At 41.7% G+C, this 72,089-nt stretch overlaps 1 long non-coding RNA gene across 1 annotated transcript; it reads left to right on the forward strand.

Annotated features, from left to right (window-relative positions):
- The first annotated feature begins 3,041 nt into the window (after positions 1-3,041).
- On the forward strand, positions 3,042-52,934 carry LOC122464127. Its single transcript, XR_006288033.1, has 3 exons — positions 3,042-3,198; positions 33,362-33,453; positions 52,906-52,934. It is a non-coding gene; the product is annotated as an uncharacterized LOC122464127 (long non-coding RNA).
- The last annotated feature ends 19,155 nt before the right edge of the window (positions 52,935-72,089 follow it).

Genomic DNA, 72,089 nt, shown 5'->3' on the forward strand with positions numbered 1-72,089 from the left:
TATTTGGTACCGGGCAATAGGCTGGAACCCAAAGCAGACAGTGGGACTGAGTTCCTCTACGGGCCCCAAGGAAGGGGACATACAAGCCCATGGAAAGGGTTGTCAAGCCCAGCAAGGGGGCAGCAGGCTGAGCTGAAGATTGGCTGAGGAAGAGCCCAGAGAGAGCAGAAGGATTCCTGTTTCTGTTAACAGTGGTGCAAGTAGAAATCATTTCTTGCCGGTACTGCACTCATGGGAGGGACACAAGGCGGGCGGGGGGGGGGCACGTGGCCTAAATTTTTTAAATGATGCTTTGGGCCCCTGGTGCCATGTGTACTTCCAGGTGACATTGAGGATCCAGCAGCACCCCAAACAGAAATTTCTTAAAATGAAAAGGATAATCACCCCACTTTCCCTTAACACACTATCAGTGTTCTCCTTGTGTCCAAACTAGGCTTCTGACAACTTATCTTCATAGAATCATAGAACATCAGGGTTGGAAGGGACCTCAGGAGGTCATCTAGTCCAACCCCCTGCTCAAAGCAGGACCAATCCCCAATTTTTTTTGCCCCAGATCCCTAAATGGCCCCCTCAAGGATTGAACTCACAACCCCGGGTTTAGCAGGCCAATGCTCAAACCACTGAGCTATCCCTCCCATCGCTGTTCTCAGTGGTAGCAGATGACAGAACAAGGAGCAATGGTCTCAAGTTGCAGTGGGGGAGGTCTAAGTTGGATATTAGGAAAAACTATTTCACTAGGAAGGTGGTGAAGCACTGGAATGGGTTACCCAGGGAGGTGGTGGAAACTCCATCCTTAGAGGTTTTTAAGGTCAGGCTTGACAAAGCCCTGGCTGGGATGATTTAGTTGGGGATTGGTCCTGCTTTGAGCAGGGGGTTGGACTAGATGGCCTCCTGAGGTCCTGTCCAACCCTGGTATTCTATGATGCTATGTCTTCACTACCAACGTTAAAGTGCTGCTGTGGCAGAGCTTTAACATGGCTGTGTAGTAGTGGCACCAGTGCTGGGAGAGAGCTCTTCACCTTAATCTGAAGAATATTTCTCATTCCATTTTGGATCTTCCATTCTCCTTTTTCTTAGATTGGTTTGAGAGAGAGAGAATTCTCTTATTTTTCTTAATTTTTAAGGGTTTGAGTGGTTAAATTCCACTCTTTCCTCTGTCTCTTCACAAATCGAACCCCAAACTTCACTTGCACTGCTCAATGAAGACCCATACCACCATAATGGCAACACTGTATTATTCAGGCATAATCTCTGCCATACTTATATTTCTGCACTTTACCAAAAAGGGTAAAGTACCTCTTTTGAGCAAAAGTGTCACTGATCATATTGAATATATAATCCACCATAATACCTATATCTTTCAGTGTGGTACTTAGCTACTAATTTCCTGTACAATGGTCCAAAAATCTGCCCTCAGTTTGAAGTAAACAGCAGATAGTTAGCCATGTATTTTTGCATTTGAGTATTCCCTCCTTATATGAAACACTTTTTAGATGAAATCCTGGCCACCTTGAAGTCAGTGGGAGTAAAAATTTCACTGTTTGCATTTTTACATTTTAAGTTCTGTTTTAATTCAACTACTATACATTTGCTGAATCAATCAAGGCCATGCTATTGTAATCTTTAATTTTGGTTAGGGAAAAAATATCTGAAGCATGTTTTAGTGGTTCCATTTGAAATCTTACATTAGGAGAAGACATCAGTCAACCCCCCTCACTTCAGTTTCCTCTGCAGCCTTGCAGAATGAGAAGGCAATGAGGCCTGAAAACAGAGGACAGCCAGAAAGCTTCAGTAACTATTCACAGGCTTCTCTCAAAGCTACTTATATGGCCTCCATTACTGTAGTAAGGATGCCTCATATTATTTAGAGTATATATCCTCTTCACCCATGTGGTGAATGGAAAGACTGCTATCCCCATCTGTAAAGTGAGGGGTTACAGTGCAGAAAGACTAACTCCGCTAAAGTCATACAGGCAGTCTATGACCAGAGTAGGGAAACTGAACCTACATCTCTTGAGTCATAGCTTAGTACCCTAATTTCTGGACCATCTGTCCTCTCAGAGTTGCACTATCCCTTCACCTTCTACCAGAGTATTATGGTTCACGTAGCAGATATGTTGCCACTGACCGTTCCCTCCATGCCTCCATCCTATGCTCCATCCCCAGTGGAGGTTGAAAGGTGGAGAATTAATTAATGCTTTTCTAGCAGCTTTAATTCCATATGAATATTCAGAATCACAAGGGGAGTATGCTGGACTCCATCCCAGGTCTTACTGCTTCAGATCCTGGATCCTGAGCTGCACAGAATTACCACAGAGGGCCTTCGAGCTGGGCCTGAAACTCAGTTCATCAACATGGCAGCAGTTTTGGAACAACCAGCTAAGACCTGCTGTTGTCACTTATCTCAAATAGTTCCTCAGGAGTACAGGATGTTGACAGGGAAGAACTGCATCAGGTAGTGTTCAAGTTTTTAACCTAGTCTCTCCTCATTCACATTTCGGGTCATTCCTCAGCTTCCACTTGGTCATATTGCCACCAGTCATTGCCAATATAGTGTACCCCAGTGTTTGAGGTCAGTGCCTGAGGGCAGCTATTCTGAAGTAATTAGGTTCTCCAAGATTATTGGCATCTCTTGACATTTTGCCAGATGAAGTCACCTATGACAAGATCTATTTTTTTTGGCTGGGGAAAGTTGATTGTTCACCTGGTGGTTTGTTAACAGAAACTACTGCTGTTTAAGTTCAACGGTGAAAAATTCCATTGTAGCATGGTGTTTCGCAGCAGTTTTTTCACCAGTCTTGTCACATAAGTATTTTGTTACCATATGTTACTTTTGATGTTTGCAGAAATATGCATGCCAGCGATGTTTGGTGCTCTTGTCTCTTTAGGTGTCTTGCAAGCACACAATGTCTATTTTCATGCCATATAGAATGTCCGCTTTCTCTGCAGAGAATTCCGTCATGCTGAAAACTGATGATTTAAGTGTCATCTTTGGCTGAGGCCCTGAAAGAGGCTCTTTATGTTAACATTGTTGTCTGTCTTCTATTGTGATCTCAGTGTGTATTGTCAGATTTGGTCTCTTTCTCCTGAGTAGTTGCAGTGGGAGATTAACAGGGGTCATGAGGTGAACGAGTCAGAAGCAACATCCACCCAACTTCAGTTAGGATTCACTCAGGGACGGAGCCATACATGCATCCAGTAAGTGATTCTACAATTTCTCCCGTAGTTGGATGTTAGAGCAACTAGAATCAAACATTTTAAATTATATCAAGAAGATCGGCAATACTGGGTTTACTGCAAAGACTAATGGCAGAGGCATAACTCTGAAGTTTTGCTGAACTTTATTAGCATCTAGAAAATCTCTTATATGTTGTGAGGAGGAGTCATGAACTAACACCTAGATTGGGGAGGGGGGATGTTGTTTCCCTCCACCCCCACACCTTATTTTTCCCCTATCTCACTTTAAGATTTATTGCACTAGTCTTTTCCCGGAGTTGTTAGTTTGATGCACTTGACTTTTTTGAAGAAGTTAAGTTTGTTCTGATTGCTTTGGTTTAGACTTGAAGTCCCTTTGCTTCAGTTACATAACATTAGCCAACAATTTCTTTGTTAGATTGGTGACCGTGTGCTGAGATAAAAAGCTATGCATTTACTAGTCATCTGTTCAAAAGGCTATAAAGCCCTAATCAGAAGTAGTCAAGCAGCACTTGTCTCACAGGTATTCATATAACAATTGCTATAATCACTGGTACTAATAAATACTAGTCATGCATTAACTGCCAGGTAAGGACAACAAAACAAGTTTTTTTTTTTTTTTTTTTTTACTACTAAGTGTAGCATAATCCTGGACAAAATGTCAAGCTATATTGAGCACTGTATTCAATATGTTCACAGAGCAGTCCATAAGAATACTTTTTCCATAAGAATACTCCTTTCTTTAAGCAGCAGATTTACCCCAGAATGCTATCTTAAGATAAAAAAACAAACACTAAGAATTTAGGAAGTAAGGGAGGACTGCATAGCTACAAGAAGCTTAATGTGATCAAATTTTCAGTTAAAGTTCCCCTAACCAATCTGAGCTTTGCTCCTGGATTCCCACCAAACCTCAACCAATAGGCAGGAAAGATGTGTAAGGCCCTATCACACCTCATGTATATTTCCAATATGAGTAAAAGTACAGACCAGAGACTAACCATAGTTAAAGGTGGCACTTGACTCTATCTCACTTCAGCTTTTCACTATGATCAACTAACCAACATACTTCATCCTAGTCACTCTATACTCCTGACACATTGTTCCTCATCTTCCCTCCACTATGTACCAGAAAGCCTATACTATCTCATTTACCCCACCTATGCACCAATTTCCTCTACAAGCATACCCACTGAAATGAATGTTACTATGTGTGGAGTAAGATGCTACTCTGTGTGAGCAAGGTTATTAGACTCTGGTCCTATATGAAATGGGAAATCCTTCTTTATGTTCTATACAAGTCCTCACAGTGTGAACCAATGACATCACCCACCAGATACAGAGGAATTTATTGTCCAACAGAAAATCATATTTAACAGTAAAGAGGTTTATCAAGTTTAAAACCATTAAAATTACCATTAAAACTCTGACTAGTTTTATTTGATATATAATAAATCAGCCGTTAAGTTAGAATTTTGGATAATGTCATGCTGTGATTACATTAACAATTAAGAAATGCAGAGATGCCCTCAGATGTAGGGCAATGCTTGCCTAAATCTCTCAAAAATAGCATACAAGCTTCTAATTGCAAGTTTTGTCTCTCAAGAGAAGAAAGGATTCCTTAGAAATAATTGGTAAATAATGGATTTATGTATGGAATGGAAGATGTATGCCTTTCATTAACTATTGTATACTCCTGATTATTGTGTCAGAAAGGAAGTAGCAATAACCCAACATAGAAATACTGGGCTTGAAAAAACCTCATTGGCAATCACATAATACAAAAGATAATTGGTTAAAATTCTAGTAGTTCATACTTGCATGTCAATGTAGCCTGAGAGACCTTTAGAGAATTGGGAAAGGGTTACCTGACACAGAATTAGGTGTTTGAAACATAGGAATATTAAGGATCTGGGGAAGCTGAGAAATAGACCTGACACCATTCAGGCCCATTGGAGAAATCCAAATTAGGACTGTCCAGAGATTTAAAAAAAGATAATTTTGATTCATCATGTGATTAAACAATAACAGAATACCATTTATTTAAATATTTTTGATGTTTTCTACATTTTCAAATATATTGATTTCAATTACCACACAGAATGCAAAGTGCACAGTGCTCACTTTATATTTATTTTTTATTACAAATATTTGCACTGTAAAAAACAAAAGAAATAGTATTTTTCAATTCACCTCATACAATTACTGTGTTGTAATCTCTTTATCATGAAAGTTGAACTTACAAATGTAGAATTATGTACAAACCCCCCCGTATTCAAAAATAAAACAACATAAAACTTTAGAGCCTACAAGTCTAATCAATCCTACTTCTGGTTCAGCCAATTACTCAGACAAACAAGTTTGTTTACATTTGCGGGAGATGCTGCTGCCCGCTTCTTATTTACGTCACATGAAAGTGAGAACAGGTGTTTGCATGGCACTGTTGTAGCCGGCGTTGCAAGTTATTTGTATGCCAGATGCGCAAAAGATTCATATGTCCCTTCATGCTTCAACCACCATTCCAGAGGACATGTGTCCGTGCTGATGACTGGTTCTGCTTGATAACAATCCAAAGCAGTGCAAACCGACGCATGTTCATTTTCATCATCTGAGTCTGATGCCACCAGCAGAAAGTTGATTTTCTTTCTTGGTGGTTTGGGTTCTGTAGTTTCTGCATCACAGTGTTGCTCTTTTTCAGACTTCTGAAAGCATGCTCCCTACCTCGTCCCTCTAAGATTTTGGAAGGCACTTCAGATTCTTAATCTTTAGAAATTTCACACTGATATCATCTTTAAATTTTGTCAAATTTGCAGTGAAAGTGTTCTTAAAACAAACAACATGTGCAGAATCATCATCTGAGCCTGCTATAACATGAAATATATGGCAGAATGTGTGTAAAACAGCCGGATAAATTCAGTTCTCCCCCAATGAGTTCAGACACAAATTTAATTAACACATTATTATTATTCTCCTCATCATTATGGAAGCATGTCCTCTGGAATGATGGCCGAAGCATGAAGAGGCATATGAATCTTTAGCACATCTGGCACATAAATATCTTGCCACACCAGCTACAACAGTGCTATGCAAATGCCTGTTCTCAATTTCAGGTGACATTGTAATTACAAAAGTGGTCAATATTATCTCCCGTAAATGTAAACAAACTTTTTTCTCTTAGCGATTGGCTGAACAAGAAGTAGGACTGAGTGTACTTGCAGCCTTTAAAGTTTTACATTGTTTTGGTTTTGAGTGCAGTTATGTTACAAAAAACCCTACATTTGTAAATTGCACTTTCATGATAAAGAGATTGCACTACAGTACTTGTATAAGGTGAATTAAAAATACTATTTTCATTTTTACAGTGCAAGTATTTGTAATAAAAAATACTAATATAAAGTGAGCATTGTACACTTTGTATTCTGTGTTTTAATTGAAATCGATATATTTGAAAATGTAGAAAAACATCCAAAAATATTTAATAAATTTCAATTGGCATTGTATTGTTTAATGGTGTGGTTAATCGCAGTTAATTCATGCGATTAACTCAAAAAAATTAACTGAGATTAATCGACAGCCCTAGTCCAAATATTATTATCTGACTTTACTATAGAAATTCTGAGCTACCAAGGTGAGACTGTGCGGAGTTTTAGGCCCAGGTACGTTTTACACCTCTTGGGCCTGGTACAAAGGTGACCTGGGCTGGGATGTCTCATCCAAAAATAAAGGATGTGTCAAAGAGCACCTCTTCAATGAGCCAATCTTCCAGGACAGAACTCAGCTATTCTGGCTAGTTCACAAGGATAGAAACCAAAGCTTTGTTTAACCCATTTTTCTACTGATGCCACTGTCAAACCTAGGCAGGCTCATTTTAATGAGAGGAAATGAGAATGAAAGGAAAATGAACAGTCTTACCTGAGAATTTCTAACATGAAGTTCTACTTTGTAGCAGACACAAAGCAGTCCAATTCCCAGAGTCTCCAGGTCCCCAAATCAAGCCTGACTAGGGAAGCCTCCTTGTTGCTATCTCTTTCAACTCTTTCAAGCACCATTCTCAGTTAGAAAAAGTCAGTCTCTTTCAGGATCAGACACTGGAGCTATAGTATTACCAATTCTTGTGCTTTAATCGCAAGTCTCATGATATTTGATGTTTTTCTTAGAGCCCCAGTTCCTGAAATCAAATGATTGTAAGAATCTCAGGTGCTTTTAAAAACAAAAATAAAAAGATGTTTCTAGTCCTCATGATTGCAGAGAAGTTTGAAAATGAGAACTCTACAGCTCAAAAACCAGAAGGAAAATAAAAAAACAAAACATTAAAAAAAATTTTCATTTTTTGGCGGGGGGGAGGGGAGGGTGACCTTATGATTTTTAAATTCTTGGGAGTGGTAATACTGAAGGTCCTTAACTCTATTGTCTCCATACATCAGTAAACAAAACACTTCCCTCTAATATCTCCCTCACAGATTCCCCCTCCACTTTACACCTCAGCCTGTGTGAATCCGGGTGGCAAGCTAAGCAGCTTCTCCAACCTGGGTCAGGCCTTCTGTCTGGTTTCATGAGAAGATAATCAGTTCCTTCTCTGGCTGTCTTTGCATAGTGCATGCATATCCCACCTCAGGTTTGATTGTTCTCACTTATGCTACTGTAATCCAATGACGTTAGCGGGACTTGAGTTCCTAAATTACTCAGGTGCCTTAGAACAGCAGTTCTCAACCAGGGTCAAGGGGCCCCCTGGGGGGCTGCCAAGCAGGGCCAGCGTTAGACTTGCTAGGGCCCAGAGCTAGGGCCCAAAAGCAGGAAGGAGCTTTTCTGAGCATAAGAGGTAGGCGGCGAGATTAGAGATTTGGCCTCTGCGAATGTGAGAGGGAGAAGTTTGTAACTTTATGTGGAAAATAATGGGAAGCTGGTACAGTTACTTAAGAAGGGGACAAATGTGGTCAAAGAATCAGGAAAAAAAATTATCTTGATGTTGTCTTAGAAAAGTAGTTTGTATTTGATGCATAGTATCTTATGTATTTAATATGTTAGGAAACTACACATCAGTCATAATGTAGGGCCAAATCTTCAGCCCCTAATAAGCTAGGTTTTGAGCAGTGGTAGAGCTGGGAGTGGCGGGGGCAGCAATGGGTCATTGGTGGGGTCACTTTCGCTTTTACCTATTGGCTTGAAAAGGCATCACACATATACCTACAGGCCTATTAGCTCTGCCACTCTGTAGTGGTGCAAAGGGAACTAAAAGCAGCCCCAAAACAGCAACTGAGGATTCCCCCCCTATTTTAGGCATAGGGGTATGCTGAGATCAGGGCTGGAGTATGATCTGCTTTAGCAAACTTGACCTATGGAGTGACTCCATGGAAGACACTATTCATTGGCACAAGTAAGAGCAGTCCTGGTAGCCCACAAACTTCAAGTGGGAGGGGTGTAGCATATAAAGCCACCCATGACTCTGCACACAACATGCATTGAGAAAGGTACATGTGCCAGAGCCAATGTGACTAGTAATACCTACAAAAAAAAGAAAAATAAAAAAAAAATCTCCTTACACAATCCTGCCACAATTGCTCTGGATTATCTGTACTCTAATATTGATGTTTTAGCAGAGAACATATGGAGATGACATTATGTTAAAGGTTGCTTACTAATGACCTAAATGGATTAGATAAAGGGTACCTGGCAATATAAATTCTACTGGATTACAATTGTCTGTTTTAGGCAAAGTCCTGTTTATCACTTTCAGGGAGGATATATTCTATATATCTTAAAGGAGTTGCAAAGATGAAAATAGTGACTAGGATTTGTGCATTTATCTCACACACAGTATTGGAAAATGTATACCTAATGGCAAGTTTAAAAGTCTAATTTTAAAAAATGGGAAACACAAAATGGAAAGGACCATAATGGCAATACCGTGGCTGCATTTTTTTTTTAAAGTTGGGCTGTTTTCAAACACCTCAAATGTCTACAAAGCAAACAAACAAAATGTATGAAAAACAAGGACAGTATTCAGACACACTGCAAGAGCAGACTAATACAAATCGAAGGAAGTCGTGCTGACATTAAACAATGTGCCAGTCTGATTCCATTTAAAGGGCTCTCACTTCTAGTCAGTGCACTGGGGGAGGGATATTCTTCTTCCTTGCATTAATCTCATCAAATTAGATCTGCTGTGCCAAGTACTCTTCCTCCAAAGTGCTTTGTTCAATGTCATATAATCTATCACTCCACATACTAACATGTCTTCCTACATGACATCCTGCCACTTCTTCTTGGGTTGGACTCTCTTCTTCCTTTCTATTTTGGACTCTTACCCACATGGATGTCAGGACTATGCTTTACATGCCCATGCCAGCTGAGCCTGCACTCCCTCGTTTTTTCATTTATGAGTGTTACTTTGAGCATGTCTCTAACATACACAGTAATCATCTGGTATTTCTTGCTTATGCCATCATCCATCTCAACTTTCGCATTTTTGTTGATCAGTTCATTTGCTTGTGTTTCTTCTTTGTTGCCCAACATTCAGCATCATACTTCAAAACTGGATGGACCAGTTTTATAGACTTTCCATTTTAATCTTACTAGTATCTTTGTCACATACTACACCATTGATCTCTCCTTTTGAGCCAGGCATTCATTAGCTTCGTTCTAATTTTGTCTTCCATTTCCCCATTTCTCTGGATTCTGGAACCTAGATATTTGAAGCTTGGTATTGTCTGCCCATCTAGTTTCAAGTATTATTCTTCAGCCAAAAAAAAAAAAAGATTTTGGCATTTATAAAAACAGTGCAGAGAAGGTCAGCCTTATTGATCTTGGCATTAAAGCAAAGAGGTTATAATGATGGACTAAAGAACTTTAACCCGTATAAGTTAAGAAAAATGGCATTTAAGCTATAATTGAAGTGTACTATCTTGTACACAAAATATCAACTACTATGGATAATGAAGCCTTAGTTAATTCTTTTTGTTAGACATGGAAAGTAGGAACAGAGAGCATTCAGAAAAAGGAACCTTCATACACAACCTTCCCCCCTCACCCACCAATACTCTCTGAGCCCATAAAAAGAAGCACTTCATTTTCTTCAACAAACAGATTTCTGAAAGGAGGTTTATGGGTAGGTATATGAAAAGAAAGCAAGAGGGTCATTCAAAAAGGATTTTCTGGCTCTGGAAAAAATGAAGCTACATGTTTAAAATGGGCTAATCTCAAAGGACAAAATAGCTCACTCATTCTCAAGATTGCTTAAGTTTTTATATTAATCACAAATCTCCTGTTTATTGTCAAAGGCTAATTTTACAATATTCCATAAGCCAGATCTATCTAGTAAATGCCTTTTGGAAGTTTCATTTCAGTCTCCTCTCAATTTTTGATATTTTTGTTTGATTTGCAACAAGCTATGTTATGTGACCTCTTAAAAGATTACAAAGATTAAATATGGGTGAACCAGTTCAGAAAGCTACCAAAAAAAAACAAAAAACAAAAAACAAACAAACAAACAAAAAACCCCAAAAGAAAACACAAAACACACAGAGGAAAAAAACCCTGAACTTTTGTCCAGGACTCAAACTGAATCTGAACTGAATCTTTTTAAGAGGTTAGAAAATGTTTGAATGACTTTATTTTCCTTGAAGAAGAATACAACTCTAAAACTAAAAATCTATCAAGAAAGGCAATTCCTGCTATATATCTGGCCTGACCCTAAGAAGCAAGGTTCCATAAACTTCTGAGAGAAGGTTTCTCTCTTTGGTTTCAGCCTGGTTTTTGCAGACACGTGGTTCAGACAAGGTTTGAACCTCCATCTGAACATTTGGATGCTTATCTGAACCGAATCACTCAACCATGTAGGTGTTCACTCATCCCTAATGAAAACCAGAGGAAACTGTCTGTCTCCCTTGCTTCACAAGACATTTTTCAAGGAACAGTAGTTTTATAAGTTTCAGCTGCTAAAAATGCAGTTCATTATGTTTCAGCTGAACAAATTGCTATACTAATCCCTCTTCTAAGAGAGAGTTATAGTACTTCGCCTTGGTTCCCAATCATATTAAAAACAATTTGAACATTCTTGTCAGAACAAAAACTTTGAGCAACCCATAAGAAGGCTGACTCTGAAGAAGCACCTAATCAGGAAAGATGTAGTTAAGTATGGTATCAGGTAATTTTGTCGTGGCAAATGCGTTATGACAGCTCGCTACTCAAGAGTTACAAAGGTATGACATTGCTGGAGAAAGTTATTTATCAGAAGTCTGCTCATACACTGGAAATAAACAAGAATCTTCTAAATGAAGTGGATATTGAAAGATTTGGTTTTATTTTAATCCATGTGACTGGACTTGAGTTTTCAAAGCATTTGACAACAAATTGAACAGTTAAAAAAAAAGTTGCAGCTGTTTAGTCCTGCCATAAAAGAAAACAATTATAGAATGATTTGGAGACCCTGCTCCCAAAATAACAAACGCTGTAAAATGGGTAAATATTCATCTGCGTCGGTCTTTGTGCTGTTGCACACCTCACAAATTTGTGCAAAGTACTTGTTTAGTAAATTCTAAAAGGCACTCACTTCACTTTGGGTGGAAAGCATTAGCCACACAGTTCTTTCTAGCCGTTGAACAGTGCAAAATACTATGTGCTTGATGCATGTTTAATGCTTAGCAAGTTGTTAGTGATTGACTTTTTTCCAACTGTGATTTGCAGAAGCCATTGATTTCACTTTCTATCCTAGAAGGTAGACAGAGCATTCACAGTAGTCACCTTAAAATACCATTTTGCCCTACATTAGGTTGAAAAGATCTGGGATCGAAATGAACAAGTGCTTTTCCTCACTTCATTTAAAGCCTAAATTCTGCACACTCTCCTTACCCCACCATCAAATGTTAGTATGAGGGTCTTGATATTTCAGCCTACTGTAAATGGAATCCAAAGCCTTCCATCTCTAGCTCTCTGATTCAAAGCCAGCCAATTCATTAGTGAACAAAAGTTGTTACCATCTCATGGTTAATTTCTCTGCATAAAATTAATTTCATAGTCTCAGCCCAGTTCCCAGTGAACACAAGTCCATTATACAAAGACAATGAAAATTGTCACTAATCGGCACCCTTGCTAGCAGTTTAAGATGCGAAAGAGACTGAAATATCATTTTTTCCAGGTCAGGATATTGATGGAGGATATATATAGGATGTCCTACCTCTAAACCTGTATATTTTCTTATTTCTGTTGACAGTAAACTTAGAAATTCTTATTGCCATCTGTGTGGTTGATACAGTGGTAACATAACAGCTAAGAGGTTCACATATCGGTATGTACAGTATATTCAGAAATCTTAAATCACAATCTATGTAAGCTGAGCAAACAGCTGTTGGGTAGCTATTAATCACTTTGTAGCCATTCCAGTCACTGCCAGCTTTGTACATCAAGACTAGCTATGATAGAGGAATACCTTCTTACTGCCCAAAATGAAAGGATTTTGTGGTTTATATTCAACCTGGTAACTGTGCAAATTGAAAATAGCATAGTACTCCACAATGGATTCCCCAAATTTCATGGGTTACAATTAATAAGTATTTGGTCTAGTCTCTAACTCCATGATGGCAATTCGTGGACAGAAGTAAAGGCACGGAGAGGGCCTTTGTAGGGAGGTAGAGAGAAAGTTAGGTGTCAATAGCTTTCCACATGGTTTTCATTCACTTTTGCTTTTTTCTACTTTTTTTTTGTAAAGCCATTATCCTCATTTTGCAAATTTATTCTGACTATAGTCAATTTAACGTGAAAGACAGTTTGTGGACTGAAGCTCTACCACAATAAGCTGCCATACTAAGAAACTAAGAAGGATACGACCTGCACAGTAAATCCTGATTCTGCTTCCATTGAAGTCAGTAGTAAAACTCCCAATGATATAAGATCTCCACGCTCAACTCAGAATCTAGGTTATTGCCAGAAGTGGTGTTAGCAATTCAATAAGGGACATGCTTTCTTCCAAATGTGACTGTGCCAGATGGCTACAGGAGAGTAATTTTTTTTGAAGCAAAAGATGTTTTTATTTGCATAACACACTTACAAAGTAAAAACAGCAGCATATGCAATGTGTAACACAGCAACCAATCACAATTGTTTTCTTATTAGCTTCAGGGGAGGGAAGTGTTCAAGCTTGCCTGGGCCCAGAGCGGGGGGCTTCCTCGACTCTTGTGGTCTACCACCCTGCCGAGTTACCTGGCGCCACGCCCAGTGTCACCAACAATTCCCTCCTCTGAAAGCACCCAACAAGAGGGGCAGGCTGTGGGGTGGACAATCTGGGGGGGGGGGGAGGCATGTGCACCCACATATGCAAGGACCCCTCTAAGGTGGTGGTGTCCGCAGCAGCAATGGCTGGGGCTGGGGTCCCTTACTCTCTCCCCCAATCAAAGGGTCAGACAAAGGGACCCGGATGGGGACACCAAGCAGAGAACCTCGGACAGCGCCCACCGCTCCTCAAAAGCATCAAGGGAGTCGGTGGACGCCGCCCAGAGGAACTCCGCCCGGATACGTGAACGGACCGAGGATCGGAAAACAGCCCCACAGTCACAGGAAACTCCATCGGCCAACCTCCTCTCTCTGGTTTTTATAGATGGCTGTTTTAGCCAGGGCCAGGAGGAGGTTAACTAGGAGATCCCGCGACTTTGTGAGACCACGGATGGGGAGTGCATAAATAAAAAGGTGAGGGGAAATATGCAGCGAAAAACATAATAGGAGATTTGTGAGGAGCTGGAACAGGGGCTGCAGCCTGGCGCACTCCAAATATACGTGCACCAGGGTTTCCCTCACACCACAAAAGGGACAAGTATCTGGGACGGGGGTGAACCACTACAAGTACGTGCCCGTGCTCACAGCTCCGTGAAGGAGCTGCCAACTGATGTCCCCTACGGGCCTTGGAACCAAGGTGGAATATAGGCTGGCCCACCGGGGCTGCTCACCCTCCAAAGGTGGCAGAAGGTCTCGCCACTTTGTATCGGGACGGGACACTAGGGTGAGGGCGTGAAGGGTGTGGGGCATGAGCATGTATAGATGTTTCCTTGGAGCGGTTTGGAAGCGTACCGGCTGCAGTTCATGCAGCCGGCTCGCAGTGAAGGGGTGAGGGGGTCGATTGGGTCTGCGGGGCAGGGGTCCAATTAAAAGGTCTGGCGGGCCTGGTGTATAGGGTTGGCGGGGCGTGCCTCGAGCAGGACCCGGTCGAGGTAAGCTCGAGCAGCGGGCGGCAAAGTGGTCTTCACCTCCTGAAGTACGTGCCCGGGGGTACAAAGTCTGGAGAGCCCCATGCGCCGGGTGAGCATCAGGGGATCCAGCCAGTCTCTCCGGTCGTAGTCCAGGAGGTCTCCGACTCTCGTGACTTCTGCCAGGATCAAGCTCTGGCGCACCGAGCGGGACTCCGCCACCTGCACACGGAGCTGGGGGTTGTGTAGCAGGGCTCCGCGAGGAGATCTACCCCCTCAGTGGCTGCCACGAACCTGGTCATTAAAAACAGTTTCCAAGTCCGGAGGAGGTCCTGTAGAAGATCGGCAGCCCGGAGAGGTCTCGCAGAAGACCTCCCGGACAGAGATAAAAGAGCTGCTGGTCATATCGGAGCCCTTGGATGCGGCACAGGATGGCATGCACCAGTGTGCTCCACGCCAAACTTCCTGCACCACAGAGGAGCCTCTGTAGGGCCTGGAGGTGGAAGACACGGACCTGAGTGTGTAGACACTTCAGGCCCTGTCCTCCTTCCTTCAGGGGTAGATGAAGAACCCTTACAGGGTCCCAGTGTGTTCCTGACCAAAAGAACCCCAGAATCGATGTCCAGAGGTTGGTCAGGAAACCTGCGGCTGGGACCAGGGTGTTGAGCCGGTACCAGAGCATGGACAGGACTAGTTGATTAAGCACCAGTGCTCTCCCTCGGAGGGAGAGACATCAGAGTAATCCCGTCCATTTCCGGAGCCGCTCTATCACCCCGTCTTCTAAATTTTACCAGTTCTCCAGCAGAGAGGGATGTGTGGCAGAAAGGTAAACGCCAACGTAGAGCAGCGGACCCGCGCTCCACCGGATGGTCTGAAGCGCAGGTGGGAGGGAGCTCGCCTGCCGCCAGTCTCCTACCGTCAAGCCAGAGCTCTTGACCCAGTTGACCCGGGCGGAGGAGGCTGCTGAATAGATGGCCTGGCAAGCCTCCACCTGCGCCAAGTCACTGGGGTCCTGGATCACAAGGACCACGTCATCAGCGTATGCCGACAGGACCAGCCGCAGCTCCGGCTCCCGCAGCACCAACCCTGTCAACCTCCTGCGGAGGAGAGAGAGGAAGGGCTCGATCGCCAGAGCGTACAGCTGGCCCGAGAGGGGGCACCCCTGCCGTACTCCTCGCCCGAAGCTGACCGGTTCGGTCAGGGTCCAGTTGAGCTTAACCAGACACTCTGCGGAAGCATACAGCACCCGGAGAAAACCCACAAACTGGGATCCGAAGCCAAACGCCTGCAGAGTGCTCAGGAGGTACCCGTGGTCCACCCTATCGAACGCCTTCTCCTGATCTAGGGACAGGAGGGCGAAAGACAGACCGTCTCTACGCCCGAGTTCCAAAAGATCCCGAACCATAAATAGGTTATCAAAGTTACTGCGGTCCGGGATGGTGTAGGTCTGGTCTGGGTGGATCACGTCCGCCAGCACAGACCCTAACTGCAGCGAGATTGCTTTCACTACGATTTTGTAGTCTGTGCTGAGGAGCGAGATGGGACGCCAATTTCGTAAATCGCGGAGGTCCCCCTTCTTCGGCAATAAGGCAAGCACAGCTCGCCTGCACAAAAGAGGGAGGACCATGCTCTGCAGAGACTCGGCCCAGACGGTGACTAGGTCTGGGCCGAGGATGTCCCAAAACACGTGGTAGAACTCCACGGTCAGCCCGTCCATACCTGGAGACTTATTAGTGGGCATACGACGGAGGGCTTCTGAGAACTCGGCCAGAGTGAGAGGCAACTCTAGCCGGTCTCGGTCGCTTGCGCTGACCGTAGGGAGCTCCTCCCAAAGCACTCTGCAAGCGCTAGGGTCTGTCGGATCTGGGGAGAAAAGACTTGCGTAGAAGGCTCGGGCCCTCCCGCACATCTCTGCCGGTTCCGTGAGGGGGGTGCTGTCTTCTGCCAGGAGGCAGATGACGTGTTTCTTGGCCCCCCTCGTTTTCCCCAGGGCACAGAAGAAGCAGGAGCCGTGATCCATCTCCCGAAGGAGGCGGATGCGGGATCGAACAAAGGCGTCCTGGGCCCAATGGTCCTCGAGGGCCTGGAGCTCCTCCCGCTTCTCCCGGCACACTCCGCAGAGGAGCGGGTCTTCGGGGCTGGCGGCCAAATGCCTCTCCAGCTCTAAGACCTCCCGTTCCAACTGCTCTATCGCCGCATTTCTCCGTTGGCTGGTGCCCCGGGTGTAGTCGTGGCAGAAAAGCTGGGCGCGCACCTTCCCCAGGTCCCACCATCACCTCGCCGAGGGAAAGGCACGCCGCTGCCCTCGCCAGACCAGCCAGAATTCCCAGAAGGATGTCACGAAGCCTTCATCCTCCAATAGGCTGTTGTTAAAATGCCAATAGGCCGGCCCCGGCCTCTCCGCACAGAGGGAGGCTATCACGGTGGCTAGGTGATGGTCAGAAAATGGGGCCAGCCTAATGCTGGAGGAGTGGGCTCGTGAGAGATGGAAGCGTGATTAATAAATGCGGTCCAACCGGGAGTGGCTCAACCGATTGGCTTCCACCCGGACAAAGGTGAACGTGGAAGTGTCATCCAGGTGGTGGTCACGCCAGATGTCCACTAGGGAGTGATGTTCAACTATCTCCTGGAGGGTGTCTGTGGCGGCCGGCCTCTGCTCGGTCCCCGAGCAGTCTCGCTCCTCGAGGGTGGTATTAAAATCCCCTCCCAGGACCAGGCACTCATGAGAATCTAAGGTGCCGAGGAAGGCGGACGCCTCCTGATAGAATTGCAGCCGCTCTGGGCCCGATGTCAGGGCATAGACGTTAATGAGGTTAACCACGAGCCCCTCTATACGGACCCGGAGATGCAGCAGGCGACCCAACACGTCCTCAGCGACCCCTAGCACCTCAGGCCGTACGTCGGGGGAGAACAGGGTCACCACTCCAGCCTGCCGAATTGTGGAATGGCTAAAGTAGACCCTGTCCCCCCACTCCAGCCACCAACTGTCTTTGGCGGTCAGATCCGTATGGGTCTCCTGCAGGAAAATCACAGAGTACCCTCCCTCCTGAAGGAAGGAGAGCACCTGGGACCTGCGGAGACCCATCCTACAACCCCGGGTGTTCAACGTTGCGATGGTGAGAGGTGTTATGGGGGGGGCCGGAGGGGGATCCTCACTGGCAGGGATGCTTGCATCCTCCAGCGGGCTGCGCAACAGTCCTTGACCCATCCCATAGGTGAGTAATTGGTCATGGAAGACGCAGACCCACCAGTAGGCCGTGGCATCCTGCTTCCCCATCCCTTTACCTTCCCCCATGAGGGCCCTTGTGGCCCGGAGGATTTGAAAAAAATCCCCCCATTGTTGGAAAGCAAGATGTACCTTGTTGCAGGAGCCATGGACATCCTCTAAAAACTTCCGCAGCTCTCCTCGCAGCTCATGGGGGGGTGGGGTTACGGTTTCCCGGTTGTTCACCGGCGGGGCCCTTGGTGCAGCCCCGTTGTCTACTAAAACAGACAAGCAGGGTTCGGACCCCTGATGGGGTGCCTGATGGGCTGGAGCTTCTAGGCCTGCCTCAAGCTCTGGGGCGATAGGGGGCGGTGGAGGGAAGATAGCAGCTCCTAATGGGTCAGGGCAGGGGCAGGGGCAGGGGCAGGGGCAGAGGCGAGGTTCACAAAAGCCGCTCCCTGGGGGTCATCAGTTGGGAAAGGGAAGGAGACAGCCCCGGTGGCGGCAATGACATTGCAGGAGGTAAATTGGATAGGGGCAGGGGCAGAGGCGAGGTTCTGGGTTTCGGGAGGTGAGCAGCTGGATGGTGGCGCCTCCCGATCAGACTCGAGGGTTAAGGGGGTGGGGAGGGAGCTCTCAGTGATACCGGGCGCGGGCTCTATGGTGGATTTAGCGGCCACAGCATCAGGAGGTGGATTATCTTCTGTTGGGCCCCCGCCTGGGAAGGAAATCAATTGCTCCGCACCAACGGGGGGTGCCCCTGGCGACTCGAGTCCCAGCCACGTGGCGCCGGCTGTCACCTGAGCAGGCTCGGTGGTCGTCAGTGGGGTGCCATCAGTGGCGGGTCGATGGAGGAGTCCAGGGGCTCCTCGGAGGTGGGAGCAGAAGCAGCAGTTAGGGGGAGGGAGCATGGGGAAAAGAGGGGTGGAGTGAGGCTGCCCAAATCGAGGTTTGCTGGCAAAAGGTCATCCTCCCCCTGGGCGACCAGGGTCAGATCTAGGGCCTTGATCGCCTCGAACATGGAAGAGAGGACACTTTCCATCGCCCGGGGTTCTCCCCTCTTGCACCCGCCACGATGGTTGCCTCGGAGTTCACGGGGGCTTCGGGTAGTGTCAAGACAGAAGGGGCTTCCTCGAGGGTCTCGGAGGGGAGGGTCTCCCGTGGAGGGGAGACACTACCTTCCGGTGCTACCACGTCTTTCCCGGCTGACACCGGTGGATGGGACGCACTCGTGGGCAAAGCGGAAGGTTCGGCATCGATGCCCCCCTACCTGGTCTTCCGGGGGCCTCCGCCTCGGGTAGATGAGGCGGAGCTCAAGCCTTCCGCTTGCCTTGCTTCCTCTGGACTAGGGCCCAGCCCTACATGGCGTCATCTGGGGGCTTGTTAGCAGGGGTCGTGTCAGGGGGTAAAGGCGATGGCTCAGGGACTTGGGTGGGGGGCAGTGGGGTGGCATAAGGGAGGGAGGATTCTCCCTGGGGCAGGCTCTCTCCCATGCCTGGTGGTATCTCTGCCACACCCTCCTCCATAGACCCCGCCAGATTGTCAGCAGCGAGGGCGGGGCTCTCCCGCTCGTCTGGGCATTGTAGGGGAGGTGCCCTTGGGCCTGAGCGGGAGAAGTGGTGGTCCGAAGAGGAGGGGGGGCGGGTTCGGGTATCAGGCGGCCAGGGGCGTCGGCAATGACGGGGCCGATGTCCTGCCGGGTCTCGGGGATCCCAGGTGCCCCTCCTTGCCGGGCTAAGGGGCAGTCCCTCCGGACATGCCCTGACGCCTGGCAGAGGTAGCACCGGGCTTCCCCCGTGGAGAAATACACCCGGTAATGGGCCCCCTGGTGGGGGACTAGGAAGGACCCCTCAAGCACCTCTCCGTCACGCGCTGCCAACGGCAGTAGAAGCTGCACTTGCCGGCGGAAGGAAAAGATGTGATGGAGGGTGGGGTCCTTGCAGCCCAATGGGAGAGGGCTGATAACAGAAACAGGTTTCCCCAGGGTGGAAAGGGCGGGTAACAGGGCAGCATTGGGGAGAAAAGGAGGGAGAGAGGTCAGGACCAGGCGGACGCCCAGGTCCTCTAGTGGCTCTAGGAGGACAAACACCGCCCCCACTGCCAGGCCCCTCTGCACCGCCTCCTGGGCGGCTGCCTCCGATGCTAAGAAGAAGACGAACTTCCCATACATTTTGGAGGCCACCACAATGGCCGAGGGCCCCACCACCCTCGCCAACGCCCGCATGTAGGTCTCCACGTGCAGCGAGGCGAGCACCAGGAGGCATTGGACACCGTGCTTCCTTGTCATGGTGGGGAAGGGGCCCCGGCCGCTGTTGATGGTGGGAGTTGTAGCTGTCGCACAGATGTTCCAGGAGGCACTCTAGACAGCTGAATTCCACAGGGTCCTGGGCTGGAACCTGGAGTAGAGGGCGGGCCCAGGTTCCCCCCAAACCTCCCAACTCCTGGTCAGACACAGGAGGAGTTGACCTGGACTGTGGGTTCATGAAAACGGCCAAACGGAGGGCTGCTGTGAAGCTCCAAGGCGAGCAAATCCGCCAATAAGCGCAAGACCCACCAAGGTAGAGGAGGAAATTTGTCACACAAGTTAATATTGAACAAATGGTTTAATATGCTGTTAATGTGGCAATGGGCTGCTGGAAATGCTGTTTTTTGGATAGGATGTAAAAATTAAGGTCTCTTTGGCCGTTAAAGATTCAATGAAACTTTTGCAAGAGTAGAGGCATTATTAACTTTGACTTCCTGGATAAATTTCCAAATCCATCAATTACCTTCTGTCCAGTTGTTTTTAGTTGAATAAGATATTCCTATCTAACTTTTGTGTAGTGTTGTCGTGTGCTTGTACAATACATAGTATTTGTACATAGCTGACATTCTACATCAGATGTGGGTGCATATTAATGATAGTTTTATTGACTCCTGTCAAAAGTAAAGCGTTTTGGAACATTTCTGGGATGAAAGCAGCCATATTTGTAGAGTATTCAATGGCAAAAACCGTGTTAATGCAGAGTTGAGGTTGTGTGGTAGCATGTACTCCCCTTGCAGAATGCTGAGTTGAGTAAGACCCCCCAACAAACTGCTGAAAACCAGGCAATACACAGTTAAGGTAGCCTACTATGCAGTCTTAACTCTGCCCTCATTCAGCAATGCCCATTATGCCTTTACTCTGCCTGCCCCACAGTTGCTGAAATGTACAAGCTCTTCAGCTTCTTTTACAACCCCTTCACTTTCACCTACAGTAAGACAGGCTGGGCTTTTACCAGGTCCGCCTTAGGAATTTTCAGAGTCTCTTTCCCTTCCAAAGTCCATTTCCGCCTTTGGGATTCTTATTCTAATCTTTCCAGATTCATAGGTCTAGGGACCTTCCAGTTAAGGGGACAATCAGTCTGAGTTTTCCTTAAAGAGTATGTCTGGAGGTTTTTGGTGATTAACTCTGACCTTGGGTTTAGCTGTTCTTAAGCTTCTACCCCTTCCTGCAGTGATTGGCTTGTACCTGGTTTCGTGAGTCCTTCTTGGCAGTGGATGTTTACAAACAGTCTTCCTCTTTAGCAACTCTGTTGTAAGAGTCAGCTAACTCTGCAGTACAGCAACTTTCCTCCTGTTTGCCACCCCTGCCCGTGACAATTTCTCCCTCTTAAGCATGATTCCTTCATGGGGTGCAAGCCTTCTGACTGGGATGGCAGAATGCCCTGTCACATTCAGGATTCCATCTAACACTATTAAAGGGGGTGGATGGGGAGTTGCTGATGCCAGCTTCACTCTGTTCCCCTGGAACTGGCAGACAACAGGAATTATTTGCATGCACACCAGGTGCAGTCACTGTGTTAGATGTACTGGCACGAAATGGTGGAGATAGTAGTTGGGCTTGCTTGGTATAGCTATGTTTGACATGAGGACCTGTGTGAATTACTTTGAGAGTGTGACAGAGCTGTAATTATAGTATGAGGAGATCTGTTTTCTACCCTCTCATGTGAGGCAGAGGAAAAGCTGGATGTGTATCTTCAGGATGTAGTGTGCATCACTTCTATATAGAACTGTGTAGTTTATGTCAGTAGCAGGGCAAGGGCTTCTATTCTCAAGGCTGTTGTCAGCAGTGAAGTGGAATATGAGAGGCTTCCAAGGCTTTAATAATGTTTAAGTGAAAGTGTAGGTAGAGCTAGTATCCTGTGAATAAGTGTAAGGGAGTTGCAAAAGGCAAGTTGTGAAGTGGCTCTTACACAGCATACATGTGGTAACCCTTCTGGGGAGTTGGTTAGGTTTGAGTGTATGCCAGGATGTGGAACTTCTAGCATCTTATAGTGCTAAAGGCCAGTGTGACTCTGTGCCAATGCATTCCTTACGGAGGGTAGAGGGAAGGTGGCATGGACAGTGCTTTTCTTCTCCCTTTTAAATAGATAGAATCATATGGGCAATTTAAAAATTATAGCCAACTCCAGCCACTCAATACAAAAATTCCTTTTGTTTTGTGGGAGAGGAGCTTGTGATTAAACTTAACCTTAGTTATACAAACTTAAGGGTGAGTTCACAGCCATCAGTTGAGAAGTCAGATATGAAGGGATTGTTTTGTTAAAAGTGTTCACCCACAGATGATTTTTTTCTCTCTCTCTTATTTTCTGTGTCAGTTCATTCGAGAGCACAGTGAATGATTGGTTTCACCCAGTTAGTTGTTGGCGCCTCTGATGCATTGGATGAGGTATAACATATATTGTGATCAGCATGTATAGCATCCCTGGATCTTGAAAGGCTTGTTGGGGAGGGGGAGAATTGATCATTGTAGCAGTAGAGGTACAGTAGAACCTCAGAATTAAGAACACCAGAGTTATGCACTGACCGGTCAACCGAACACCTCATTTGGAACTGGAAGCGCACAATCAGGAAGCAGCAGAGACAACAAAGAACAACAAAAAAGCAAATACAGTATAGTACTGAGTTAAATGTAAACTACTTAAAAAAAGGAAAGTAGTATTTTTCTTCTGCATAGTAAAGTTTCAAAGCTATATTAAGTCAATGTTCAGCTGTAAGCTTTTGAAAGAACAACCATAGTATGGCTTGTAATTGTTTGACACCCCTTTTGAGTTCTAGTGTTCGGTGTCTGGAGACAACTGAGACCAACTTTGTGTGGTCACTGCATGTTTTCTTTTTTTTTTCTTTCAGTACTGAAACAGGTTCTCTTAAGGTATATGGGTGGCCCATTTCATGATGCACTCTACTTCTCTGATAAATGTCCTCGTTTGGTGAAGGCAGTTTTACGTGTGTTTATATGAGTATCCCAGACTTGCTCTTTGGAGGACCTACTGTGGTATCTGAGCACCTGGTTGTAGAGAACAGGTTTTTTGTGTGTCTGGGGTGGTTGCTGCACTGTGGAGGCAAGTTTGGTGATCCATGAGTTTCTTGTATATGGTTGTTTTGTAGGGTTCCATTGTTGAAGCTGATTATGGTGTCCAGGAAGTTGATGCTGGTGTGGGGAGCGTTCTGGAATTTGATGTACGGGTGATGGTCGTTGAAGTTGTGGTGGAAATATATGAGGGAGTTTAGGTCCTTTGTTCACAGGATGAAAATATCATCAGTGTATCTCATGTATAGTGCTGGTTTCATGGTGCAATCTGGAAATTCTTCCTTGAGGTGGGCCATGAAGAGATTGACACATTGGGAGCCAATCTAGTAACCATGGCTGTTCTCACAGTTGTACTAAATGTTAAGTTGTTGTGGGTGGGGATGAAAAGGATGAGCTTGGTGATGTTGGGGTGGATTTCCATGCATTGTCCGTTATCTTGTAGGTATTTAAGGAAGGCTGTGATTCTGTCATTTGTGAGGGATGTTTGTTTACAGGGAGGTGACATCCATGGTGACAGAGATAATGTTCTGTGGGAATTTGTTAATATTGCAGAGTCTCTGGAGAACTGGCCCTTTGTGTGGTGACTACAAACAACTATTAGTGTATATGACTTTCAGTGTCACACAGATATACACATTACACCCAACTAAAGATGGGAACGCCAGATCTAAACTCCCCTGAACTTCGGAACATTTACATTTGGACAGGATCTGAGAATGCCTAAACTTTTTACGTGCCTTAAGGGTGAGCATTGGGGGAGAGGGTGGATAGGAGCAAATGGGCAGTGAGGTCTCAGAGGAAGAGGTGGGGCAGGGCCATGGTTCGAGTGCTGGTGCCTCCCGCCCCCCCACTTCTAGGGAGCTTCCAACCCTCCTGACAGGATCCGGATTCAAATGTTGTGGCTTAGGCCTATTCATATATCATGTGAACTGGACCCTTGAATATGAACTCTGAGGGAAAGTTCGGAAATCTGACTCCAGGTCTGAAATTTTCAGCTTGAATCCATAAAAGCTAATTTGTTTACCTGTGAGTTGAGTGGCTAAATATGTGAAAGGACTCATGCTCTGGGGACACAGTCACTCTATCAGTAATTCCTCTTTTCAACACATAGGGCTATTTATCTCCCTGCTGTACATGCAAGTTCTGTACACACCTATGAGAACCATTTCTCCTCCCCTCCAATCAAGGCTTCAGCTGCCTTTCACAGGGCTTCTTTAGTATGGAATCAGATAGACATAGTCTCCCGATTCAAGCCTTTAGTGATACAAAATAGTTTGCTTGAGATTTAATGAATGGGTGAAACTTTCATTTAAGCTCCATCTCTTAAAGCTTTTAAAAACAACAATAAAATTTGTGAGGGTAAACACTTTCCCATTAAGTTCCACAGAGGCTGTGAAGGGTTAAAATCCATTGTTGATGTAATAACCTGATATATGGATTGTGTCAGCTCTTTCTACAGGCCCAAGGTCCAGAGTTTGGTCAAGAGGCCAGAGGCCTAGCAAATAGTGATTAGCTAAGAGAAAGCAGAATAACCAAAAGATAACCTTGCTTTTGCTAAGATATGCCTGGTCAGCAAAACGCCAGATGTTGGGGATAATAATTGTGTCTTATTCAAAGTTGCAAATAGAACAAAGAAGCCCTGTTTCTGTTGTGTTAGTTTCTTCTGTAGGGAGATGTTCTTCCCACACATCCAACCTTGAGTTTATGAAAAAGTTTGGAATATGTCAGTATAAGATATGGCCTCCTCCCACCTCCCTTTCCCAGGGACCAATTTCTGTCTTAAAACACAAATGAGCAACTTGAAAGACAATCTTTATTGCCATATATTTTCACTGTTTCTTTGCTTTAACCCCTAGGAATGTACCTGTTGGATAATCAGAGGAGCTACTTCATTTCTATGGACCCCAAATCAAAATTCAACATATATATTTTATACTAATACATTTACTGAAGTACTAATTAAATGTTAATTTGTCAACTTGAGACCATGGGTGGAGACATTATGTAACCTTTGACCATTGGCTACTGTGCTATCATGTCTTGCTGCTAGACCTATCTGGGGGTGTGGGACTGCCTACCCCGTCACTTTCCCCCACCCTTGGAAAATCCATATATTCCTTTGTAATCAATTGATTGACAGTGTCTCTGAGCCTAATAAGCGAGGTGACACTCCGTCAGCGCTGTACGTAATAAACTCCCGTGCTTGACCTCTACATGGTGTGGATTTCTGTCCTTCAGGCTGAATGTACCTTAATTGGCCTCCCTAATCACCAGAATAATTATTATTATCATGATGAAGGACTCCTGAGGCCATCTAGTCTGCAAAAGGAAAATTCCATTCTTGTCTGTAAATTTAATCCACAGGTATCAGAAAAAAAATAAAATTGTATCCTTTGCTTTCAGTCGTTTTAAGAAATCTTGGGTCAGATTTTCAGCTGGTGTAAATCACTAGCTCCATGATTTTAATGGAGCGACACCAATTTACACAAAGTGAGAATCTGGCCTCATACCTGGGTTCTTTATTTGTTCTGATTTTGGTATACATTTTTAAGCATATCTTTAATGTGAAGTACACATTAGGGGGAAAACCTCAATCTTTGTTTCTTTTCAGGAGACTGTAAAAGTTTTCAGGTCTTAAAGATCAGTAAGTGTCATTCAGAAACTACTCACTCCTCCGAGAGACTGTCAGACACATAATTAGTACACTTTTATGGGGAGAAATTACTCCTGGGATCAAAAACAGTCTCTGCACAAGTAGTAACCTATTGAACTAATGGAACGAACGTCTAGCAAGACACTGTTATGCATTACCCTTGAGCCCCAAATTTCTAAATACACATACAATAGTATCAATCACCAGTAACGTGCCAATGGATGATTATAAACTTCTGTGGCCCAGGAACCTCTTAATGCTAACTGGTAAGGAGCACAGAGGGGGGGTATAAGGATAACAGGAATCTCCTGACTTGGTATTTATATTCTAGCTCACCAAAAGAATCTCATATGAGGTCTTCAGTACAAGCCTGTGTCACTCTGGTCATCAATATCATGGTGAAATGTATGCACAGATACTATGTATGGAGTTATTAATTTATAGTGAAAATACATTCTTAAAGTCTTTGTCTAGGGGACTGGTCACCAGCGAAGGTGAAAAGCTGGTTTTCTGTGAGAAGAGATGCTTAACCATGTATCTGTTTACATGTAAATTGAATATTATCTCATTCACACTAGGTCTCCTATCATATGTCTGTATTGAGTGCAAATGAAGGATTGTGCAGACTTCAGAAAGAAATTAACAGTAAGAGAGGAAAAAGGATATGGGTGAGGGGAACCCTATGTGAAGGTGTACATCAAAGGCTTGCTTTCCTTATTTGGGAGGCAAAGGAGATGCCTGGGCACCTTTCACTGGGAAAGGAAAAGAACAGTGAATTTGCTTCAGGAAAAAGGGTTCTCAGCCAGGCTTGGCTGAAAATGCTGGAGAAGGCTTTAGATGAAATAAGCTTCTTTGGACAGAAGATTAGCCTGTTAGTTTAGCCTCTAGAAAGCAAATTATGATTTTGGTTTATAAGTAACCATTTGTTTCCAAAATTCTTACTCACTATCACCAGAATCTCTGTTCTTAGATAAACTTCTTCTTCTCACTATAAATATCATAGTGCTGTGGTGTTAAGCAAAGTGGTGATCCTGAGTTGAATCTCACAAGCTGGGGTATACTGTTTCTTCAGGAACAGAAGGCCTGGTACTTCTGAGTGTTCAATAGATAAGAGGTTGGATGCTGATCTGAGGACTTGGGGACTGATGTGTGCATCTCATTACCTGTACAGAGGAGAGCGAGGCCTGTGGAGGCCTAAAAAGCAGTGCTTGGGTTGCCAAAGGCTGATGGTTTCAGGGAGCTGATCTGCAGCAGGCAAAGACAAGACTGTTTCATGCTAAGAGCAGATAGTGGCGAGGTTCCACACATCCCTGGGGAGCATCACAACTTCCTTTCTTTCATCTTCATTTAATTGGCTATTCACTTGTTCTTTTATTTTGAGAAGGGATTAATAGAATTGCCCACCATCTCTTAACTATATTGTTCATAATTTTGTATATCAAGTCCACGCTTACTGATCTCTCTAAAGTTAAAGAACATACTCTTTAACCCTCTCTTCATTAGGAAGCTGTTCTATGCCCATTAGTCATTCTTGTTGCCTGTCTCTGAACCCCCTCTATATTTATATCTTTTTTGAGATGGGATAACCAGAACTGGACATAGTACTACAGGTGAAGGAATATAATGGATTTCTATAATCCTTTGAGTTCTTGAAGTGCCATACAGTGCAAAAAAGTGATTGCTTAGATGCAAAGGTATATCAGGTATAGCAACTTTAACTTTTTTTTTAAAATAAATTGACTAGACTTTAACTTTATAATTTAATTTAATTTATTTTGTTTTGTGACATAGAAATTTATTGAGCCTCAGGGGGTTAGTGAACTAGAAGGACTCTTCCGAAGAGTTTTTTTGAGCTTGAATCATTTCTTGTGACCTCAAGTTTGCCAGACACTTAATTTCACATCCATTCTTTCAGTTTGATAAATTTATGCAGAATTAGTGAACCCATTTGACAACTAGAGTCCAAAATAATGACCATCTCTCCTGTGCACCAACTTCATGGGCAGTCATCTGCTCTTATGCAGAATCAGTTTGCTACATCATTTCAATCTGGAAAGCCAATATAGCATAGGAATAGCAAAATCATTTACATGGAAAATGATGTGCTATATGCTACTTCAAATTGCTAGCATGTATAATGTTCTCATAGGAAGGTCTTTATGTACATGTTTTTTGTCCACTATGCGGTTAACTTTGCCTGCACAGATCAGGATAGGCATCTCCTGAGATTAAAATGTCTTGTTTTCCAACATTCTTAACCTTATCTAAACCATCTTAATGCAGGAGTGTTAGGATACGCAAGTTTGTTTGACCTTTACCTTCTTATATGTTGAAGAACTAGAAAAAAGTACAAGTTGAAGTAACAGCCTACTTTAAATTATTAATTCTTACTCACCCCTGTTTGCTGCTTTTCCTGCTACATTTCTCTCCTCTGGCCCCTTGGAATGAGAGCTGCACCAGATAATACTCTCCTAAACACTGGTACAGTCAGACTCAGTGAGCCATGTTCAGTTCACTTTAAGTAAGTGGATGACAGTCTAAGTGGGAGTTCAAGTCGGGGGAGGGGCAAGAGGCTTGGGGATCAGAATAGGTTTTTAATTACACCAGTGAAGACTCTGTTTGGCATCACAAACTCAACTCTAAATTTTACAGCAAACAGCTCAAGACTTGATTTATATGCATTTAGAAAACAACCCAAAAGGATAAAAATACAAGTTCAAGGCCGCTCTCTGCCTCACCATTTCTAAATGGGTTTATTCCCTTTTATTTTATTATACATGATACAATGAAAACAACCCTTTCATGCCATTCTCTTCTGCCTCCAGTCAGATAGTAGAACATAAAAGGGGGAGTATCTATTTATAGTACAAGGGGGTATTACTGGGGGTCAGTTTTTGCCCCATGTTCCAGGTAAACTACACAGCATCCTGTTTGTGAGATGAAATGAAGACCATGTATAACTTACATTTATCATTTTAATGAGTTACATTTTGAAGATTTACTAAAAGACCATTATTTGTGACATCTGACATATATGGCAACTGCCCAATGCACCTTTGAGTGTTCAACCTATCCAGACCCAGTTACCTTTTTAGAATGAAAGGCTGGTGTTGCTGTTATCTGAAACTACTAAAATGTTTCACTTTTTGTCCAGAGGCGTGGATCTCACCTGAGAATTTAGTCAAAAATATTGTTGCAGTACTGAGGACGCAGCAATTTCCCAGCCACACTTTCAGTCTGTCCCCAAGTAATAGATGACCTACAGAAACTCTCAGCAGAACAATATAAAAATCACATTAAATTCTAAGAAAATGTAACATCCAATAAAGTAGATGAAATGGTAAAAAAAAAAAAAAAATTTAAATCCGTTCTCAAATAAAGATTCATACATGATGGAAAGCAAAATAATTTAACTAGCAGAAACGGAAGCACTTAATTTTAACCACTGTTTGTGGTTACACATTGCAATTCATTTAACCACTTTAATAATTTATTCATTCTAAATCACTCAATATAATTCATTTACCCAATAATATAATTCATTTGCCACTTTGTTAATTTACTCAGTATAATTAAGTCTCCCGAAATGAATATATTTATAAAGATTCACTATTCTTTTTATCAAGGCATTAAGATGTCTCAGTTAAGTCGAAAGAAAAATAAAGACTATTGTCATAAAGATAAGCTGCTTCATGATAATTTCTGCCATTTATAGCTCATCTTTTGTCTGAATTGATATTGGTCGGCAGTTTTCCCTCCCCAGAAAAGCATTTCTTCTAAAGTATAATTCGTTCAAATAAGAACTACTTTAAATACAGCTGGCAGAGACATGAAACAGTGGCAAGCTTTGGGGCATGACATACATTTTCGAGACATGTTGCATAGATACCATGCACCTGAGATTGTAAACTGGCCACATGAGAGACCCCAAATGATGACTAACTTTCTACTGAGATGGCCTGTATAGTTCCCAGGTAAAACCTGCTGGCTGCACTGAATATATTTAATCAAATAATATTGGGCAAGGCCAACTCTGTCAGAGAGGCATCCTAAGGCCATGTCTCCATCCTTTAAAAAGGTGTACTTTATTTTTAACACATGGTAACTGACATGCCTGAGCTATCCTGAAGTAAAAGCACTGTGCAGAGAAGGCAGTTTAGTTTTACTGTGAGACAAACTAGATAAGATCAACCTGAGGTGGAGATATAGTGCTGACCTCACCTAGTTTGCTCACGGTAAAACTACAGTGCAGACAATGCACTCTGGTGTAGTGTGGGATAGCTCATGCACATTAGTTACCCAGAATTTTAAAAATACACTTTATTTTTTTTTAAAAGCAGTTAAGACCAGGCCTAAGCCAGAGTGGTCTTTTGTGGCAAGTTGCTGTGCAATTAACACTGGTCTGGGAGGAGCATTCCTATTTGAGTTTTTCAATAGCAACACAGACCGTAGAGTCAGTGATGATGGAGCAAGGAAGTGATACTGGCATTAATTTTGGAATGTGCTACTCCCATGAACGTATGGAACTTAATAAATGGATTAAAGCTAGCTTTCCCACTCCTTGGTTACCTGTATGGGAGGGGCAGTTGTGAACCTGTGCAGACTGTGCTCAAGCCCCACAATATAAACCCTAGGAAGCAGGTAGTCTGTACAGGCTAATAAGGGGCTGCTTATGCACACAGGTTGTGCCACAGTGTAGTCCAGAGTTTGTAAGAATTTGTCTTGCCACATCTGGACATTTTGTTCTGACATAACCTTCCTGTGTTCCTCCTTGCTGAGGAATTGTCTTTTTCAATTAAGTTCTGAGGGACAAGTGCAATTCTTTGACATAAGTTTGCATTGAATAGCTCTTGTGGCTACTCACTTAGCTTTAGTAGGTTTCCATGTTATTTTCAGGACCTTTGGTGACATTCCTGTGTGATATCCTCCCAGTCCCTTCTTACCTCTGACACAATACTTCTGTTGCCAGCCACTCTGACCAGTGCCTTTGGCCTTTTCATTCTTCTTAGCCACACACCTTCCTGCCTTCCAGCTTCTGGAGCCCTTTCACACAATATGCCTCTTTCCAGAGTGCAAACTTGCTGGCCTGTGCAACTGAGTTCCTGAGGCAAAAAAGTAATTTATGCCAGGCGAGGAGCTGGCCCAGATTATTTTCCACTCCGGGGGAACCTGGAACTCTTAGTTGCAACTCAGACTATGGTCTGATTCTGGGGTAGTACAGCTGCATGCTGCTGCCTTTCTGAGTGCTGGTGTAACTCCATAATAGAGCCCTCTGTTTGGAAACAAAGCTTATTTTTTCTGAAAAGGAAGGGGAAAAGCATGGCCATGTGATATAAGTATGGGAATAATATAAAAGTAGTGTAATAAGGTGATTAAAAAGCTTGCTAACATTAAATACAAAAAATCAGTCCAACTTCAGTATTTACATACACATGTGGAAATTGGTGACAATCCTATTTGCATTACCGATCATGTTTTATACCATGCTATTATAGCAGGAATAAACCCTCTTTTCTTACAGTTAATTTTGATGAACTGCCACATAACCACATACATTAAGTTTATATTTCTATGCTCCTATATAAACTAAGTTCTTTGTTTGCATAGTCCAGCCAGTAAAAGATGTTGTAATACTTCTCTAAAATTCTGGTTAGTATATTAGATTGCATAACATACCCCATCACAACAGAGTAGCATGTGAAGAAGATTCAATACACAGTGCTGAAAATTAACACATTTGACATTAAGGTTTCACAGTTGTCCTGGTAAGATTCAATCTTTTGAATGTATTCCATTATGAATGCTGTCCCTTTAAGACAAACTGTGAAGGAGAGAATTTAAATAGTCAGTTTCTCCTCGACAACTTAATTTTATGGCTTGGGTGAGCAGCAGAGCTCAAAGCAGTGGTTGGAGCAGGCTTGGCAGATAAGTGAAGGTAGCATCAAGCTAGAAAGTCGTCTTGACAATATTAGTGAGGAGTGGTTACACGGGAGACTTTGGGGGAGTGAAAGAGACCAAAAAGGATACAGAGAAGAAAGGGTCAGGAAAGGAGAGACTATTATGATTTATTTATTATTTCCATTGCGGTAGCACCTACAAATCCCAATCAAGTGAGCCATCGAGGGTGCAGAGCAAAGGTGGGTATTTGACATCTTGATAAGATAGCAGATCTGAGGGATAGGGTGGTGTTAAATGAGAGAATATTTTTTCAGCATGCAGGAGCTACTGCAGAGAATTTTCCATATTTAACTGATGGAAAATGAGTGAGGAATGAACAAGCAGGCAGGGTACTTGGTATCTGGCAGAGAGGACCTGGTGGGAACCAGAGAATGACCCTTATTAGCCTACAGTGATGGCCAAGAGCCTGGCAGCAAAAAGAATGAGAAGGCATTACCTAATAGTAGAAAAGAGATGAGACAAGAGTGTGAGAAACTGGCACTGGAATTGGAAGAAAAGATTGCATGGCCCTGAAAGTAAAGAGAGAGTAAAGCTGTGTGGAATTAACTGGTTCCTATTGGCAAGGCGGTTGGTACATTTTTCTTCTAATTTTGTCTCCCCTGGTTTTACATTCTTTGTCTTTTTTTTTTTTTCACTTTGAGCTTAAATGAACCGACAACTCTAAAAGAAGAAACATTCTGGATTGAAGCTACAAGAAATCTGCTTTTTCTCAAGGTTTCACAGAAAATATGAAGTCCTTCCCTTGAACCTGAGGGAAAGGAGGGAGACTTTGTGAAACTCTATCCCTATTTGCCCCAAAGCTTTACAGACCTGTGACTTTTGGATTTGTAATTAACCCAAAACCCAGGCAAGGAAAAGATGATCTGAATGAACAACTTACCTCCCTGATAATATGATAAGCATAGCCAAAGGATGCTGTTTTGGGAGATATCCCCAGGTTTCAAGGTTAAGTACAGCTGGTTGGATTGTTTGTTACTCTTTTACAAACCTTAAGTATTTGCAATAATTTTTAATTATTTCAATCTTATTTTCATGAAACAAATCTCATTTTTTCCAGTTTTTCCCCATTTTCCAATTTTCCCTTATCCTTTTTTGGAAAAGTTACAAAGCTGCAAAAGAAAAAAATGTAACTAACTTTGCCACTCAACTTTTTAAAATTCCTACAAGTTTTGAAAAGTTACAATATGGCAAAAGGAAAAACAAAAATGTGGAAAAAAATAATCCTGAAGAATGTTCACTTTAGTACACTCATTGGTAAAAGAGGGAAAAAATGGAAAAGTTCAAAATAAATTCCAACATTTTCACAATTTTTTAATTTAAAATATTCTGTTCCAAACCCTATGAAGCAGAAACAGTTGGATAATATTGCAAAATTGTTTTTCTATTTTTCAACTAGTTATAGCTATAAACAAGATTTTTTAATTGCTATGTTGTCCTATAATATGCAATTTACCAAGATACACCTTGCAGATTTCTCAGTGAGGAGGGGAGCTGCTATCCACTCTGCCCTTGCTGCTGAATAAAGAAAACAGACTAAACTCTCATACTCCTCCACTGTCTCTTCTAGGATGCTTCCTCTCTCTGAGGCCTTCAGGTCTCTGACACTTTCAAAAGAGCTTGAGCTAAGCAGACAGTCACCATCTCTGGGATCTTTTTAGAAGCTATATAAAAAGAAAAAACTTGCCTTTAGTTTCCTCCTTTCCACATGGGAATAATAGAAGGCCCACACTCCTTGTCAGCAGACAGCAAAGGTCAAATCCTGATCCTATTGATGTCAAGTGGAATTTTGCCATTTACTTAATCAGGGCCAGGATTTCAACCCAAGAGTCTTAATTCTCTCCTTTTCCTAGAAGGAGGATGTCAGGTTGAATGGATCACCTACAGAAGAACTGTGGAAGCCTCTCTGAACAGGCCTGGGGAAGTTGAAAAAACGTTAGCCCAGGTAAAGTGACTATTCAAACCCCGCAATAATGAGTGTGAAAGCTGTGGTCTGGGAAGAGCAAATAATGTATTGTATTCATGTTTGGATTTTCATACCCCAGAAGGGAAGGAGATTTGTTTTGGCTTGAGGGCCAAAGCACTAAGGTCAGATTAACTATTCTACAAGAGGGAGACTGCAGAACTAAGGGGAAATCAAGGCACAGTAGTAACTTGTCAATGGAAAGGTCAGAACTCTTTGCAAAAGGAAAACCACTATTTCTTTTCTCTTTTTCAAAGTCTAAAGCTCAGAGTAACAAAAGAAAACCAGAAATCATACTAAGAAAAGTTACAGCGTTTCATGTAGAGCTGGTTGGGAACCAGAATTTCTGTATGGCAAGAAATTGTGACATTTACCTTTTTTCTTACCAAATCAGAATGAAAACCTGAAATTTCAAAATTTTCTCTGAAATGCAAATTCAGAAATGTTTTGTTTCGCTAGAGATGTTTCGATTATGATTGTTTTTACATAATATTATATTAATATGCATGTTTTTATACCAATAATATAAAATATTTCCGCATAATATAAGTTGAAGCAAAATCATTCAAAACCACTCACAACATGTCCATTTTGATGAAACTGCATTTTTTTAAATAGAATAGTTTTCCATCAAATTTCCTGATCAGTTCTACTTTCAGGTATCCTGTATATTGAGCAAAATAAGCTTCACTCAACTCCGGGCATGCGGGACTACCTCTCCATTGCCAGTAACCTACCACATAACTTCATCTTCCTTGAGTGAGCTACGAACAGGCTAACTGGCTTCATGTATTTCCCATCTGTTTATTAAGCCTTCCCTGGTCAGAGTAGGGAATAGTCCCTGTGCTTCCTGTGCTGGTCAGCCGCTGCTGCCCTTCAGGACTCATTGCTATCTTTCTATCTTATTTCATTCTCAACTGCAGTGGCAGTATGTGGCCTCTAATAAGGACATGAATAGCAGGTTACCAGCCTATTCTCAATAGCACACCACTTGGGTTAACTATGGACAATTATTGACTGTATCTACTCATTTAGCGTGGTACTGTCGCCAAGATTTTCAGCAATGACTAGTGATTTTCAGTGCTTCAGTTTTTGGCTGTCCAACTTCAGACAGCTTAAAGGGTCTGATTTTCAGAGGTGGGTGCTTGACGTTTTTTGTCATTTGGGCCTCTTTAAGGTGTTTCAAGGCTGGGCAGCCAAAAGTCACTTTTAAAAATCTTGGGCTGTGTCTTTATGCTTGTAGCTGCCCAATTTGATGAGAACATATTTTGCGGTACACAGTAACTGATGATTAGGCGGAATCTGGAAGGGAAAGCAATAGTTTATGATCATTTTTAGGTTATTTTGCCCCTTTGTTTTATTGCAGTTTTACAGTATTACAACTGTAAAGTCCACAAGAAATATGGCAAAGAAACAATGTTTTGAAGTTCAGTTGTATTCTGATAAATAGCCAGGTACATTTGTATTTAGTTGATCTCCATATTTCCATATTCAGTTGGCTCAGTTTACCAGTGTAAGCATGAAAGGGAATCAATTCTTATGAACCTGCCGACATGCCAGTTAGATTTTAAAGATGAAATCTAACAAACTCGGTTTGCCAGCTGGATATGCATTAAAGCCAATATAGCATGGAACCTAACAGAATCATCCCTTTTTAATGAGTCCAGGGAGTATTAACTTACTAATTTTAATGCTGGCTTCTCTTCATGTCAACCTTTTAAGCACTGGTCTACCCTGCAAATGTATGTCCGTATAACTACGGTGCTCAGGGGTGTGGAAAATCCACATCCCGGAGTGACACAATTGTACCAACCTAACTCCTGGTGTAGAAAGTGCTATATCAACATGAGGGCTTCTCCAGTCGACATAGCTATTGCCTCACAGGGAGGTGGACTACCTAAGCCGGCGGGAGAAGCTCTCCTATGGCTGTAGATAGTATCTTCACTAAGCGCTGCACTGCACTGGTATAAGTACAGATGAGCTCTAACTTGAACAGAATTTCTCAAACCAGGGCATTTTGCTTATTCTTAACAACCCAACAATTTATTAATTAACCCAGAATCACATTAGTGGTGAACTATTGATTTGATATTAAAGTGTAGACACAACTAATGTTGTAGGTATATACCAGTTCATGTTTTTTTCGAAGTGCTACCGCTGTAAGCCTGGGTTTGGATCTGAATGTCAGACTTGCTGTTTCTAATCATAATGGCCAATAAGAAAGAACCTGCAATCAGGAATTATTTGACAATTGTGTTGATGATACATAACACTCAGGACCTACTTCTATTTAAATCAATGGCAAAATTCCCATTTGCTCTAAGGGTGGATAAGCATGCCGTTACACATAATATGCCCCCTATGTTGAGGCAGCTTTCTTGGCTTTACAGCAGTAACAGGAGAAGATGGGAAGGAAGCCCTGCCCATGTGTCCACCACTACATATGTGACTATAAAATGAGCACATAATGTGAGTAAGATGGGCAAAATAGCCTATTTTTACATAGCTCCATCACCCCATATATTTTAAAACAATTTATTTTTGTCACATTAGAAGATTTATTGCAGAGTTATATAATTTGGGGTTGCTGAGTTCAGATTAAATGGATCCAGAATGCTTCCAAATTCACAGAGCTCTGGGAATTTAAAAGTCAAGTATTAAAAAAACCCTCCAATTTATTGTGTTTTATTTTGCATTTTATTCCATCTTTTGCAATGAAGAGCTGTAACAATTTGCTATCTTGGCAGGAAGCATACAGTACAGATGAAATAAATTGTGATTTGAGATGCGGGAAAAAAAGCAGGACAGAAACACTTTAGTACAGAAAAGCTGAAAGGAAAAAAAGACTGATTCTGCTATTAAAAAGTTATTGCTAAAAACAATAACCTTTATGGAGTCATCATGCTTTTGATTTACCAAAGCAAAGAACTGATATTTTGCAAGTGAGTCACTGACACTGCAGTAATATTTAACAAAGATAAATGATACTTTGGATCAGAAGAGGCTTTTCTTATTACTTCACACTTCAGCAACCTAAACTTTTCCCACTTACTTTGCTTTATTAATTTTAAAGACTATGACACTTAAGAGCTGTGTTCTTACAGCTCTGGATACGTTTGCTGAATTCTGTAGACCTGTGGGATTTTAGCTGAAAAGAGAATTAATTCTTATTGTATAGTTAAAACAACAAACTGTTTGAGAATGGGAGATAAATTGTTATGTTTTCAGTGCTTTACTCTTATGTTTTTAATTGTATAAAAAGCAAACATTTTTTGCAAATATTTGTGGTACACACAGTGAAACAAATTAGCATTATAATACTAGATTTCTTTTTCTTGAATAGATGAAAAGGTCAAAAGAATTCTAACTGTACATCTTGGTCTTTATCAAACAGGCTTTTTGTTCCATTGAGGATGCAGTCATTGTCTCAGACAAGAATGAAAACATGATGTGCCATTTACAACTCTGAGATATATATGAAATACTTAGCATTTAATTATATTAATTGCTATTATGCCAACAGTAAGAAAAAAAGAGGACAAATAACACGTTCGGTGGGTGGGTGGGGGAAGGAGGGAAAGTATGTGTGGTTGTTGAATTGGACCCATATCTCTATAATTAGAAAAGGATATAACTGTGGTAACTCACATACCAATGAGTCAATGTTGACTTTTTACTGTTGACCATCATATATTCTATATTACACACACAATCGCTATGTTAAAAGAATATTATCAAGGTTGAAAAGCTGAAATTTGGGAAATGCCAGAATAAATGTTACCTGTGGAGCCTTAATTCAGCCATGATACAGCTTTTAATTACATGATCACATATGATTTTTTTCCACGGAACCTCATTCAGCACACAGGTTGGACAATGCTCGGTGAACGAGCAGCTATTCAATATTTTATTTTCCCTTCATTGTTCAATGTGTAGCCCTAGGCTTATTTACCGCACATTATTCAGACCCTGCTCTCAAGACAGAATTTTTAATTTCCACGTTGGTTTTTTTGTGGTGCTTTTCACTATGCTACCTCAGTGCTTCACAATCAATCTTCAATCTTCACAATCTTCTCGGTAATTAGGGGGTATTATTGTCCCCATTTTACAGATGAGGAACTAAGGCACAGAGAGATTAAGGTCCAAAGTATCCACTAACATTGGGCGCTCACTTTGAGCGTACTTAACATTATATAGCACTTTATATATTCAAAGCACTTTATATGTTCATTGACTTCAGTTGCAGCTGTGTGTGCTCAGCACTTGCACAAATAAGACTAAGGGGCTCAATTAGTCTTATTAGTACAATTAGTGACCGTGTTTAAATAACTTGCCCAGCATTGCAAAGGAACTCTGTGGCAGAGACAGAGGTAGCATCCAATATTCCAGGGCATTATTCATCTCCATAGTCATGAGACCTTTCTCTTTCTGCAGTTGCCTGCCTCCTTCACTCCCCTTCCTGTTTTCTGTTACATTGTCCCCAGCAATCAACTGTAGCCTGGATTTAGTGGTGCTTCCCTCCTAAACTGAGAGAGAGGCCTTTAGTTAAGGGCAGGCCTAGACCAGCCTGTCCCACTACTATAAATAGTATACAGATTCCCACTTCTGCAACAAATGAAGCAGGTATCTCCTAGACAGCAGTCTCCTGAATTGCACAACCCTGTTTCACCTCTAGAGCAGGTCCATCCTGTGAACTGAATAAAGCTGGGCTCCCGTGTAAAAAATACATGTTCATATAATTTAAGACTGTATTAATATGAGTATACACATTGGGGGGCCCAGGCAACCTTAATTCTGGCATTTTCTAAATTCTGAGTGTTTCACTTTGCGATCGTAATGTTCTTTTAACTTAGATGTTTATGTGTAATTTCCTAGTCTTTTACAAAAGCAAACTGAAAAAAACAAATCTATCACGTGCCATCATATTGATACCCAGATGGTTGTTCAGCAGGCTTGAAACACTCAAATGGACCACACATACTTCTGCCACCTGAGCTAATGCAGTAACTGATACCAGTAGTAGGTTATCTTCTATGTGCCCCAGCACCAAAGGGGGATGAGACACTTTGACAGTGAGTTGTCACAAATATTTGCTGACAGCAGAGGAATGATGAGACTTGGGAATCTTGGGTTCCATGCCAAGCTCTGAAGGGGAGTGTACTCTAATAGGCTCAGACTCTTCTGCCTGTTCTCCCCAAGCTGCTTCTGTCCTGTCCCCTCCAACCTGTCTCTATCCAAGTCCTGTCCCTCCCCTCACCCGGGACTCCTCTACACTAGTCCCATCCTCCTCACCTAGCCAGTCACAGTCTGCGCTCCTCATGCTTATTATCCCAGTCATCTCGACCGTCAAATCTCAGTGTTTCCCCACCCTCTAGCTCATTGTCTCCTTGCCTAGCCAATCCTTGCCACTGCTCTGTCATCATTCCAGGCCTCCAGTTGCCCCCATCCCCACATTCTGCATCCCCTTTAGCTCCTAGTCTCCCTTCCAAGTGTCTCATTCAATCTCAGAGTCCTCACCTCTTCATTCAGCTCCCTGTCCCAATCCCTTTGTCCAGCCATCCCTAATTCTCTCTCCACACTCTTGCTCTGCATTAGATTGGCCTGCCTTCCCCCTGCCCCCTGGTTTACTCTCTCCCAGCACCCCATCCAATCTGTCTCTCCATAACTGAGTCCTCATTCCCCTTTTCTCTCTTTGGCTTCCCATCCTAAACTCCTTGATCAACCAGTCCCAGGCTCTCCATCCAAGTCTTCTCTTATCAACTCTCAGTTTTCCTCTCCCCGCACCTTGCCAGTCTCCAGTTTCATTTCCCCCACCTCCAGGCTCCTTCTCCCAGTCTACTCCCTCCTTGCCCCCATGCCCATCTCTTGCCCACTTTGTACTCAAGTCAGGCAGGTTCCTCCTCCACTGTGCCTGGGCATCAGCAGAAGGGAAATCACTGAGAGCACAAGAGAGACAGGCTTTTTGCCCTCATTATGATGGCTGGCCTGAACAGCCATTACAAGGAAAGCCCTATTTTGCCCTTGTACACCTGTTTCTCTGTCAGCTGGGCAGTAGTCAGATCAGAGCTAGGAGCTGTGAGAGGCTGGAGTATGATTAGAGTACACATATTTTTCACAGATTTTAGCTTCCCAAATCTACAAAGTCTTCACTGAGCATGTGCAAACTGAGATTTTTCAAATGCTTATAACTTGGCCAAATTTGAGCAGATTTTCATGGAAAGAGCAAAAAGGCAAATCCCTGTCATGTCCTGCCACATATCAAGTGCTTGAACCAAACCACAGGGGGGATTAGAGGTTTTAAAAGAAAAGGTTACCAGATTTTTTTTTAACATTGCAAAACAATATGTTTTTACCAGCCTTGTTCTTGGAAATAAAGTATCCAAAATCATGCAGTCTGAGGCAGACACCCAGCATGGAAAATTTCAGCCCAAATAGTTAAGGTTTGGTAAAGTTATAAGCAATTGCAAAGAGAGTATTATAGTGGGAAATGCCTGGCTGTAAACTACTCTCAAATCACTCACCCTTGCTGTCTAGTTCCATGGAACAGTGTAAGGAGCATGCACTGTAGTCCAATTAACACCCCATTTTAGAGAAAAGGGCAGAGCAATTGGCAGGTGCAGGTGTCATCAAGAAAGGAGACAGAAAATGAAATGTTGGGTTTCTGGGTTCCAGCACCATGGTGAATTATATGCCAAAAATGCTGAATTTTGTGGCATTTTGAAAATAAAATGTCCAATATCTAGCCACAGACTCATAGAGTCTAAGGCAGTGGTGGACAACCAGTGGCCCATCAGGGTAATCCGCTGGCAGGCCACGAGACAGTTTGTTTACATTTGCACAGCTGCCCGCAGCTCCCAGTGGCTGTGGTTCGCCGTTCCCGGCCAATGGGAGTTGTGAATCGTGGCCACTGGGAGCTGCAGACACCATGCAGATGTAAACAAACTGTCTCGTGGCCCGCCAGTGGATTACCCTGTTGGGCCATGTGCGGCCCGCCAGATTGCCGACCACTGGTCTAAGATTCACAGACCCATATTAATTGAGCAGACCACACCTCTCAGAATGATTGTTTCAGGCTGTCTGCAGATTCAGGCATGCATCGCTGACTGGTAACCTTGAAAATACAAACCTGGTCTCTCACAGAAACCCATGAGCACGTGCACATGCATATATTTAAACAAAAGCTAACATTCTGGAGAACTCTTCTGAGGCAACTGGTAAAGGCTGCATCAAATTCTGCAGCTGCAGAATACACTGCGCCCTGACAATAAAGTCATTGTGACCTGTGTGTCAGAATCAGTGGTAGAAGTGGTCTCTAATGAGAATTATTTAGAATTTGTTTAAGGGAATTATTGAACAGCAGTAAATTCTTAGTCATTACCCTGATAAGTCATAATGCAGCAGCCCTACAGTTAGTTACAATCTACGAAGACAGACACTTTTAATGTATATATCTCTAGAGAAAGATGCCACTGCTGCAGGGGAACACTTTTAGTTTTCCAGATCAACAACCGATATAAAAGGGAAACTGCCAAGAATTAAAAAAAATAAAATAAAAACAAATGATTTTTTTCTTTCTAATTTATTTTTCTTCAGGAGAGAATTTGACAAAAGGCATTATTATTCGAGCATAACTATTATTTGCCACCTTTTTGTTATTCTTCCACAGATTTGGCTGCTTTCCCATCCCCTTCTCTCTGCTGTATATAATCAAGACTCTGTTCCTGAGGATGTTGTTAGTTGTTTGGTTAATGAGAAAGACATGGTGGCAATATTCTAAGCGTGTTTAGGTTCAGAGGGCACATTCTGATACTTTACATGGGCATTAGCTTATTCTAAAAGTAGTCTTGCCGACACCACTGGACAGCTTGCAGAGTAAAGCACTAGCCACTGTGAGTATAGGTGCCAGCATTAGGCCTAGAAAGGGGGAGATGGATATACATTTATATCATGTAGCTGATTAGTAAATAATTGTTTTTGTCAATAATCTTAGCTCAAGAGCTCATTGGAAAAATTCTGATTTTTTTCCCCTAGAATTTGACCATTTAGCAAAATCAAAATGTTCCAAGAACACAGCTCAATTTTAACTAAGATCTCCTAGAAACAGGGCAGGTTGGAACCTGTCTACCTGGTTTCCTGCCAGCTCACAAACCCCGCTCCTTGGAAGCCCTGGAATTCCTAAGACCTTCAGGGTCCATGGCTCCAGGGCACCCTACTGGGTTTTGTGAAGAATTTTGAAAATTTTGGTTTTCATTCTAAATCAGAACTAAGCCTAAACTATTTTGAAATAGCAAAATCCTTTGTGAAACAAAATTACTATGCTCAACTGTACTTTTTACGGTGGAGCCAATAGCTACTGGAAGATTGAATGTCTCTCTTTTTCTTCATCATACATTTTTAAGAAGATTGCCAGCTGGACTCTGTTTATAGAATCCTTACCACTGGTGCTGGAGCAAGAGACAGAAAGAACATATCTGGAATTTCAGATACCAACATGAACGCGCGATGACAAAGGCTGTCATTTATGCCACTGCCCTGTATCGGGGGGAGGGGAGGCTGAGCTGCATAGCCCCAGGAGGACGTTGGAGAGACTATGCTTGAGGCAATCACAGTCTCTTCAGGGAATGCTCTGGGGAGGGGGGAAGGTGAGCAATCTGTGCCATCCATTTGGTATAGATTGCTCCCTCAGTGTGTTATCCTGCTGGCTTTACAGGCTGGAGTAGGCCCTATCCTTTCTGCCCCTTTTTCAAAATCCTGCTACCAGGATGGAGAGAGGAAGAAGCAGGGGCAAGAGGTCCCCACTCTCAATATGGACGTGAAGAAATCCTTTCAAATGTGACCAAATGCTGAGCACCTACCACACATATAAATGCTGTAGAACAGTAACAGTTGCTTCTTTTTGATCAGTCCTGATTTCCATGAATGCATTCATTATTGGCAAGTTTTGTCTAATTGTTTGTGAACACATTGCAGCCTATTGGCCAGATTCTTAAATCTCTCTGAGTTGTACTTGGGAAAAGACTGGAGGGGAAAAGAAGAAAGTAGTTTTAAGGCTAACAGAATATGATCTTAATCAAACTAATCAACTAGGGTCATCTGTTATGCATTTGTTTCAGTGACAGCAGAAACAGGAAGGTCCTTTACTAATTAAGGATATTATGAATTAGTACATGGCTATGAAAAATTAAAATTGTATGCTGACTCAACTGAGAAGTTTGTGAATTTGAGTTTGAGCTGAATGACTCCCCATCCAAGAGAAACTGAACCATCTGATGGCACTGCACTTTTTAGCTCAAGGTTGTTGCAAAGAAATTTGTCTGATCCATCTAGTAATAATTTAATCTATTGATAGCACATCCAGAGCTTAAATGCAAATATTTTTTTCCATTGACTCAAAAGATAATTTTGAAGTGTATGAAGAGCTTGTGATTTTGGCATTAATTCAGTGCAAACAAAGGGCCACAGTCTTTTTCAAGAATCCTCTGAAACAGGTGAAATCTCTGAATCTGGACTGGTCTTAACTTGCAGACGTAGTAATTGATATGTTGCTTTTGGAACTCATAGAGGTGTGGTATCACTTCTCTGTGCCCATTTGGGTGATCATCAATAAAAAAAACCTGTTTGGTACCACTGCATCTTACACCAGAAAAAGCAGTGAGAGAAAAAATATAGCCACAATAATGTCACTATCTGACTTTTACCATGGAAGAGAGCTTCATTAGGTCACACAGCCCAAATTGCTGCCAATTTAGTTCCCCTTAAGAAAATTAAATCTGCATATAGCGCTCAGATGTATTGGTCTGAGATGTGCTGGCTCAGTAGAATGATGAATTTGGTAACATGTGTTGTGCTTCTGGTAAAAAGTTAAGGGACTTTTAACTGAGAAAGGCTATCTGTTAAACTGAAGATTTTAATTCACTGTTTCATCTTGCATTTTAAATTCTGGCTAGCATTACATCCCATCAGAAAGACGTGAACCTCTACCTTCAGGGAACGAATCAACTAGTTTCTGATTTTGCTTGCTTTCTAAACAAAGATGAGGCTTTTTCACAGACACGTAAGCAGAATGACCTTTTCCACTTTCTGAGTTATTAACAAAGGTTCAATAAACGGGCATATGATAATTGTTCCTTTTCTGAATAGATCAAGCAGCTTCAAGATTCATTTCATCAAGGTTCAGAGTCTTTCAAAGGACCAAGAGAAATACTTGACTCAGTTACAGAATTATTTCTGGCTGAACCTGAAGAAGCCAAGGGCAATGTTCACCCTGAATTGACTGAATTACTGTACTTTCATCTAAGTATCATGAAGGAAATGTTTTGAATTTCTAAAATTACTTGCCTGATGATAAATTGAGAGTTTTATAAAAGCCTGCTATTTGAGCAAGTCCCTGGGGACATACTCCTTTGTTAAGAGACCTTTCCTATTATGACTCTAAACAAATCAGATCATGACAGTCGTATTCCACAACATGTTATCTATTTGGTAAAATGGGGAACTGCAGCAAATACAGACATCCATGATCTAATATTTCAGCCTATTTGTCTGACATCTCTTTGTGGTGTTGATGTAGACACTGCAGCAAATGAGGCTAGACACAGGGATGGATTTTATGCAGCAGGCCTCAACTTTCTTAAACCTAACACAGGGATGGGGTGTTACCCCCACATTTCCCAGACTCTCACATACTAGGCATTTTAAGTGGTTCCAGGGTTCCTATCACATACCCCATGACCCAGGATAGACTACCCCAGGACTCAACTCACTTTTTTGAGTCCTACCACAGAACCCCCAGCAAGGGGGGCAGAGGGTACCAAAAGGGAAACCTCAGTCCATGAAGCTCACAAGGTTCCCCCCATCTCATGAGCACAAGGCCCATCAACAAAATCCCAGGTCTTTTACTTTTTGGAATTGTCCCTTTTAACTGCACTGGAAATCGGCCACTGGGGTGCACAAGTGACAAGCCTGGTCACACCCCTTACCCACACCTCCTGAGGTCAGAATTCCTGCCCATCCATTCCCCCACATTTCAGAGCTAGAGGTTGTGTCCTGTGTTGAACAAATGTATTCCATCATCCTTGAACAGCTCAGTCTGATTTTAACAGATTCCCTATGCTGGACCACTGAACTACCAGTGTCCAAGAATATCCTGCTAACCTCAATGTTCACCTTCTTCTGAGCCTTATCTATATGGACCAATTCTGTGGCTCCCACCAAACCCTCCTCATGAGCATTTCTGACCAGACCAATCTAACATCTGTCCCGAACTGCTTGATTCACACAACATCCCTCTGAATTTATCCCTCAAAGTGATTCCAGTGCAGGCCCCAAAATCATTTGTCTCAAGGTGAATAACCAGAACGTTAGGGGTGTGTGTGTGTGTGGGCGGAGGGGGGGTAATTTGTCAATGAGTGCAGAAGACAAATGAGATGATTGCATAGTATGCCTCTCTGTCGAACAACTGAATGTGTACAGCTTTGGCCATGAAGCCCAGCTGTGACCTGGATGCTACCTTGTGGCCTAATGATTGCCCACAAATCCAAACGTTGACTATGTTTTGCATATCCCCATGAATCAGAAAGATTGGATTAGTTGCACTTATTGCCTGTCCCAGTGATTTTTCTCCTGGGGCAGACAAAATCCTGTAACAATTCAATTTCCAGTGCCCTATAGCCTGAACATTCTGAGATTTGACATCTTCCAATACTGCCTATGTTGCTGCCCCAGTCTTGAGAGAATGTGTACCAAAGTTAGCTGGCTTGAGACTGCAGTAGGCTAAAGCTTTTGTCATTACTGCAGCAAACTGTTATCTTAGTGCCATTCTTGTGGTCCAGCTCCCGGTTTCAGAGGGCTAGGAAAACTTTGATTGGGCACTGGCATTCATCCGCACATTCCTGAACTGTTGGCAAGGCTCCATTCCCATTTTGGTCTGTTTTTGAGTACCTTAAGTACAGGAACACCACTCTGGGTGATAATCGTATATCTGATAGTTCTAATGCCCACCTGGAACTATCTGTGGATGCTTGAGGCACCAGCTCACTTACCCTGAAAGCATCAAAGAAGGCCACAATGAATGCTGCCTTAAATAAAACAGCCTCCATCCCACACTGCATATCCTGTGTAGAGAATTTAATAACCCTGTAAGAATTTCTATAGTTATGGAGTACCTATCATCTCCTCTGTGTCCACTCATTGCCTCTGGACCATCACTCCAGGAGCTTCCGCAATAAGAAATCTCTACATGGGTTCAGGAAACCTACTAGTTTACACCAAAATGACAGGCAATCCAGTCAACCTGATATAGTGGAGGAAGCTAACATATGGGGAAGGATGGGCCACAGATGCCGGCGTCCTTCCCAAGCTTTACATTCTGTAAACTCAGTAAGGCAGGCCTTAGAGTCATTGCACGTCCTCAGGACAACCACACGATCAACTAGTCCTATGGTTGTTAGGCTCCAAGGTTCCACAGTTGGTGGGCTGCCACCAGTGGAGCTCTGCTGGCAAATGGGGCGAGTTCTCAGAATCTTCTGTTATGAAAGCGAGACGGAGCATTGGCAATGCCATTGTTGATTCGTGGAACATGCCCTGCACAGGCAGGAAGGTTAAACAAGAGGCAGTGCAATATGAAAATCCTTGCTAGCCTCATTACCTGAGCAAACTTAACCAACTGTCTGTTCTATATGTTCTGGTTGTCAGACCCGAAACAAATCCTTTTATTCCTGAATGGATCTCCCCAAATAGTGACTGCCACCAACATTGGAAAAAAATTCAAGGACTGTAATATTCTTTCTAATACCTGGAGCCACCCCATTCTCTGGCCACTTCTGAACACACTGCTTGCTGTGATAGGACACCCCCGAAACCTATTCTCTCTGAGGCACTGGATTGCACTTGAAGCTCTGTCCACAGTATCCAGTCCGAATGCACAATTGAAAGTCCATTAAACTGTTTAAAAATGTCTCCCATAGTCTCCCATACCTCTAAACCTTCTGTCATTTTCCTGGGCACTCTGACAAAATAACGGGGTTTTTCACACTCCTGAGGTGTCAGCCACCCAAAAGCTGTCTACGGGGCCACCACCCAGCACACAAATTTTAAGTGCCCCATGCCCACCTATTGCTGTTTTCATTTAACTTTTTTACTATCTGGGATTTTCCTTATCAGTGTCCTCACAGTATCCAACCTTTCTGCAAGTAGCTAAGAAATACCCTGAACTTCATCCAGTTAGATTCCCTTCTGGACCTCCAGTTTTTTCAGTGGTGGTGGGGACCCCAAGGAACTCAGATAAATCTTGGAACACCCTCAGTAGTTAGGCACAACCACCTGATCTTAATTTTCATGCAAATAAGACATCATTACAACAGTGCACTATAGGATGCAAGCCTGCCTCTCTCAGAATTGTGCTCTCCAGGTTCCCTCCATGGTGCTGAACCTCTCAATAGCTCCACAAGACACTGCACACCCCTTGGCACGGCTTTATTGAAATAGAAATGGACCCTGAATTGAAAACCCAATACATTAAAATCTGTGGCAAGCATAGAAAGTAACCTGAACACAGACTATATATTGCATTTTTCTACCATAGCACCAGGACCATAACTCTCTAACCATGGCTGCTGCAGCATCAATCAAAGAATACTGAACTGAACATAATTGTGGGTCGATATAGTCATTTACAGAGGAGCCCCAGGGGTAAGATAAGCGATGAGTAATTGTGCATTCTCTTTTGGCCTTCTTTGGTACCACATCCAATGGAGATATATGTAAGTCTGGCATTGGAAGGTTCAAACATGGGCAGTTACTCTCCTTTTGCTGCTAGCACTGCCAAAATTTTGGCCCACGTTATAGGCTCGAATCCTTTAACACATTTCAAATTCTCTACCCAAATGTGATGTCTTGTTCTTTCATATGGGATTTGGAAACCAGCTGAAACTCCATTCCATAAATAAGCTGTGTCCATCCTTCTAGGCTATCCAATAACAAAGTAATTCAATTGGATAAGGGGCCTTTTTCATAAGTGCTACGTCCCCCCCACTGACTCTGTCAAAGAACTGGGCCCTTGTTGAACTCATTTTTTTAACCACTGTGTTCGGCCTTTCACTTACCCCCACTGAAGTCAGAGTTCCATGCTGCCCCCTCACACTACCTACAGTAGTGTTTGTACTTGCAGTGGGAACAAAAATTCTTCATCATTAAATGCAAAGCAAACAGTGGACCTGATAGCTACATATGCTGCCCACAGTTTTGATACTGGCAACCCACTCTTTGTGAAAACCAGCTGGAGAGGATGATAAGGCGTTATGCATTCCAGCCAAAGGTCCTGGTGTTTTTTAGTCCATGGCAATTCTGACTCTTCTGCTGCCCTATGTCTGAATTCCTTATCATGCCTTAACATAAGAACATAAAAACGGCCATACTGCATCACTTAGCCATTTAGCCCAGTATCCTCTCTCCTGACAGTTGCCAATGCCAGGTGCTTATCTATCCAATCCTCACCTCCACATATGTGGTGTGAGTCCTTACTTTTAAGGCCTCATGCTTGAATAAGGAAACACTTCTGCCAGAGTTCCTCTCAGAAATTAAACTTGCATATATGCAAACGTCTAGTTTTCAAAGGTCTGGGCTACCATAGGTTTGTCATCTTCTTTCTTTTCCCTTTTATCCATTTTCTCTACCTAAGCCTCACCAAAACAAACAAACAAAACCCCCCAAAAACAAAAACAAAACCAAAAACACAAAAAGTGGAGTGAATAAATCCACAGACTCTGTTTTCTGTATTTTTTTTCTTTACCCCTTTGGATAAAAGAATCTCAAGGTCCCAGAGCTTTGGCACCCATGTTCCCCACTTATGTCTTGTTAGTTGCTTGTCTTCTGACAAACCCAGAGGGTGTGCTGGTGTTCAGAGGTGGGTGTATCATGTGCCCTAATTGCTCACTGGCCTGCCCCCAAACCATCACAGTATTGCCCCTCCATCTGATAGGAAATACTCCTATCTGGCATGCTGCCGACAATTTGCCCTAATGCCATCTTCCATGAACTTTGATACAAATAAAACTGAACTTATGAATATTAATGGCAAGTTAAGCATGTGAACACAATCAAAGCCAAATTCTATTTAAATGTTACTGCAATGTTCATGCATGTTGAAAAAAAATTAGCCACCCTGATGTACTGGTCATAAAGTATTTATACCATGGTATTGGGGATGTGACGTTTCACTCCATGTTCTTTATGAAAATATCCTTATGATATGAATCTGACATAACTGAGATGCACTTTATTCGTGATGGCTCATGTGAGATATCATTGGGAAGGTTATGATTTACTGAAAGTGATTATCCAATTTGTATGCCTGTATCATTTCTGTATCTGAAGTTAGGAATATTAACTATGTATCTGTATTTCAACTAGCCCTTCAGGTACAACAATGAAAAAGTCAGAAAGGGCTAATGGACCATTAGCAAAGACAATTGACTGTAAAAGAGCTTAGTCTTCCTGTGGACACTGGAGACAGCCTAGGAGCAATGGCTGCCACAGCCATTCAGAGACCGGGGTCTGAGTCACCTGGTACTGGATACCCATCCTCCTCTTTTGGAATGCCAGTGGCTTTCCACTAGAAGACAAATGGTTCCCTCCTTAGACAAGAGCTATATAAGCCAGGGGAGTGACATCATCATGGTTCTCCTCTGCCTCCCCACCCAAACAGACACTGAAAAAAACACCTGGAAGCAAAAACTGAACTGAGGGGAGAAGGGTTGAACCCAAGCTGGAAGGGCGTCTAGCTTGTGAATAATAATACCTGAGGTCTCAAGAGGGAGACCAGTGCAAATGCCTTGCAAGATTTTCTACAATCTGCCTGCAACAATGTGTAGGGTGAGAAATACTATTTGTAACCAATTTCTTTAGTGAAACTAGCTTAGATGTGTGCTTGGTTTAATTTGCTTAGTAATTTGCTTTGTTCTCCCTGTTATCTCTTGTATTCACTTAAAATCCACCTTTGGTAGTTAAGAAACTTATTTCTTTTTTATAATAAAACCCAGTTTATGCAATTTGTAACTGGTTGCGGGGGGGGGGGGGGGGGGGGGGGGGCGGGGAAGAAGTGTGCACATCTCTCTTCACATTGAGGAAGAGGGTGGATTTCATAATATATCTTTGGGTCTGCACTCCAAGGAAGGTGGACACCTGCATGCTGGGGCAAGTCCCTTAAGCTGAGCCTTCCTAGAACTGATCTCAGTGTCTGCTTCGTTCTGAAGTTTGGTGTGGCCCTGCCTGTGTGTGTGCTGGAGGAAGCTTAATAGCTTGGCTCAGCAAGACAGGTAAAAAGGGTGCCCAGGCTGGCATAACAGGCAGGCTCAGTGGTATCTCAGCACATCAGATGGCATCCTAAGGGGTCCAGCCCGTCACAGGGGAAATGTAAGTGTTTGGTTAAATTGAGCTTATTTATTCGTGTCATAAGATGATATGATATTAACCAACATTCTGGCATACAGGTATGATCACATGTAAGTGCTCACAGGGTGTTGAACCTAGGGAGTATAATAGTTCTACAAAGTCACATATTAAACAATCTTAGCTAGCAAATCCCTACAGTTAGTTACAGGTGTGACTGCCTGCATCACCAGCTCACATAGCTTTGAAACTCTCAGAGCTGTTCCGTGGAGTATTATATGTATGTTGAGGTATTCTCAGGCACCGGTTCAGCGCTTGTGCTACCTGCCCCTGCAGCTAACACAAGGCAAGTTGCTAACGCATCCCTGCACCTCAGCAATCTCCAGCCGCTGCAACACCTCTTGGGGGCAATTGACAGCTGGCACAGGTTAGAACAAGCTTTGGGCTATGATAACCTCACCCAGGATTAGGACCTCTGCAGGGCAGCCCTCAAATTATGGAGTGCAGAACTGTAGGAGCTTCCCAATGGCAGCTGAGCATCTAGCCCATTATCTCTTTCAGTTTAATAAAGTGATTAAAACTATAATCAAAGAGTATCTAAATATTAAGTAAAGGTTTTTTATAAAATTTGAACCTAAAGTTTGCCTGCTAAGTCCATATCTAGGTTCCCCACAGAAGCTGCTAGAACCTCCTGAGAATCAGGCTATTTACAGGATATAGTAGGCACTCGTTTTTGAAAATGTTGGCCTAAATTTTCAGTATCTTCCAAATATTGTTTTACTGACATCCTGAAGCACCACATTTGGCTATAAAACTGACACATTTAGCAACACCAGCCTGCCAGTAACATATTTCAGCATCCTTAACTAACAGCTTTTATTTAGTTTCACCATATTATTTTTCTAATATCTTACATAAGTAAGTGCTTATTTCAGGCTTTAAATTTATTGAAGGCTGCTCTGCAGACCTGAAGAATCTGTTTCAAGTAGGTTACAAATATGATTTCATCTAGGAAAGCATTCATAAACGTGATTCCTCTTTCAGGCCTACGGAGTATTCCTGAGATATGCATTCTGCTTGTCAAAGCTATCAAAGGGCATCTGCCTCTATGATGGCTAAATGGCTTTTCCAGCAACTGATGTGAATTATCTCGAGATAATCTCTGTAAAAAAAAATGCTGTAATCTTTGTCCTCTTAGGGGGTATGAGATTTCCTATAATGGCATCAAACTTAGAGTAAGTTATCTGAGATAATCTCAAGGAAAGGATCCAGACTTTCAAAAAATACTTGTAGCCCCATGAGAGTGATTGGTAAATGTGTACAAGGATGTTGCCTTGGCATGATTTGAAATTGAGGAATCACAATAAAGCTGAAAACAGTTGCTTATGATTTTTACTTCCACATTGTTATCAAGGTTTGCAAGGAATGAGAAGATCATTGTAAGGGAGATTTGTATGTTGCTCAGATAATAAAAAGCCCTTATGTCTGATTTATAGAAGCAATATTCTGTTCAAGTACAGACTACAGTACATGAAAACCAATTGCCTGGAGACAGGTGGAGCATCATCTGTATCAAGGTATACCTCTTGAGATCAAGGAGACCTAATAAGCTTGTTTTATTTAATATATGAAATTTATTTCACTTAAATGAGTCATGTTTGCCTCAGTCCTGCTGAGCACTCTCACCCCAATCCAACAAAAAGCACTTTACTATGTGCTTAACTTCAGGTGGCAAAATCTTAGCTGATATAAACTGTCATAGCTCCACAAGCTTCAATTGTGGCTGTAGGATGTACGCCACCTGACTATCCTCCCCCAGGTGCATAGTTCCATTCATTTCAATCAAAGCCTTTGAAGAAGTAAGACCTTATGAAGTTTTACTAATCTATAATGCACTTGAAATGATATTTAATTCTCATAAACTGTTAATTTCACACTGTAACTATATGGTCAATCCAAATGGTACAGACACTTTATGTATGATCGTGTGCATTTACTTATTTTGGCTAAGGGTCTGTGATGGGGTGTACCAACCCTGCACCAATCAGGAGCTGTTATGAGCTCAAGTAGCCCCACTCCACCACACCTGCCAAGCATGTCAGGACTGCAGCAAAAGATAAAAACAGGAAAAGCCTAGCTGAGTAGGAGGCAGCTCTAGGAGGAGGATAGATCTTTATTTCCCTCAGCTCCTCAGGATAGGCCTGAGGGATGGCAGCACCAGCTCCTTGCCTGTAGACTGACTGAGCATATTGAGACAAAGGCAGGCCGGAGTATAAACAGTTACCTCAAGACACTTTATAGTGGTTGGACAGAGGAAACTGAACTGTGGTTTTCCCAAGGCCCTGTGAAGGAAGAGAGGCTGATGGCTTGTTTGGGACTTCCCCTCCCCCCACCCTGTCCTCTTCCTTTTTGTATCCGTGGTATCCTGGAGGGGGTAACTCCAGAAGAGGTAACTTAGCCAGAAGGCTGAGTTTCTGTCACTGCACATTTCATGCTAATACCCTAGTCTGGCTGAACAGAGCCTGAGTGAGTTTGAGTCTGCCACAGACCAAAGGGAGCTGCAGGGGGACTAAGTCCTTGACAGGGCCGAAGCAATGGTGCAGCATGTTATCTCTGTTCAGGAAACCATTAAGGCATCCACTTTTGTAAACTGTTTTTATAACAGCTTGGTAATGAATAGTGATCTATGTCGTTAAACTAAATAACCAAACAGCTGGAAACTTGTCATAGATTCCAAGGCCAGAAGATACCACTGTGATCCTCTAGTCTGATCTCCTGTGTAAAACCGGTTATAGAACTTCCCCCAAATAGTTCCTAGAGCAGATCTTTCCAAAAAAAAATCCAATCTTGATTTAAAAATTGTCAGTGATGGAGAATCAACCATGACTCTCAATAAAATGTTCTAATAGTTAATTACTGTCACCATTAAAAATTTACGCCTTATTCCAGTCTGAATTTGTTTAGCTTCAACTTCCGGCCATTGGCTCATGTTATACTTTTCTGTGCTGGAGTGAAGAACTGATTATTAAATATTTGTTCCCCATGTAGGTACTTATAGAATGTTATCAGGATACCGCTTTACCTTCTCTTTGTTAAGCTAAACAGATTGAGCTTCCTCAGTCTATCACTATAAGGTAAGTTTTCTAATCCTTTAATCATTCCTGTTGCCTTTTCTGATCCCTCTCAAATTTACCAAAATCCTTCTTGAATTGTTGGCACCAGCACTGGACACGATATTCCAGCAGCGGTTGCACCAGTGCAAGATATAGAGGTAAAATAACCTCTCTACTCTTACTCAAGATTCCTCACTTTATGCATCTCAGGATTTCATCAGTTCTTTTGGCCACAGCATCACACTGGGAGCTCATGTTCAGCTGACTATCTGCCATGACCCCCAAATCTTTTTCAGTGTCTCTGTTTCCAGGATAGAGTCCCCAATCATGTAAGTATGGCCTACACTCTTTGTTCCTATGTGTATGTTGTTATGTTTGACCATATTAAAATGTGTAGTGTTTGCTTGAACCCAGTTTACCAACCAATCCAGATTGCTGTTACACAGTAGCCTGTACTCTTCATTATTTACCAGTCCCCCAATTTTTGTGTCAACTGCAACCTTCGTCAGTGATGATATTGTTTTCCTTCAGGTCATTGATAAAAATGTTAATTAGTGTGGGACTAAGAACTGACCCCTGCAGGACATCTCTGGAAACACACTCGCTCAATGATGATTCCCCATTTATGTTTTGAGACCTATGAGTTAGCCAGTTTTTAATCCATTTAATCTGTGCTGTATTTATTTTATATTGTTCTCGCTTTTTTATTCAAAAGTTTGTGCAGTACCAAATCAAATGAGCACAGAAATATAAATATATCGCATCATCACTATTGCCTTCATTGAACAAACTTGTAATCTGATAAAAAAAATCTAATAATTTGACAGGATCTGTTTTCCATAAACCCACATTGATTTTCATTCATTACATTACTCTCCTTTAATTCATTATAAATCGAGCCCCATATCAACTGCTCCATTATCTTCCCCAAGACCGATGTTAGGCTGACAGGTCTATAATTACTCAGGTCATCCCATTTATGCTTTTTAAAATTTGGCAAAACTTTAGTTTCCCCCCCAGACTTCTGGGACTTTCTCAGTGCTTCAAGACTTATTGGAAATCAACATTAACTGTCCAGAAATCTCCTCAGCCAGCTCTTTTAAAAGACTTGGATGCAAGTTATCTGATGATTTAAAAATTTTCTAGCTTCTGTTTAACATCCTCCAGAAGTACTAATGGAATGGAAAGAGTGCTATCACCATATGATGAGACTATATAATCTGTTTTCCCCCTCAGATATAGAACAGAAATATTTATTGAACATTTCTGCTTTTTCCCAAAATATTTAAAAAACCCTCCTTCTTACCATCTTTAATTCTCCTGGCCAATGACTTCTCCTTGTGTTCCTTTGCTTCCCTTATCAATTTTCTATAATTGCTAACCCAAGTCAATTTTCTGGTCAATAAATTTGTGGGTTTTTTTTGTAATGCTCATTGAAACATGTTTTGTGTCTATATCTGGTTTTGGAGTACCTTGGTAAGTATTGTTTTGTTTTTGAACATGTAGACTATTTTCTTTGTATTCCTCCATTGGCAAAGTCTGGTGCCTCAGATACTATGATCCCAGTTGTACAGGATTCAGAGGGAGAGCAATTAAAGGTAATAGTTATAAAAATCTCCTGGAAAGTTGACAAAAATTAGCTAAAAATGTCACAACTTTATAGTTCAGTATATCAGGACCTTCCAGGCCTAGAAACACACGCTATGGGTCTCATTAGTAAGTTACAAATAAAGATTAATCTATTTCCTTGACCAAATTATTTCAGATTCTCTCAATGTTCCATATTCATTTCTCCCCCTCATCCTAACCCCCCCCGCAAGATATTAAACTAATTTTATTATAAACAATCTAAAATCGATAATAATTGATTGCAATGTAAAAAGATAACTATTGACATCTCTTTACTTTTATGACTATTAATGTATAGATAAATGTAATTTATAGTCCATAGCTAGCAACACAACAGAAATTCTCAATGCTGTTGGCTTGAAATGGAGCTATTGGCTCTATGTAACATAACTGTTACAATTTTTGCCAGTTTTTTCATAGGTTCAATCTAACGAATGGCTTGTCTACATAGGGACACACAGGAAAGTTAATCCGAGTTAACCAAAAGTGTGAATTTAAAATGAATTAGTTATACTGCATTAAACCTTTGTGTGGACACTTTCAGAATTAAAGTGGTCTTAATTCAGGTTAATTTAATTCAAAGTGTGAATTGTATTATAATATACAATAGAAAATTTAAAAATTCAGAGCACAAAGACATTTTGAAATTAAAAATTGTAACATTTCATTTTGAAAAAGATCAAAATGGGACATTTCGACATCAAAAGAACATTTTTCTGGTTTTCTCCCAAAAAAGAAATTCTGGTTAAATTGACCCAATTTCACAAAATGTTTTGATTTAGATGGAACCATATTCCATCAGAATATGCAAAGTTCCTCCAATGAGCTCCAGTGTCAATTTATACCAGCTAGGGTTCTGGCCTGACCTTTTCTTTTTTTTCTTTTAAATAAAGATAGTTGTCTATAATTTGGGCCCTGCAAACCTGGGCACAGCAAGAGAGGCAGACAGTACACTGCCCACAATGGCTTAAAATTACAGGAATATGTTTGTGAAGTTGAACTACTTAATTTGTGGCCCAATCACATCACTCTGCCCTTGTATTAGTAATCCTTTTGCACACAAGTAATACCATTGTCTTCAGTGAGTAAATGTCTGGATGATGAGACCTTAGATTGTAAACTCCTTGAAGCATGGAGTCTGTGTTTGTACGTTTTATAAATGCCATGTCCATCCCTGCCTTTATATAAGCAATAATAATACTCACTAATAACCAGTAATCATTTGCACAAATAACATTCTCCTCTTCAAACCAAATCTCATTTTTTGTTTCAGGTAAAGCAAGCTGTAATGCAATGCATTTTCATGCTGCACCATACACAGGTAAACCATCTGCTTCTCTGCAGGCATTTTTAAATTCCCTCTTGTTAGTGTTTCACAGCTAATTAAAGTTGATCATTTTAAGAGTATGTACATATTATTACCATGGTACAATGCTGCACAAAACAGTGGAGTTAAGAAAACAGTATACTAGATAAACTTCCATTTATCAGTCCACCAATAACTGTCTTAAAACTTTATCACACCATATGCAGACTGGAATGGCAGTGTCATATAGTTCCAAGGAGTAGGGTGAATATAATCTCTACTTTTCCTGTGGTCTGATTCTCCCCTGCAAGAAATTCTCATTCAGTTCTAGGAGGGCATGAGTGCAATTGCAGATGGGTTCCTCTCCAGATGATTGGCAGAGCTTTTGGTCCAAAACAATAAGATAGAGATTGGATGCTTGAAGTCCATATTTAGGTACTCTACAAAAGTAGACTGGTTTTCAGAGTTGAAATCAGTCAGAGAGAGCACATTTTGAAAATCGGGCCAATTTTACGTATGTTGACTAAATATGAGTTGAGGACTCTAACTTTGGGCCCTCACGGTTGAAAATGTGGGCCCAAATCTTCTGTTTTATGACTGAAGTTCATAAATTTTCTCGATGCACTGTCTCTTAGCAATAAAACCTCAGAATATTGAAGCTGAAGTGTTACTTTACAGTTTTATCAAGGTGAACAGAAATTTTGTAAAAACTGAAGAGAATATCTATCTAAAAAACTTAGGTAGAAAGAAACATTTTAAAATCGCTTCTTTGTCCCCGGTTGATTTTCCGTTCACTGGTGATATTTGAGGTAACAATATGTTACTGGATTGTGCGTATGCTGTCGACAACTTATGGGATATGCTATTAATGTTTTTACTGTTTGTAATTTGTTTTTGACAGAGCAGTTTATCATTAAGTACCTGGTAAAGAACCATTGCAAACACTCTTGAGTTTTCCTTCAAAAGGAGTAAATGCAAATATCCCTTTGTTCAAAACTCTCTCTCTCTATATATATAGATTAGATTAGATGAGATTTCTATCATCTGCCCAGGGTCCCCATTCAATCATTTTAAATGCACCATTAAGTAGCACTGAGGGGCAAAAATTGAAGGGTTGGTACTGTAAATGTCCCTGCTTGTGAAAATAGCTCTAATATTTCAGCAGCTGCCATGCTACTGTATTAGCTTTACCCCTTGTCAAATGGGCCACTTACCTTTTCATAAATGCAGCCCATAATATTTTAAAGAAGAAAGTTATCCCCGGAAGCGTCAAAAATGTCATTTTCAGTAAACTTGGGAAACATGGTATAATTACGTGGAAAATGCAGATTAAGGATAAACGGCCCAGTGGTCATTCTCCTTCATCTCATTAAAACCAGGTCACTGAAAATGAAATGATCTGCTTGAAGCAAAGCTCTAATAAATCTCCAACTACCTGTGCTTTGCATTAATTTTTATTGGTTAGTTCTTATCTCCTAACTTGCAGTACACACTATTTGATGCATGTTTCAGACACAATGATAAAAACTGAGTAGCAGAAGATCAGTGATAGGTCAGTGTGCACTAGGGAACTTTAGGGCACATCAGCAGAGTCAACATGGATAGTTAGTGCATGGAACATGGGAACGCTGTAGATTTACACTCCAACTAGCTGTGCAGTAAGTGCTCTTGCCGACATGCCCTAAATTAAATAAGGTTGGTCCAGATCTTCAGCTGGTGTGAATCACATGAAACAATGGAGCTGTCCTGATTTACACTAGCTTAGTATTCATCTCACCATATTTAAGTAAGAGCTACACAGCTTTTCCCTGAAAAGGCAAGTTGAGAGAAATGTTCTTTATCTCCTTAGCATTCCTCCTAATCTAGTAAAGCAAAGAATTCTAGAATTATGGGCATAGAATGAAATTGAACAACACAGTCTTCATATACTATCTCAGAATTGAATAATAGCTCAAGAACACAACGTAGTAAGTGCTAAGGAATACTTTTCCTTGGTAGTACTGGGAGTTAGCCATAGCTCTTCCAGATAAGAATCATAAGATCAATTCTAAACACTACCATGGGAAAAACCCCAGAAAAATGATTATGCTCCAGGAAGAGACTCCAGAGGGCAGGCAGGGAAGGTACTGCCAATTCTGTTTTGTGTTGGACAAATTATGATCTTTACCTACTGCTGTTCATTGCATCTGTGTGCACCTTTATCTGTCAACTTCACCTAACCATTTTCAGATGTCACCAGCCTCCACTGAATATTGCTAAATTGAATTTGACTGTGGCACATAAATTGTATATAATCCAATGAATGAACAGAAATGCTTGTGAATTACAACCCAATATGGATATAAAAAATGTGTATTAAACTCTTGTCTTCAAGACAAGACTAGTCAGTCTTCAAACACTCCTGAAATAGTAGTATAAATGTTAAGCTATGTAAATGAATTGACTAGCAACCACTAGAGAATAAACTGGATAAGATTATAGCATAAAGGAATAAATAATACTGTAATAAAAACATGGACTATATACTTGCATACTATTCCTGTCAGTGCCCATGCATTTGAAAAGACTCCTGCATTACAGCATAGTATGCAAGCTCTAAAATTCCCCATCTAGTAGATTTTTACCAATCTCTTAGAAAGTTCATATAGAAATAGAACAGTCATAATTGTTCTATAGAATTTTTAAACTAACCTATATAACCCTATAACAGTATCTACCTATTAAAGCAAGTAATTAGTCCCATTGAAATCACATGCTTGCTTTAGTAAAAGGGGTCATAGCACTTATATATTTTTTTCTCAATGTAATTTTAATTTTTAAACCTGAGTCTGACTGACAATACCAGCCCTGTATGATGAGGGAACCCTGAGTTGAAGTGGATCACGAGCCATGTGCCTGAAAGAAACCTGCTTGCCTAAACTCCTTGATTCCCCCGCCACAACCTTTGAGGAGATGGTATGAGCTCAAAGGGTGAATTGTGGTCTCTGCTCTGTTGCCTGGTGTCAATCACTATGCTGGTCAGTGCTGCTGGGATGCTCTCCCACACTGGCTGTGAATATGCCGAGGTCTGCTACTTGGGGTGATCCCTCTAACTCTCTAGGTTCAGACTATATGTTGGCCTCTTCTTCCCAGCAGCAGCAGCAGGTGCTGTCACCTGAGCTGTGGTAGTTCTTCTCTCCAACTTTACCCCCAAATCCAACTGATTTGCCCAGAGCCAACTGGGTGGCCTGCAGCCAATTCCATTATCACTTGGGCAGAGCTGATAGATAGCTGGGCTGGCAGGAGGAAGTAAAGGGTGAGATTTCCTCCCAGTCCCCTACGCAGCCAGGGTTCTGGTGCCAGCTTCTTTCTCTGCCTCTCCCAGGGCTTGTCCAGGTAAGGCTGGATCTTTCCTACTGTGTCCATGTGGAATGGGGAGCTCCAAGCTGGTTTTCTCATAGGATGGATAGAGGTGGTCCATAGGTCAATCCAAAAAATGGCCCAAAAGATATGAAATAAATATGAATATTACCATTACATCACATTCCCTCATGTCATAGCAAGACCAGAATTGTGATAGAGTTCTTGTAAAGGCAACTGACCAGGTAGGTTTAGCCATTCAGTTCTTTAAGTGCAAAGGCTCCTCAGGGCGGACTGTGCGTTGTGTATTTTGAGTCAGACACTGGATGACTTTTTTACTTGCGGCTTCAAATTGGTTCAGAGAGGATACCTTTACATGTCAGTTTTGCCTGTGCAATCTTAAATGTCCCCAGCTTCTCCTGTATTTAGTATTCAGCTCTGCTGCACAAGTGGAAAGCTCCTGGTACAAGATAGGTAGAAAGGATTGAGCGCACAATTAATATTTTTATTCTTCTAAATGCGTAGGCTATTGTATACACGAAGAATGTAATTTAGTTATTTTAAGCATTATTTTCCTACCTTTCATAAAGCGAGGAACTTGAGAAGCACGATCAAGAGAACTCTTATAATCAAGGCTATCAACTTCAGAAAGAAAAAAAAACCCTTATGATTTCCTGAAATTGTTAAAAGAGCTTGGAAATGTTATTTTTAGATAATGACAAAAAGGAAAAATTTAGATTCCATAATTATGACATCTAGATATAGCCCTATGTTTTCAAAATGACAGGGGAACTACTGTGTCCAAGGCTCTTATGCTGCTAACACTGATGCAGGTGAAAAACAGCAGTTGAGGACTTTTGACTTAAATACATGTCAAAGAGTTTGCAGGATCAGGGCCAAACTTAGGAACAAACACTCCTTATTCTCCATTGCTTTTGCACATGGGGTATGATGGTCATTTACATCTGTGCAAGCTGACTTATGTGTGTATAAAATGCTGCCATTGTCACTGGGTAGCATTTTACATGCACTTCACACAAGTACAAATGATTACGCAAGATGCAAGGCGATAGAGAATTGGGCCATCGCATGCTTCTTCTGAAGATCCAAAAGCATATGCAGAGGGTTGATTTCACAGAGGTAATGCTCTTCCAGTGATAATGAAAGTAACATCTGCTACACTATGGTTCTTTGGTAGCCATAGATTCATTCAAGACCACAACAGGTGATATTACTAGAATTAGACAATCTGGTTTCTCCCCACTCATGACACACAGTAGTTCACTTCATAAGTGCACTTATTTCTTAGGATACTAATCTTTATTATGTTTCTTTTCAAAATTACTGGTATCAACAAGAAGAAATGCATAGATTTTATGGCAATGCTGGTATTCTAGGAGTTCAAGGAGCAATAGATTGCATGCATGTGGCAATTAGAGCACCTGAAGAAAATGAGGTCAGCTACTCAAACAGAAAATCATTTTACTAATTTAGCATGCTGGTATTATGTGATCAAAATGTAAAATAACAGATGTAACTTCCCAAGTACCCAGATTATATCATGATTCCTTCATAATTACACAAATGAGGATTAGCAAATACCTTTGTAACAGATCACAGACAAAGAAGCTGGATACAATAGATAAATAAGAGTTCCAATAGTACACATAAAAACTCAACATACACACAAATTCGTCTAAATTACTTAAGGTGACAGTGATTAGGAAACTTCTTGCAACTGAAGTTCGATAACATCAAATGGATTATAAATTATATTATAATGAAGAATAGAAACTTTACCAGGGTTTGTACAAGACAGAAACCAATTCTGAATCATGAAATTTTCATACATTTTAGTATGAATTATTTTGTTTGAAAATTGGAAGATAATTGGTAAAATTATTTGTTCATTATTATATTTAATTCATCATTGCCCTGTTAGAGTTCCAGCCACTCAATCAGAGCAGAAAAAATATCATATGACCTAGGGGACTAAACATAGAACATGAATAGGCAATAGCAGATAGCTGGAGTGGGAGACTTTCAGAGGCACAAATGGAAGCTAGATGCCAAATTTCCAGTGGAAGTTAATGAGAACTTAGTTGGGCACTTAACTACTATTAACTACAATTTGTGCCAAACTTCCCTGAAAAGAGCAGCTTCTGAACAATGCATGTGCCAAAATGTATTTGCTACAACTACTTAGAAACTACTGGTACTTAAGCTCTCAGATACCGTGGGGATGTGTGCAATAAACGTAGACAGATGGAAAAAATAACTCGTATGTTTGCAGAAAAGATAATTGACTGGTAAATAATCTGTGAATTGAGAAAAGCTCTTTTAGCACGTTATATCTCAGTGGGAGAAATATATCAGAAAGACCAAACGTTCCTTTTTTAACATGTACCAATGAATTATAACTTTCATTTTTTAACAATAACACAATTAACATACCTAGCTGCAAATTTGCTGTTTCTATTTCCTGTATTTTGGAATTTTGACAAAAATATCATTGTTTGCTATGAGAATGAGCTGTTTTCAGTGTAGTAAGTTTTCAGTTTGACTGAGGGCTAAACTGAGCCATTAACACAGCCCTGAGTTTGGAGACGCCCATAGTTGTGCCACCCCTGGAGAAGCACTGGGAATGCTCCCTTCTTGCACTGGGGGTGAGGGGCAATCATTTACTGACTCACTTTTCTGGGTGCAGCATATTCTCCCCAGCATGCCAAGGCTCCACTTGATTTCAGCACCCTCTGGCCACTCACTCCTGCAGAAAGTTAGAGTATACCCTGTGCTTATTAGTGCTCAGAAGCTGTAATGCTGGGAGCCCTTGTGTAGCTGTAGAAGAGGAGTGAATAATCCCTGTTCAGCCTCTATCCCTGCATAGTCAGAAAATACCAGATAAAGGGAGTGGTAAATAATGAATAGGATAGGTCACTGATATTTAGTAATCTGGATCACCTTGTAAGCCAGGTGAATGCAAACAATATGTGTTTTAATATGCCTAAAAAATACATTATTTGTTCCTAAAAGTAGGCCATACTTATAGGACAGGGGACTCTATCCTGGGGATGGATGAAAAAGATTTGGGGAGGTCAGGGTGTATAATCAGCTGAACATGAGCTCTCAGTGCAATGCTGTGGCTAAAAGGGCTAATGCAATCCTTGGATGCATAAACAGGGGAATCTTGAGTAGGAGTAGAGAGGTTATTTTACTTCTGTATTTGGCACTGGTGTCACTGCTGCTGGAATACTGGGTCCAGTTCTGGTGCTCACAATTCAAGGAGGATGTCGATTAATTTGGAGAGGGCTCAGAGAAGTGCCACAAGAATGATTAAAGGATAAGAAAACATGCCTTATAATGATAGACTCAAGGAGCTCAATCTATTTATCTTAGCAAAGAAAAGGTTAATGGGTGACTTGATTACAGTCTATAAGTACTTACATGATGAACAAATATTTAATACTGGGCTCCTCAGTTTAGTACAGAAAGGTATAAACAGGATCCAAAGGCTGGAAATTGAAGCTAGACAAATTCAGACTGGAAATAAGGTGTACATTTTTAATGGTAAGGGTAATTAACCGTCAGAAAAATGTACCAAGAGTTGTGGTGGAGTCTCCATCACTGAAAATTTTTAAATCATGATTGGATATTTTTCTAAAAGATATTCTCTAGGAATTATTTTAGGATGTTCTATGGTCTGTGTTGCACAGAGGTCAGACTAGATGATTACAATTGTCCCTTCTGGTCTTGAATCTATTAATCTAGTCCTAAGTGTAGATAATTCAATGCTACCCAGAAACATATCGATTTGGGAAGGTTTAAAGATAATTAAACCAATTATATCACATGCAGGGAAATGGAACACAAGTCTCTCTAGACAGTACCTACAACCCAAATGATTCTATGATTCTGTAGTCCCTCATATTTTCTATCAAAGTAGGAGTTAGTTTGGGATTGGATAAATCGAGAGAGTAAGCCTGCCACAAGGTACTGGGCCAAATTCTCTGCTGGCATTGAGTTCAAACTTTCTGATGCATGTTTGGCTGCCTTTGTTAACCAACAGAATAAAATTCCCCCAAGTAAGGTGGAGTCTTGTGGTTTCAAGTACCTCTAGAGCCGATCCAGGAAATTCTTATTCTTCATCCTCAAATCACATGATCACAGATGCCCAAAATTTTTAGTGCTTTTTATTTTTTTCAGTTGCCACCATACCTAAAGGGATAACTACAATGAAATTATTGCCTGTACCTCCAGCAGCATCTGTTCTCCATCCTCATTATTGGGGTTTGTGGTCTTGAGCTTCTCGTCAGGGAAGGCAAAGACCACTTCTTGGAAAAACCAGGGAAACTCCTGCAGCATGCTTCAGCTGATGTTTCCGGGAGATTCTTCTGTCACAGCTGCTGCTGAAGCCTGCTACATAGGAATGGAAAACTTTAGTGAGATTCCTGACGTTGGAGCAATTTATTGCTTGTGGTCTGCAGCTGTTTAGAGCAATCAGTTGAAAAAGTCAGGAGTCTTTAAACACCACCCAACAATTTAGCAAGCATGATGAAATTTTTTAAACAGCCATCTGAATAAGGTACTACAGGTTCTCTAGTGAATGTGTCTATTTTTAAATAGATATTTTCTTGTGTTCTAACCTGTGTACAGATTTCCTTCTGTAATGCTGTCAACGCAAGCATCCCATCTGGTGGCAAACCTATGTATCCTTCCTCACCAGTGTGAATAGATATATTTTCCTCTTGTGTATTGTCAATAAGTTTGTTTGTTTTTTTTAATCTGTTAGGAAAACAAACAAACAAGCAAGCAAAACCCCTCTCCATTCTCCATCAATCTATCTTTGCTGGGTGTCAGGTAGGAGTTTCTAAATTATCACTCATTCAGTGATGACACATTTATTATTCAATTTTTAGGTGACAACATGATGGCTTTAACATACACCACCAGGAGTCAACATGGCTTGATGATAACGTGTATCAAAAATTATGCACTGTTATTGTGTAAAGTTAATGAACTCTTCTGTGAAGTCAAGCCTTCATGGCAATGACTTTCAACACCTACTTCTGGGAGGCATTTATCTTTGCAGATGTCCAATAAAACAAATTTCTTATCAGACAGTAAAAATCGAACTTTAAATTTAAAATCCAGACAAAAATTGATGGATTTTGATGTGCCTTTTTATTTCTACAAACCCCCTTTTTTTCTTGAGGTAGGTATATTTTAATCTGTCAATCTTCAGCATAGTATCCTCTTTAAAAACAAAACAAATAACCTATTAAAAACGGACTATAAAGGCAATGAGCTACCATCATCAAAACAGTGATATGTCCTTTGTTTGATATGTGAATTTATTGCAACATACCTCTCTTACCTTGAAGGTCTCAATTTCTTTTCAATAATGGATACTGTTTGTAAATGGTCCCCTAGTGGTTTTAGTGTAACAATCCCTCCTGGAGAATTAAAAATTCATATTCTACATAGTTTGATACCTCTGGTGCACAGGCTGTTGAGTCTTAGAGTATGCCTACACTGCAATTAAAAACCCACAGCTGGCCCATGCCAGCTGACTCGGGCTAAGGAACTCAGGCTAAGAGGCTGTTTAATTACAGTGCAGGCATTTGGGTGCAGGCTGAACCCCAGGCTCTGGGACCCTGGGAAGTGGGAGGGTCTTAGTGTTCAGGCTCCAGCCTGAGCCCGAACATCTACGCTGCAATTAAACAGACCCTTAACCCAAGTCAGCAGGCATAGGCCAGCTGTGGGTGTCCAAAATTGCAACGTAGACATACCATTAGAACACTCATTAGCTGATGGAGCCCAGGAAGTAGACCCTCAGCAGCTGATAACGTTAATACTAATCTGTGATTGACAGGGTCTCTGTCTGAAATTAAGCAGGTCACACTCTTTTGGCAGAGAAGATCCATACTAATAATATTTTGATACTGGTAGAGATTCACCCCTGCACAGAATCCTTAAGTGGTACATAGGCCTTGTGCCCATCCCCCAGCACAGGGTGCATTTCACCCTTGTAACTGAGCATTTAAATTCCATTCGTGTCATTCCATGATCCCTCTTCTGTGTCCTTGATTCAGAAAACTACACAGAAAGTGAAAAATAGGTGTGAGAAAGAATATTTTAAGTCTTGGGCTTCTGCTATGACCTGATATATTATGTTGTGGCCCCTACAGAGCTGTTATAGTCTGGATCTGGCTTCAGTTATGGAGAGCTTCTTTTCAGAGACTGAAAATGCAGATCACCTTGGATATTGTTAAAACAGTGAACAGTTTCGTGTCATGTTGCAAGTAAGGAATTGGGTTTTAATTCTAGACTTAAGGATCTATAAAGGAATAAATGTGCTGGAAAGTCACATGTAGTAAACACACTCCAGGATTTTGATAAAAGAGTAATCTGGCAGAGTCAAGATTCAAACAGTGGATGAAATGGAACACTGTGGGTCCTACCAGAAAAATAAATACTTTAACACTTGCTAGTATTATTTTGTCTTTCCATATTTATAGGTTAAGTTAATTCTGGTGAAATGTAAGAGATCCACAGTCCTGGAGACTCAAGTCCTCTGTTTATTAACAGAATAGGCACAACATGGGCAACCTTCCCGCTAACAAGCCACCAATGTGTCTGCATTTTCACCTGGAGTGAGAAGTGGGGAGAGGTTAGTCATTCCCCATGGCCTATTTGTTCCCAACTGTTTTGCATTGGGCCAAAGGATGGGGTGGATACTTTAATGGTAGGCTGGGCATCGAGTATTAATTGGCAGAGGAAGCTGCATTAATTATGTATGTGTATGAGGGGGCTGCTGTGATAACTGGGCCTACAAATTTACCCTACTTGTGAGCTCAGCTATAAAAATGAGGTGAAAGTTCATAAGATGTTACAATAACCTAGAACAACAAATGTTGATGGGAAAAGGTATGAAAGGGAGACAGACTCAATTAGTCCAAACAAAAAGGCCTACCTCTATAACTCAAGGACTATGTAAAGATCATGCTTGGTAAATGAGAAGCATGTGGAGCCAGAAATCAGTGAACCAAAATTGATGTAGTGGAAACTAGGCCTAATGAGTGGACAAAATAATGAAGGGATGGGCTATTCTGCCCACCATTCCACTTGTGAGTCCTTAAAGAAAGAGGCTCTGGGGAGAAACAATGGCTACTGGAATAAGCTTCACCATCATGGTAGCCACTCCCACCATCTCCTGGACCTTCATCAGCCTCATCCTGAGGTATGTCCTGGCCAGACTGCACCAGAAAGACGGTCCCAGATGACACCACCTCCTCTCCCAGCTGAATCCCAAACATCATCTGGGATGAAAGGGGAATCACCCTTTAGCAACAACAGCTCCAGCCCATCTCAGTTAATTTCTTCTCTTTTCCTCAAAAGGACAGTTATTACTATTATGGATTTTATATCATGTGAGAGACAGTCAAATAAGGTTGTTTTTTTCAACGTACACAAACTCTCTCCAGCCAAAGGGAACAAGGGATATTGTTTAATATGAAAGCCTGATTTAATACTTTACATTTCAAATGCTTAACTGTTTTTCCTTCTATTCTGTATCTTTAATAAAAGGTTACAATGATTTTTAATGGGGTGTTTGCCATAGTGCCAAGCAGGATGAGGCCTCTGTATACCAAACCCTGGACTTTATTTACTATTGGGTAGTGACTGGGTTAGGTAAACATGTTTGGCCTATTTATGCCATCTAAATGAATACTTCAGGACTTCATTAATAGTACAAAAAGAGGACGTACAAATTGAATTTGGAAGCCTGAGCTGGAATCATCTTTTCCCATAGACCCAGTGTTTTCCCTTGGATCCTATGAAAAGCTGAGCAGGGAAATCTTTGAACCAGAATCTCAGATACCAAAATCTGCCAAGCAAGGATATTTGGTTGCATATCATATTATAAACATCAGCTTACAATTTTTAAACATTGTAATACTTATTGTAAGGATGTATGAATAAAATAAGCTAGTTTTGACATTGGTAACCACTGAACATGAGCTCCCAATGTGACACTGTGACCAAAAGAGCTCATGCAATCCTGGAATGCATAAAGAGGAGAATCTCGAGTAGGAGTAGAGTGGTTATTTTACCTCTGTATTTCACACTGATGAGACCACTGCTGGAATACTGTGTTCAGTTCTGGTGCCCACAGCTCAAGAAGAAGGTGGAGAAATTGGAGAGTGTACAGAAAAGAGCCATAAGAATGAATGAAGGATTAGAAAACAAGCCTTATAGTTAGCTTAACAAAGAGACGGTTAAGGAGGGACATGATTAGTCTATAAGTATCTACATGGGGAATAAATATTTAATAATGGGCTCTCCAATCTAGCAGAGAAAGGTATAACATGATCCAATGGCTGAAATTTGAAGCTAGACAAATTCAGACTGGAAATAAATTTTTTAGTGAGGGTAATTAGCCACTCCTAAAAATATTAAGTGCCTCAAGCAGCCACCTACATAGCCTGCTTCTAATGCTGGCCCTGATAATAAATTCAAATTAACAGCAGGCTGCTCAGGAAACATGAACTATTTCTTAATAGTTCACGTTCCACAGAATTTTCAGAGAATGAAGCACCTTAGTATTGTCTTTTAACAAGCCCACTCTTTTATCAAACGCTCATTTAAACAGGTTTGGTTGCATTTCATTATTACAGTAGATTGCTGTGAAGAAAAGTTAAAATTAAATTTGGATAATGGCCATGATTTCCATTTGTTGAAATTTGGATCTTGTAGCTGCCCCCCCTGCCCCCTTCCCCCCCTGGGAATGGGAAGGTGGGGGAGAAGAAGATGGTTTCAATGAAGACTTATCTGCTAAAGCTGTACAAGTCTTTTCAAAATATCTTCTGCTGTTCAATTATAGAACACATTAAAACAGAAGTGATTTGACATAGATTGGAGGAAAGTCTCTCGGCTCTAGCTGGGTCACTGATTCATTCTTGACTGCATTTGCTTTTTGTGCCATCTAACAAAAGAGGTATTGCATGAAGAAGGCTTGGTGGTCCTTAGTTTTATTATTATATAATAGTTATATTACTTCATTTTCTTGAGTATAACAGCAAAAGCCAGGTGTGATGGAGGGGATTCTTGGGAGCCTCCTACCTCTGTTAGAATTCACTTGTTTCAGGGACACTGTTATTTCATCTCTGCTAGGATGATTTATTCCTGGTTCTCCTAAAATTACATCTGAAGAGTAAAATTGCTCGCACGCACGATTGCACCAAAGGACAGGTATTAAAAACAAAATACACTGTGGGAAGATATACTCTGACACCTCTTCTTGTATGGACTCTAGAAAAAAAAATCATGTTGAAAACTGTGCTATATAATCAGTATTCTTGGGAGTAAAGTATATGCCCTGTGCAGAGCACATCTTAATTGCCTCCACCACGTGACTTCAGCAGTGGGAAGGCTTTATAGGGGCAGCAAGGAAAGGGTCCCTTTAAGAGTTTCTTATACTTTTCCCTATCTAAACACGGTGTCTTTGTAGGCTTGGCTCAGAGGGGCTGTGTGCCTCCTAGAATTGCAGCCAATTGTCTAGATTAAAGGGTATAGCAGTGCTCTAGAGCTCTTACAAACTCTTACTCCTGTGTAGGGTGCTATTTTGTACCAGAAAGCAATGGATTCCACCTCTATCCTTGGGATTAGGGTAGGACTGAATTTCTGGGTACACTGAAGGGAAGATGCCAGCTCACTGTTGGAACTGCTAAGGAATTTTCCCCTCTCTGTTGGGCTGGACTGGATGATATGATTTTCATCTTTTTCTCAGAGCCCCAGTAAGTAGGGTAGGTTGTTAAGGTGTTTGTTTCTTGCAAGTTGGCAGGGGTCCAGTGCAGATACTTGCTCAATAGGGTGGTCCAATTTCCTGAGAAACTGGAAGTAGAAACAGGACTGGGGGAGGACAGCCTCCTAAAGCAGATGGGGAAGGGGTTTGGGACTCCTATTGGTACAGCCAGAGGCCACCTATTTCCTCAAATGCTCAATCCTGGTATGAGGGGAGGGCAGTGGTTCTGGAATCAGGTCAAAGGTTTATAGGAAAGTTGTATGGACTGTGGCCAACCCTCCCACGAGTGGTACAGATTGTTGAAGGACGTTTGACCTGCACTGCTTGGTTTATTGCAGGATAGTTACCCAGCTTGTCAATTAAATTAACTTGGTTAACTAGGTTGCAATGTCTTATCTGTCTTCCACATTAATATGGGACAAATTTGTGTCCATTTTCTTACATACAAACAAATAAGCAAACCCCACTCTCGTTCCCTCACTTTTCAGTGCAGGACACCCAACTCAAGTACCTTGGGCCTGGTTCTCTACTATCGTGCACATTTTGTAACCCTTTACATCTGTGCACAGTGTGTACCACTACCATTCTGATTTGGTAATATGCAAAAGGAGTTGGCCATAGGTTTAAATGATTATGCAAAGCAAAAGACTACTGAGAATCAAGCCTACTGGGATTATTACAGGGTAAGTGTGTGTGATACTTGGTTGAGCAGAAGGTTTTGTAATAACCTATTTGCTAGTGCGAAACTACCAACAATGAGAAAATGGCAATAGATTGGATGAAGGAATAATTCCTAGTAAAGTTTAGTTTATTCAATGTTTTGGAGAGGTTAATATCAGAGGGTGGAAGTGCGGGAGGAGATGAAATATCAGAGTTAATCACAGATGACTTGTGCTTTCCCCTAATTCGTTTCCTTTTTATAGTGTCTTAAAGTGCAGGTTTATTTTTTTTCTATAAAGCAGAGATTGTAAACGAGTAGTACCTCAAAACTCCCATGGAAAGCTGTCACTGTTTCCAGATTTGAAATGTAACTTATTCCTCCTTTTATATCAAACCAGCCATCTTCTAATTTCATTGTCAACCACCTGATCATTCCGTTCACACCAATCCCCAGTCCTCTGGCTGTTCAAGTTATCTTTGTCTTTGATGAATGAGCATGGTGACCAGGGCATGACCCTGCCACCTCTAGTTCATGGAGTTTTCAGATGACAGTCATGTGAGTGATATAGCAAACTGATCAGCTCTAAAAGAAAGTTCTCTGACAACACACAAAGCTCCTCTCTTTCTGAGCTTAAAGCACACTGGGGACTATTATGTGAAGAGAATTAATGCCATGATATAAAAAGCAGCCATAGGAAGACAAGAAACCAATGAATATGTATCTTATTCATAAAACACAACAATTTGGATCACAGCAGGGCTTGTTGTATGATTAAAGTCTTCTAGGAGACTGGTAATACTGCAAAGACTAATTGGTATTTTAATTAGACAAAAACAAATGAACTACAGGTGTCATCCTCTATATGAAAATCTTATGGAAGATTTCCTCCCTCACCCCCCCATCAGAGATGTTTTAGAGATTTCTAAAATCTGGCAGTCACCCCTTGGGAAACTTTCTCATTTTCAATCTCTTTCTTTTCCTCCTCCCTACATATTTGTCTTGACTGTAAACAGGTACCTCCTAGGCATTATAAACCAGCAGCATTAGCTTGATGAAAACAATTTAGATCTCCACTATGAAATGTATCTATCTTACCAGTTTTTGTGGTGGTGTACCTCCCTGGTCAAGTAAGAAATTTAGAAACGACAAAACGCACTCTAAAAAATGCTGCAGAATTTCCTCATTTTGTTTACTTTTCTCATCTTTCCCCCACCCTCCAAATGTATCAAACCTATATGTTTAATTTTAGTCATAGCTGCTTAGACTCTGCAGCTTGAAAGGATAGAAGTGCAGCAGGAGGAAATGTTCACAGATGGACCTGTTCAGAAATTTAGTCTTCAGTACTTGCTATCTCTAGCTGCACATTGACTACAGGAAGGGACAAATGAATTATAAGTATAAATACTGTTGGCTAATCAACAGCGTAACTCTGATAATATGCATTCTTCAGCAACTCAGTTTCATAGGGATGAAGCTGAATATCATGGGTCTTCCCCAACCTTCCTTTTCTAGGCCCTGTCTTCACAAGCTAAATGGGTGTGTTTTCAGTCATTGAGGTAGCTTAACGTGAATAGAAAGCCCTGTTAAGTTTCAGCCAAGTGCTGAAGCCAGCAGGGAAGCCTAGATTGTAACACAGGCTGTTACACAGTTTTAAACAAGGTAGCCTACATTTTAACAGTGCTTTTGAATCATGTTAAGCTCACACAATTGAGAAATGCTCTTTTTGTCCATTAACATGTATCCTTATATAATAAATCTGGTGAGTTACAAAAGATTGCTTGTATCCAGTGGATTAGTCATCTTTATGTAGAACTGGATCACATACTTGTAAGCATGGAGATTAGACTGCTCTTGCTGTCCATAAAATAGTATGCCCTACTGCCCCTCAAATAGAAAGGCACTTCTCCAGGACAGCTATCCCCTGCCTGATTGCTCTTTCTTCCTATCATTCATCTGTTTTATGACAACCTGAGGTTTTCATCCTTTTTTCTAAGATGACTGTTTCCTGGCCAGATTTATCTCCTTTAGTCCCAAATACTCAGACTTCCTTTCCTTCCACACCTCTTGACATGACCTATACATGTGCAGGTGTTCATTTATGTGTTACTGGTGGCAGTAGAGAAGAACAGCGGCTGAGCAGGAGGGCGTTAAGCAAAGGTAGAGGCAGATCACTGGAAAGGAAGAACAGCTGTTTGACAGAAAGATAGAAGCAATTGCCACATGGGAAGGCAGTTTAAATTAATATGTGATTCAGACTGTCACATTTCAGATAATCTGGAAATTCTTAGAATTAATCAGCCTCAAAGAACAGGGTGTTTTAAAATCCTTTAGAGCAGTGATACATAGACCTCAGTGGTTCAGGAGCCAAATTAGTGATCA

The sequence above is a fragment of the Chelonia mydas genome, chromosome 1 (assembly GCF_015237465.2).
Source record: "Chelonia mydas isolate rCheMyd1 chromosome 1, rCheMyd1.pri.v2, whole genome shotgun sequence".
In the NCBI taxonomy this organism is placed as follows: Eukaryota; Metazoa; Chordata; order Testudines; family Cheloniidae; genus Chelonia; species Chelonia mydas.